This window comes from Cibotium barometz, chromosome 10 (genome assembly GCF_041138505.1).
Source record: "Cibotium barometz isolate CiBa-2024 chromosome 10, ASM4113850v1, whole genome shotgun sequence".
In the NCBI taxonomy this organism is placed as follows: Eukaryota; Viridiplantae; Streptophyta; class Polypodiopsida; order Cyatheales; family Cibotiaceae; genus Cibotium; species Cibotium barometz.
Genome location: NC_141055.1, coordinates 27545886 through 27617974, shown reverse-complemented (window position 1 = coordinate 27617974; position 72089 = coordinate 27545886). Strand labels below are relative to the sequence as shown.

The window sequence follows — 72089 nt, the reverse complement described above, 5'->3', positions numbered from 1 at the left end:
CTTCCACAAGCCCACAAACCCCAATTTCAAGTTGGGTGGGTGTGAGGGTGAGATCAAGGATGTTTTTAAGACCTAGAAAGGAAAACCCTTCTCCTTGGAGTTGCAGGGAAAGGAGGTGAAATTCTTTGCCCATCTCAAGGAGAATGAATTTGGAGTGTCGATCACGGTGAAGAGTTCTTGATGATAGCTATGGGCATTCCTAGACCCCATCTTTTAATTTTAATTTTAAAGAAAAGGTGGTGGTGGCTAGCACTCTCCCCTCCTCGTCATTTCCTTCCTTGAAGACTGCGCAGACTGGTGTCTTTTCTTGCCCTCCCCACCAGCCAGCCACGTCCGCACGCAAATCTTCCACTGGCCAGCCTTAGCACCCTAGACCCTCCTCGCACGTCAGCGTCGACCACCATCTCTCCTTCCTCCAACAACCCCCCTCTCTCTCTCTCTCTCTCTCTCTCCCTTCTATCAACCCCTCGCAGCAGCAGTAGTCTCTCACTCCCTCTCCCACTTATGCTCCCCCCCTCCCCTCACGCGCTCTCCCTATGCATGGTGCACAGCCACCAGACCAACGGTGGGCCCCCCACGATTGTTGCCGATGCCAACACGTGCGGGGCGCAGCTAGACCAATGGATCTACATGCACAAACATGTGCACTATCAGGAGGCAGTTGTTGTGGTTCACATCTTCGATGGCTTTTTTTTGGATTGAAATAAGATGGCCTTTTTTTGGATTGAAATAAGGTTGACAAAAGTGCTACTCCCCTTGCAAAGATATCATTTCACAAGTGACAGAGGTGAGGCCATTTCTGGAGAGACCCATGCCAAAGTCAGTAAAGGAACCCTGGGCTGCAGACCCCTTGGGTATTCTATTGTCTTCTATGGTGCCAAGTCATGGGGAAGAGAGCTCTTCGATTATAGTAGTGATAGCATGTAGGCAAGAGACCAAGCATGGAGACGAGAGGTGGAAGATGCTGCTGAAGGGGATGAAGGAGAGAAACGTTGGATGTATTGGTACCTTCTTAGGCCATTGGAGATGTGATCTTTAATGGGGCATGATGGGGCAGACATGGTATGAATGATAAAAGCAATTGTGAAAATAAGGCCAGAGTGGGTATAAATGAGGCACCTTGAATACTTGACTACGATCAAACTCAAAGAGAAAATGATCGTAACCATCCTCCGAGACTATAAGTTTTGGTGAATTTACTCCTCGTCATGTAAGTGCCTAACCCTAAATAGTAAAATTGCAAATGTGGTTGAATAGATTGTCTGATGCATCTAGTCATATATTAGAGTGGTAGATGTAGAATTTATTATGTATCTAATTTTTGGTTGTATGGATTGCTACGAATGACAATGGAAATAAAAGACAGCAATGAGTATGGAGATTTGTTTTTAAATTGTTTTTCTTTATTAAACAAGAGACATGCTCTCTTGGGGTAACCATTCCGATGTAATCTGTTTAGTGATTGGTCTCGAGCAACTGGGTGCTCCCCACCCAAGGCAACCGACTTTAGAAATATTTGGAATAGAGGTCGGGGCAACCGCCTTCATTGGGTGACCCACCATGGGGCGGGGCGAAGGTTCTTTCTAGTCTAGTTACAAGCCTGAGCTGGAAAGGTCTTCCATAGCAAGAAGAGGGTGAAGGGTACACTTTTCATTCTACTATGCAAGTGATTTTTCACCACGATGGTTGTAAGCTCTAGATTGTATTATGACTTGGTAACTCTGGAGGGGTAGCTGTCCTTTTTAGATACCAGCTCCGACAGATTCTCAGTATCGTTCGGAAGGATGAGGATGCACAGTATCTTTGGGTGCAGCTACAACTTAGTAGTGACAGAGTCATCCACATTGTTGTGTGTTATTTCACACCACGCCACCCCCCTTATGCCGCACAGCATGGCTAGTCACCATACTTACCATTATATGGAGATATCATGGAGTTCTCAACAACTGGGGGAAGTCCTCTTGCTCGGGGATTTCAACACCAGGACAGGAAGTCAGCAAGTCCCACTACTCGATCTAGACAACCCTATCAGACTACACGAGCTGGACATGATTGACATAGGGCTGCAACGATCATCGTAGGACCGTGAGGAGGTCACAGTGTATGGGAGATATTTCTTAGAGCTGGGAGTTGCACATGGGATGTCCCTATGGCCCTCCTCTGACACCCTCACCTCCTTCCCTCACTCAGGAGAGGTACTAGCACTGTGGACTACGTTATGGGATCTCCAGCTTTGGCACACTTTCTCCTCGAATTCTCCATCCCGCCACCCCCTTTTGAAGCTGACCATGCCTACCTCTCTTTTACTCTTACCTGCACACCATACGTCCCTCTATTAAAATGCAAGCAAAGTGATGAGCTATGGTGGATCAAATGCAAGAATCAACATCATTAGATGATGATGATTAATATAAGATTAGTGAGCAATTAACTGATAAGTTAATGTAAGCATGGATACTCAAAAACCAGCAATTTCTTATTAGGCCAATGCCTCAATTTATACAAGTTTGTCCATGATCTGCTCACTGATTTGTTCCTTGATTTGTACCACCTCCCCTACATCTGGGGAGACACCTCATCCTTGATTCACTCCACCTCTTTTGCTTGATTCTCTCACATTCACAAATTCTCTTTTACAGCCTCTTGCTAAGGGCTTGTTCCCGCACACATCCTATTCACTTGTATATTTCAACACAAACTTCATGGAGACTCCTAAGGAAGTGGAGTCAGATCATCTTTTTATGAGAGAGAAAGAGAGAGAAACCCCACAACCCAATGTAACCTGCCCCAACAGAGTAAAACCACCTTCGAGCCACCGATGATGTAGGCCATGTGGTAGATGTATGTGTGAGCACTTTAGTCAAGGTCACGGGCACTTATAGTAGCCTTGGACACATAGAGAGAGAGTATAGAGAGAGAGTGTCAAGGACTATGAGTTAGAGACTTGAGGCACCGGTCGTGGGCTACCAAGTAAAAGGGAAACTTGGTATAGGGTCCAGGTGTGCTAGGATTATTCACTTGAGGGGAGGTATTGAAATATACAAGCGAATGGGTGTGTGTGGGAACAAGCCCAAGAGGCTGTAAAAGAGAGTCTATAAATGAGTGAATAGCAGTGAAAAGATGAGAGGTATATACTGGGAGAGAATAAAGGGTAGCATGAGGAGATTTAGGTGTGGAGATATTCTGAGAGAGGTGGAGAGAATCAAGCAAAAGAGGTGGAGTGAATCAAGGAGAAATCAGTGGGATTAGATGCTTGGATGTAAACTCTATAAGTTGAGTGGATGCTTGGATGTAAACTCTATAAATTGAGTGGATGCTTGGATGCTTGGAGAAATCAGTGGGATTGGATGCTTGGATGTAAACTCTATAAATTGAGGCATTGCCTAATGAGAATTTGCTAGTTTTTGATTATCCATGCCTACATTAAGCTATCAATTAATTGCTCACTAATCATGTCTTAATTATTGTCTAGTCTCTTTGTTAATAATGTTGATTCTAGCATTTGATCCACCATAGCTCATCATATTGCTGCAAATTTAACAGTTTGCCAATGTCGTTCCTTCTTCACTGGGTTTGCTGTAGCAGTCTCTCGCTATGTGTCCTGGCTTCCCACAGTTGTGGCAAGTGAAGGTCTTTCCTCCTCACCTGTCGTCCTCGTCCTCGTGAGAATCCTCCTCGGGTGAAGAATGCTTTTTCCTCTCCAGTTGTTGGGTCCACCCCTTTCTTCTCTTTGACCTTGGTCTCTTGCTCTAGTAGAGCTCCTTCTATCTCATGCAGCTTCAATTCAGGTACATTCTTTAAGGTTGCCACAATGTGTTCATATTCTCCTTTGTCCACACTCTTCAGAAGCACTGCTAGTGCCTCATCATCCTCTACCTTCTTACCAATTGCTGCCAGTTGTTGTGCTTAATGCTTTTGTATTTGTTCAAGTGTGTGATTAAAGGTTCACTTTCCTTCATATAAAGTTTGTAGAATTGCATTAGCAGATTTATCTTTGAATTTTTTGCTTGAGTGCCAAATAATTTATTGAGTTCATCCCATGCCTCATTGGTGAATGATTTCATCATTTAAACTAAGTGCAATGAGTCCTAATGCTTACTCATTCCTGCTCTTCCACTCATTCTCCCCAATCACCTCTGGGCATTCATCTCTTCCCTCAACTAGCCCCCATAGATTTTTCCTCATGAGCAAATACATGGTCTTTATTTGCCATATATGAAATTGCTTTCCTTTAAATTTAGCTATTTCTTGTGCCATGCTCATGATGATGTGAAGGGGGTATTACCTCTTTATCCAATTCAAGATTCAAGGGTAGTATCTACCCTTTTGCAACTCAAATCTGGTATTAAAATCACAAAAGATTTCCAGCACCATTGGGGTGAAACACGGCTGCCCTTTATCACCCACTCTTTTCAGCCTCTACACACTGATGAGATCTTCAGCTTCATTGATGGATTGGTGCCACACTGGCAGGCATATTGATCCCCATACTACTTTATGCAGATGACATCATCCTCCTCTCAGACTTAGCCGAAGTACTTCAGAGACAATTGGATGCCTTACATGACTTTTGCACTCAACGGGACCTCTCTGTTAACCTTGGTAAAACTAAGGTAATGGTCTTCAGGTTTCTTTGATCTCGGCACACCCAGATATGGGGGTTCCCTTCCTAGAGTCCTTGTGTTTCTAGCAATCTTGTCAGGATCTAACGAATCGTTGAATTCTGAGGTGGTACTATGGGTATTGGGGCCATTGCTTATATCTTTTTGGCTTCCAGGATTGTGGTGAGGTTTCTGGGACCCAAACAGATGGGCTCCATTTGTAGAAGCCTTGGGCTTCTACAAAGTAGCAGCTTGACAAGGATCCCCAACGAGGCTCACGATTTGGGTAGAACTATATTATATGGGGATCCCGCTTAGTAGATCTCTACTCATGATTGGGATTTTTACCAAATGATCGCTAGTAGCAGGTCCTTGCATGGGCGTTGTACTTTCCATGGCTAGCCATGGTATGAGTCTTGTGTTTTCAAGGACTAGTTACCTTAATGTGATGGGTTTCCCAATCATGAACCAATTATTTGTCTCTCATGTAAGGCCTTTCGAGGATCATGATGTACAAACCTCTTCTTTGAAAATCCATGAATGTGTGGAAGCTTGGCGCGAGGTCTTAATCTTCACATCATGAAGAACACCCAAAGTCTTAACTATGTTCCTGTCTGCAAGCTCGACTATGAGGCTTGTGCCTAGGAGTGGTGGGCTTCCCTAGGCCTCCCAATGATCCTTGGTGACTATGCTAACACCAGCACCACCATCCAACATTACGAAGACTATTGTTCCTTTATAAACGATAGGTAACACATCATTCATTTCATTACTTTCAAAGTTGTGCCCCATATTGTTCATGGGCACATTTGGATATCCTTTTGTCTTGGGTATGGAAGGAGAGTGCTCACTTTGGCATGGCTCATCCTCCTCCTCTCAGATTTCAGTTCACATATGTGGGCTCTTAAATTCCCATTCAGGTTCATTCTCCTCCTCTTCAGGTTTTGGTTCAGCTCTGTGGACTCTTAAATTCCCATTTATCCAGTCCGATAAGTCTCTTCAAAGTTAAGAATTTCCTTGTAAAAGAGAACTTATCGGGACTCGGACTTCTTAGGATAAGAAGGCTGTGAGACCTACTATGTCCCTCGTACATTGTACATGTAAAGACGCATGTGCATGGGGCCCATGTGACTGTATGTATACAAATGCGAGTGTGAAAGCAAGGTATGCAAGCGACTGCATGGGGTGTCAAACAACAAAATGGGTAGGTGCACATGTGGGTGTATACAAAGGTGGAAGTGTGCACGTGAGAGTGAATGTGTGCAAAAGTGTGCAAAAGTGTGCATGCATGTACGAATGAGTGAAGGTGTGCACGGGAGGTGTGTAAGAGTATGTGCATGCACGTGAATGTGCATAAGGTGAAGTGCATGCACAAATGTATAAGAGTGAGTGCATGTGCCCGTGATTAGGTGCACAGTTGGATGTGTGTAAATAAGTGTGCATGCACGGTGCAAATAGGGGGTGCATGTGCATGGGTGAGTGTGGTTGTGTAAGAGTGCAAATGCAAACTTGGAGCATTGCATGCACGAGTGCACATGTGGTGTATGTGTGGATGCAAATGGGTGTGCGATGTGCAAGTGGGAGTGAACATTTGCGGGTGAAAATGTGGGAACACATAGGGATGCAGATGTGTGTGTGTGTGTGTGTGCATGCGGGTGAATGTGAAAGTAGATACACACGTGATGTGTTGGCATAGGGATGTTGGTGCCTACACATACGGATATAAATGTGGGTGCATATATGTAGGTGAAAGTGTGTGAATGTAATGCTATATGCACATGCATGGGTGAAAACGGAATATATGGAAGAGTGGGAGCACAAACGTGCAAATAAGTGTGCATGAGGTGCAAATGTGCATGCAATTAGTAAAATTTACATGTGTGGTGCAAATGTGTGTGTTTTAGTTATTTTTTGAGGACGATTCTAGATAAGTTTTTGGGTTTTTTGTGTTTTTTATCATTCCTAGGTGTGAAGGTCGTGATTATACACTTGAGATTGGGGGGGGAGGGATACATATACACATGGGCTAGGGTTCGGGCTTACTGTGCATGTGCTCAGCCCGACGAGGGTGGAGAATTGTTTATCCATCCACAAGAAAGCTTTTCCTGGCACACTTGATTGAGCTTTGTCTTGCTAGTTAGCCTATGAGTTGTTGTTACGACATGGTGCACATAAGTGTTGGGTGATATTTTTGAGCCTTGGGGTTGCTCGGTGGTGCCACATAAGTATGTGCACGGTTATTTTTGGTGTTACCACATGGTGCACATAAGTGTTGGGTCTTGGTGATCTTTTGAGCCCTGGGGTTGCTCGGTGTTATAGCATGGTGCACATAAGTGTTGGGTCATGGTGATCTTTTTGAGTCCTGGGGTTGGTGGTGCCACATAACCATGCACATAAGTATGTGCATGGTTCTCTTTGGGGTTTGGCACCAAAGGCCACTCTTCATGGATGGGAATAAAGACACGTAGGGCCACTACACATGGGTAAGGTGCCTCTTGTTGCTCAATGTCCATTGGCTCTTCTAACTTTTATAAAGATGATGTTTGTGCATGAGGTGAAGTGGAAGCCATTGCTCCCCATTCCTACTTAAGCTTTGGAAATGGTGACAAAGGCATGGCTTTGGGTCTCCATACCCACTTGGATTTGACAGTTGAGGGTGTGTATTTACAGGGGTCCGAGGCATGGGTTTCTTTGATCTCGGCACCCAGATATGGGGGTTCTGTACCTAGAATCCTTGTGTTTCTAGCAATTTTCATGGCATCCAAAGAAGCATTGATTCTGAGGTGGTATTGGGTATTGGGGTCATTGCTTGGATCTTTTTGGCATCTAAAATTGTGCAAACAGTGAGGCTTTTGGGACCAAAACAGATGGGTCCCTTTGTAGAAGCCTTGGGCTGCTTCTAACAGCTTGACAGGGATCAGGGCTTGGGATTTGGGTAGAATTATATTTCATGGGTTATCACTTAGCAAATCTTTCAGTTATGCTTTTTACCAAATGGTGGTGGTTGATTGTGCCAGGTCCTTGCATGGGCATCGTACTTTCCATGGATGAATCTCTCATGTTTTTTTAGGTCTATTTTTAAGGACTACTTACCCTTGCATATATAAATGTAATTGGTTTCTCAATCATGAAACCAGCCTTTTTTGAGAACCATGGTGTACAACCCTCCTCTATGAAAATCCAACACCATGAATGTGTGGTGGAAGCTTGGCCTGAAGGTTTTAAGCTTCACATCCTAAAGAACAGCTAAAGATGTAGTTGTGTTCCCATCGACAGGCTTTACCATAAGGCTTATGCCTATGAGTGGTGGGCTTCACCAAAGCCTCTTAACAATCCTGTTGACATCAACACCACCATCCAAGACTATAGAGATTGTCATTCCTTTATGAATGATAGGTAACACAGTGTTCATTTCATTGCTTTTAAAGTAGTGCCCCATCTTGTTCATGGGCACATTGGGCTGTCCTTTTATTTTGGGTATGGAAGGAGAACACTCATTGTGGCTCTTAATTTCCCATTCATCTAGTCGGACAAGTCTCTCTAAAGTTAAGAATTTCCTTGTAAAAGAGAATGTGTTAGGACTTGGACTTTTGAGGATTAGAAGGCTGTGAGACCTACTATGTCCCTCATGTGATGTGCACGTAAGGACGTGTGTGCACCGAGCACATGTGACATTGTGCATGTGTGAATGTGAGTGTGAGCAGGGTATATACATGCACATGGTAAATAGGGGGTGCACGAGCATGCAAATGCATGTGTGTGTGTGTGTGTGTGTGCACATACAGGGGGACTACACATGCAAACCTGCATGCGCATGCACAAGCATTAATCCCCATTTACATTATCACTCGTATCCAATTGATGCAAATAGGTGTGTCGAGGGGGAGTGTTGCGATATCAAGCTCATCTAGTGAGGCGGTGGACACTGATGACCCGCCTGGGGGATAGGCCCCACACTACTGGCATGGTTGGTGAGATCATGGGTGATATGCGGCCAGTGGGATGACAGGCTGTGTGACAGCCATTCTAGAGACTGGCATATTTATAGCGCCAGCTCATTTAGTTGGGTTCACATTATAGAGAACCCTAGTATGTATTTGGTTGAGTACCTTTTCATATTGTGTATACTCTTATCTTTGTATATGGTGTGTTGAGTGTTGTGTGAAGAAGGAGAAGATTTTCAGCCTCTCACCTTGTGTGTTCTCTTTTAGGGTTTTGTGAGTGTGTGTCTGTTTGCAAGAGCTCAAGCTCTCTTCTCCCCTGCATCTTTTCAAAAATGTGGGTGACATGAGGATCAAGTGAGTGTGTGTATGGGTGAATGTGCGTGTATATGCATGCATAGGGTGTTAGTGCATGCACAAATGTAAATGTGGGTGCACGTAAAAGTGTGTGAATGAAATGGTGTGTGCACGTGCATGGGTGAAAACATGATGTATGTAAGAGTGGGTGCACGCATGTGTAAATGTGTGTGCACAAGGTGCAAGTAGTGCAAATGTATATGCATGTGCATGTTTTAGTTGTTTATTTATAATTCTAGATAAGTTTTGGATTTTTTGTGTTTTTTTCATTCTCAAGTGTGAAGGTCGTGACTATGTTCTTGATCGGGGGAGTTACATTTCATATTTACACATGAGCTAGGGTTTAAGCTTGCCATGCACCTGCTCATGGGAGAGGGTGGAGAATTCTTTATCCATTCCCAAGATGAAAGCTTGCACACCACCGCCGTCAGATTTGCTGGCACACTTGATTGAGCTTTCTCTTGCCAGTTTCAATTTGTGAGCTAGCATTGCGGCATGGTGCACACAGGTGTTGTGGGGTCGTGGTGATCCTTTTGAGCCTGGGGTTGCTTGGTGTTGCCACACATAAGTGTGTGCACGGTTCTCTTTGGGGTTTGGCACCAAAGGAAACTCTTCTTCGATATAGGAACAAAGACGGGGAGGGCCGTTGCACATGGGGAAGGTCCCTCTTGCTACTCGATGTCCATGGGCTCTTTCAACTTTTAAGAAGGTGTTGTCAGTGCATGAGGTGAAGTGGAAGTCACTAGTCCCTATTCCTACTTAAGCTTTGGAGTTTCGATGGAGGCATGGATTTGGGTCTCCATACCTATTGGATTCGACAATCTAAGGTGCCGAGGCATGAGTTTCTTTGATCTTAACACCCAGATATGGGGGGTCCCTTCCTAGAATCCTCCTTATGCAATTTTGACGAAATCTAATGAAGCATTAAATTTTGAGATAGTAGTGGGTATTGGGTCCATCACTTGGATATTTTTTACTTTTGGGATTCCGCATGTGGCAAGTTTTTTGGGGACCCATATAGATGGATTCCCTTTTTGTAAAAGCCTTGTGCTTCTAGCACCTTGACTAGGATCCAACAGGGCTCAGGGTTTGGGTAGAACTATATTGCATGAGACTCCCACTTACTGGTCACGGTTGGTCTTTTTCCCTAATGTGGCTCTACCATGTCTTTTCATGGTCTTTGCATGGGCATCGTACTTTTTGTGGCTAGCCATGGGATGAGTCTCTTGTATTTTCAAGGACTAGTTACCCTTGCGTATATAAATGTGATTGGTTTCCTAATCGTGAACTAGCCTTGCGTCTCTCATGTAAGGCCTTCCAAGGATCATGGAGTACGACCCTCTTCTCTAGCTCGCCCCCTCGAAGGTCTTAACCTTCACATCCTGAAGAACATCCAATGGTTTAATTGTGTTCCCATCGGCAAGCTTGACCACATAAGGCTTATGCCTATGATTGGTGGGCTTCCAAGGCCTCCCAAACGATCCTTGGTGATTGCTGACACCAGTACCACCATCCAAGATTATGGGAGACTATCGTTCCTTGGTGATTATGCTGACACCAGTACCACCATCCAAGATTACGGGAGATTGTCGTTCCTTTTTAAAATCATAGGTACCATGGTATTCATTTCATTACTTTTAAAATATTGCCCCAGCTTGTTCATGGGCACATTATTTGGTTGTACTTTTGTCTTGGGTATGGAAGGAGAGTGCTCATTGTAGCACAATTCATTCTTCTCCTCTTCAACAGTTTAGTTGTGTGGACTCTTAAGTTCCCATTCATCAAGTCGGATAAGTCTCTCCAAAGTTAACAATTTCATTGTAAAAGAGAACTTATCGCGAGACTCAAACTTTTGAGGACAAGAAGATTGTGAGACCTACTATGTCCCTCATGCGTTGTGTGCACATAAGGACACATGCACGGGGTGCGTGTGACTGTGCGCTTGTGTGAATGCGGCTACAAGAAGGGTATGCGGCGGGCAACTACATGGGGTATCAAGTTGGCACACACGTGAGTGCAACCAAGGTATGCTTATGTACACAGATGTGAATGTGCACGGGGTGCAGTGCATACACGAATGTATAAGAGTGAGTGCACGTACATGTAGTTATTTGGGTGTGCACGTACATGTGGTTATTTGGGTGTGCACGTGCATGAAGGTGTGCACGTGCATGTGGTTATTTGGGTGTGCACGTGCATGAAGGTGTGCATGAAGGTGTGCACGTGCACGTGCATGAAGGTGTGCATGCATATGCATAGGAAAGCGGTGCGAGAAAGGGCATGAAAGTACACGCGCGCATGGGTGGATATGTGTAAACAAATGTGTGCGCACAATGTAAAAAAGGGTGTGCACATGCATGCAAATGGGTGTGTGTGTGTGTGTGCATGTGCAGGGTGAGTGTAGTTGTGTGCAAGTGTAAATGCAAATGGGGAGCGGTGCACATGCATATGTATGCACATGTGCATGTGTGGTGTACTTGTGGATGTAAATGGGTGTGAGATGTACAAGGGGGAGTGCGCACATGTGAGTGAAAATGTGGGCGCACATGGAGATATAAGTACACAAGTGAATGTGCAATTGAATATACCCACACAAGGTGTTGGCGCATGCACGTGCAAATGTAAACATGGGTGTACTTATGCAAGAAAAAGTGTGTGAATGTAATGGTGTATGCACATGCACATGTCAAAATGTTTACGTGAAAGCGTGTGAATGTAATGGTGTGTGCACGTGCACATGTCAAAATGTTTACGTGAAAGCGTGTGAATGTAATGGTGTGTGCACGTGCAGGCAAAAGTGTGTGAATGTATGTGTGTATATGAGGTGGAAATGTGTATGGAAGTGCTGCAAATGTACGTGCAAGCGAGAGTGTGTGAATGTGTGTGTGTATGGAAGTGCTGCAAATGTACGTGCAAGCGAGAGTGTGTGAATGTATGTGTGTATATGAGATGGAAATGTGTATCAAAGTACTGCAAATGTACGTGCAAGCGAGAGTGTGTGAATGTATGTGTGTATATGAGATGGAAATGTGTATCAAAGTACTGCAAATGTACGTGCATGTGGCACAAATGTGGGGGAGGGGGCTACTTACATATATACATATAGGCTAGGGTTTGCGCTTACCATACGCGTGCTATAAGCGGGTGAGGGTGAAGAATCATTTACCCATCCACGACAAAAGCTTCTACGCCACCACTGTTTGCTTTACTGGCTCCCTTGATTGAGCTTTGTCTTGCCTGTTCTAGCTTGCGAGTTGGTGTTGCAGTGTGGCACACACACGTGTTGTGGGGTCATGGTGGTCTTTTTGAGCCATGGGGTTGGTCGGTTAGTGCCACATAAGGATTTGTACGGTTTTCTTCGGGGTTTGGCACCAAAGGCAACTCTTCTTTGAATCAACTTACATAGAGCTTGTAAGCTCTCCTTTGTCTTGAGGGATTGAGGGTTCTACTCTTGTTTGAAGCAAGAGTGCGCATAAATTGATTGATGAGTGATAGATCATCCATATGAAGCACATGAACAAAAATGGATAATTTCACTCTAATTCAACCTAATAGAGTTTAGTGCTCATGTTTTGAGAGAGGATTCCACTCCTAATTGCAAATGCTAACCTAATCCTTGGATTAAACCAATGAAATCTAAGCATCTTGGGCTCCAATTTCATGTAAATCACCAAAAAACTAGGGCTTTACCCTACCAATAGTTGAAATAGAATATCTTGATGCAAAATAAACTTCAAATCAAAATCAAACATAATAAACAAACACATCTAATGTTCCAAATTGTATGTTTTAGAGTGTGGCCTCCTAAGCAACATCGAAAAATATTAGGCGATCCCAATAGCTTGGAATGGACGGAAAAACAAAGCTAAGCCCTGAGCTAGTCGTCGCTGGCAGTGGTACCAAATATGTTCAAGTCAAGAGCTTACCTTAGCCTTGTTGAGGCATGTGTTGTTGGGTTTTGCCTTGGAGATGCCAAATGTAACTTCCCATTATGGATGCACTAGCGTCGCATCCTCATTCCATTATCACACTGAAATGCTCCTTGCTACTAAAAGGAGCATTCGAGTGTGGGGTTTTGCCTTGGAGATGCCAAATGTAACTTCCCATTATGGATGCACTAGCGTCGCATCCTCATTCCATTATCACACTAAAATGCTCCTTGCTACGAAAAGGAGCATTCGAGTGTGGGGTTTTGCCTTGGAGATGCCAAATGTAACTTCCCATTATGGATGCACTAGCGTCGCATCCTCACTCCATTATCACACTAAAAGGGTGAAAGGAAAGCTCTCAATGCCTAGATAGAGGCAAGAAGAGATGGTCATTCGCAATGGTTCTCTCTCACAAAAGGCGAACATGCAAGCAAGCACAAAGAGGAAAAAAGAGGAGCTCACAAGAAAACTATTGCAAGAGAATGATTATGTATTGATTATTGTCAAAAATGACTTATATACAAGTGACTAGTTTTCACACTAAGTGGACTAAACTTAAAAATAGTTTGGTCTCTATTACTAAGCTTAGGTCCATAGACTTTTCCTATTTAACATTAAGCACATTGTAGTGTTGCTCTATATGTTCGAGCATTGCCTTATAAAAGATGGTAGTTCCAACGGGCAAAACTATGATAACAACAGAGTGGTTCACAATATAGTCCATTTTTTCCCCACACAACACACATACACAAAAGAAGCGTTCAAAGCCCCTCAGACAAAAAAAAAACAAAAAAAAACTTTTCACTCATTGCATAATGTTTTAAAAAAATCATGCTATTCTTAATTAATAAGGCAAAAGCTTAATATTTTTGTTTATGAGTTTTCATGAGGCTATGGACATGACAATCTATTTGAGACGAGGTTAACAATAAATCTTACAATATGTGATTTAAGACCAATTATTAATGGTATGCTTTGGTCTCAATCGACAAAATAATCACAAAAAGTAAGTAACGTTGACTATTATATATGTAATGAGTACTTGAGTTATGATATTTTGAACATGGGAGTAGAAATAAACTCTTTACATTTATTTATTGCTTGTAAATTATATTTTAAAAAAAGTGTGCAAATTGGTTTTTGTTGAAGGAAGTTGAGGTACGAAAAATAGCATTAATTCGGATTAGGGATAAGTTACCTCGATGGAATTGCTTGGCATTGTTTATAATAACAATTTGCACATATTTGCCCTCAGCAATTTCATCGTCTCATCCTTTAAATTTTTTTTATAAATATAATGTGCCAATACGCTTTTCATCAATATATGTAGCCAAATAAATAATGTGCCAATACGCTTTTCATCAATATATGTAGCCAAATAAATAAAATTATTAAGTGCTCCAACAGCCTTTACTGAAACATTTAAAAAAAAAAGTACACAAGTTTATAAATAATTCAGTGTGGCATGTGTCTACAATGAGGAAAAACACAAGCAATCAAGAACAAATGAAAACACAAACAATCAAACACATGCATTTACTTGCTAAAGTGCATGCATAATGTCAACGGGCGCTACCCGAAGTGGTCTAGCCTAGACCATTCTACCCTACCCAAACGAATGGACCCGGGTTCAAACCCTGACATCGAAGTGGTCTAGCCTAGACCATTCTACCCTACCCAAACGAATGGACCCGGGTTCAAACCCTGACATCCGTGGGGTGTGTGAGTGGTGCAATGCTTGCATTGCATCCCTTGAAAGGGGCTTCAAGAAAAAAAATTTGCATGCATAATAAGTTATCAATGGTGTGCATGGCATCCTGCTCAAGCTTGTTCATCTCAATTCTACTCTTTGCTTGATCAATCAAGCCTTTAAGATTATCAGCCTAAAAGCTTATAATCATTTCCATCCATGGGAATGCAATCAAAAGAAATGGTTCCAATCTAGTTTGCACTAAATTCTGTCTGTTAGGGAGAAGAGAAAGGCGTATGATTGATTGCCTTGGAAGCAGAGGCTTCATGTGTATCTTAGTTCTCCTCTTAAGTTACGTCTTTTGTCAAGTTACTTCCTTCAGTTATGTCTTGAAGGCTGTTTACTGATCTGTGTGGCAGGTTGTAGCTCGAAAATTGGGCAGTCAGTGTCATTCATGAGGACAGGGTAGATCCCCATAAAATCTCAGAATTCTAGCAAGAAAAACAGTCAAAAGTTTGCGCACTCAAGTGAAACTTCAGGTGGTTGCCTGATATGTAAAAACCCTCATCTCTTTGCATGTCTTCCAAGGACAAGTTGATACTGTGCAGGTGAACCCTTTCATTTTCTCTACTTAATCTACTCTATGCTTCTGCAATACATGCCTTCCAAAGCATAGTGGCACTTGCAAGGTTGGTTACACTTTCAGCTACTCGTAAGCATATATGCCCTTACAAGAGTAGCTAATGTGGAATTCCTAGATTGTTCTCCTCCTCCTCACCCATGCCACTAGTATCTCCTATCAATCATTGAAACTCAAGATGTTCATCCTTAGGGTTACAAAGTTTCACCACTTCTTAGCAAAAAGACCACTTGGCTCCCATCCTGCACTAGGGTTAAACAGAGCAACCTTGGCCTATATAAAGCTTGAGAATAGTGGGGGCTATTGCCTGAGTGGTTACCTCACTTGAATTCTCTACCAACAAGTCGTGATGAGCTAAAAAAATGTACCGTTCACAAGGTCCATCCTTTGCCGAGTGTATGCTCGTTGGAGTTCTCTTAAAATTCTCAAATTAGAACCAATCATCAAATTTTGCATGTGCCTAGACTGTATGGGAGGTGTAGAGCGGATGGATGAGTAGCATCACCCATTGACAATGTGTATATAATGTTGGCAAAACAACAAAAACAAAAGCCACTATTTTCCTAGTCTGTATAGGGAGTACGTGCCATTTTGTTACTGTTACCATGCCTTTGTCATTGACACCATTGTTCCACATGCCTTGACCTTTTTGTAGGTTGCATATCCAACATAAAAATGTCCCATTGGCAGAACACCCCTTCTTGTACTTTAATCACCATTAAAGTGCTTCAGCTCTCACCCATGTAACACAAGGAAGATCTCATCAACAAAAGAACTGCTACCATGATCTACATGGGTGGATGCTAACGCTTAACATACGTGTTCATGACAATGGAAAGCTAACTTTTTGGACCATCTAGTTCACCAGGATGAAGTTTCTCACAAATAGAGCGTTAGCTTCTTTTAACTACTCAGCTATTCTCCAACAAGAACTAGCACAAAATCCTTTCTCTAGGGGCTTCCACACACTTGAATTGGATGCAATGGGCTGAGAAAGCTTGATGGTTCAAAATGTCCAACATTTATTATGTTTTGTGATATCCCATGGTGTCCACATATCTGACGTTACCCTTGCATCTCAGCAGACCTTGTGAAAAGGGAGCTACTGCACTATTGGTAGAAGCCAATTATTATATTGGTGTTTGTGAATCCCCCAAAAACAAATCCTTGGAAGCTGATCTAGACAATTTGCTGACAGGCAAGACCGCTGGAAGAGTGAAGAACTCGCCTGCAACCAATCATCAGAGCAAACAGTCCCCGCGTCCAGATGAAAAGCAAAAAGCTGGTGGTGAGCTGGCATGCCAGCTCATTGAAGCAATCACAAAAATACCTTCCTCTTCAGCCCGCAGATGTAAGACATGGGATTCAGCACACGGTTGTGGTGTGAACCTGCTAGCAGACCGAGATGCCCAATGTTTGCCCCCCAAGCAAAACTTCGAACTGGGAAATTTCCAGCATACTTATTTGACCCCGGCCTTATCCAAGGTCCAAGGGTGTAGGAACTACAAACCAGACAAGACTCATTGCAAAGCCAAGTTGGTGTCAGTAAGGTTGAGCAACTCATGCCCAAGAAGGATTTTGCAACAAGTGCGTACAGGAATTGGCATCCAGCCAGGAGGCGCATCAATCAGGATAGAAGTAGCTGGAAGCTGTATGTGACCTGGTGCTCCAACCCAGACGATGGTTCCAATGGCCTTTTTATTTGGAGGGAGACTTGGGGAAGCTGCAGCTACCACGCAAAGTTAGGGAGGCCTCACCTTAACATAGCTACATTTGATTGCATAACCCACCATGCATGTATTGACTTTGCTAGCTTCAATGCCAAAAAAAAAAGTCACAAATAAACAAGCCCATTTATTGGAAAATTTGTTGATTTCTAGGTGTGAATGTTGACCAAACCTAAGATTCTGCTCAAAAATTCCTTACTGCCACATATAGTCCTGCAACTTTGTGGGACCAATAATGAAATTTAAAAACTTACCATCATGCCACTTGAGGCTTATGCTTACATTTGGATTATAAGAGTCACATCTTTCAAAGGTAAGTGTGGGTAACCAGCCTCTACATGATCCCATCATGCTACCCAAGACTCAGATGTTTACACATTTGCGTTACAAATGTTAATTTTCAAATCAAAGGCTGTGGAGCAGTCTCTCCTTGCTATCACAGACGATACCTTGAAGAATTGATAGAAATTTTTGTGCACATTCTAAATCATCCAGCTTCATGGTTTTCCATTTGGAAGAAACACTCAGACCAGCAAGGAGATCACACATTCTCCATTTTGTGCCTATGAATTCCACCAATTCTTTCTCAATTTGGCACTCTTTCCATAATGAATTCGCAACATGGCTACTGCTGTTTTCAAGGCATCCCAAAGTGGTCAAGCATCTGTTGATTTCACAATCTGCAGGACATGCTATGTTTCCCTCAGAAGCACATGTAACAGGTCCTTCCAAGACCTGGCTCTCTTTACAATTGCCTTGGCATAGACTTGGTTGATTCACTGCTTGCAGCCTCTCAGGACTATGTAGATTTAAAGAGCCTCTTAGAAAAAACAAATCAGGATTGGTTCCAATGCCAGCACCTTCTATTTCATTTCCAAGGTGCAGGGCACCCAGTGATTGACTGAAACCTCCAAGTTCTTCACTGGAAGTGGCTATTGGGAATGTTCTGCTGAGAGCTGCTGCCTTGTTCGATTGTTTAATGGCAACTGAATCAGCTTTCCACAGTTCAACTCTGTTAGCCTTCAGCTTTTTACCAGATCTTAGTATCTTTGAAGGAGTGGCAGAAACGAAGCCTCTAATGTCAGGCTGAAAGTCGATTTGGTGTTCTGCCTCTTTCAACCTCTTCCCAAGCTTTACTTTACTTTGAAATTCTATTCCATACGATTCTTGAGGTTCCCCATCTTCCTGCTGCCCTCTCTCACTCAGAGGTACTCTTTTTGGAAAATTGTTCTTCCGATGATGTGGCCTTCTAGAAACAATGCCAGCAACATTGTTTGCATCAGACTGTTCCACGAGTGAACTGAAAATTTTGCCTAAAACACCACGATTGAGAGTTTGCACTCGAAAAGGAGACTCAGCTTTGACTTGCCTTCCAAGCTTTTCAGTCTTACTTGGACCCACACTGAAACCCTGGTCACAGGATGTTTGCATATGTTGGCTCATGTCTTGAGTGTCAGCTACAGCATACACCTCTTCTGCACAATCCCGAATAGCCTCTGCAGCACCTTTATCTTTGACCACCCCCAAGATTCGGGGTCTACCCCTCTTCCTAAACTTCTGAACAGCATGTACCTTTTCGTTTGTGCAGTCCCCATTAGCCTCTGCAGCGATTTTATTTTTTGCTAAACTTAAAGTTGAGGGCCTGCCCCGGGGTCTACCCCTCTTTCTAAAATTCTGTACAGCATGTGCCTTTTCGTCTGTGCAGTCCCCGTTAGCCTCTGCAGCACTTTTATCTTTGGCTAACCTCAAAGTTGGGGGTCTACCCCGCTTCCTGAACTTCTGCACAGCATATGTATCCTCTTCTACAGAGTCCCTGGTAGCCTCAGAAACACCTTTATCTAATTCTGACCCTAAACTTAGGGGTCTGACCTGCTTGCTGATCTTTTGCAAGGCTTTGACTGTACCTGACATATCCCTCCAGAATTTCCCTCCTCTCAAGCGCCCTGAGCTTCTCAAAAATCGTTGATGTAAAATGCCAAGTTTTTTTACCTCACCTTTTTGGTGTGCTCTGGATCTCTTTCGTATCCTTGACTCTCTCACCGGAGTACTCATGACTTGCAGGGTCCTCATGATTTGCATCCTTTTCTCAACCGGGCAGCTCAACGCATCCAGAGACCTCATGGTCTGAGTAGCTTTTACATCCAAAGGATGGCTACTAAATTTGAGAGCAACAGGATTGTCTCTTGCTGACCTTCCAGAAGCTCCTTGTTGTGCCATCCTAACCTCTTTCTGGAGTTCTGTCAAAAGGCCAGCTCCTTTTTTAATGACAGGAGTAGAAGCATGATCAAATGTTTCATCTAAGAACCTGAGTTTTTTCCTCCAGGCAGAAGCTCCTGAATCTGATTCAGAGCCAATGGCCTTATTAGTGGCACCTTGCATATACAAGGTCACTTCACTGCAACTGATTGGCAGCTTGATACCAGAGCATATAGGAGCAGTCATAGTCTCTTTTGTAAAAGGTGCTGCTGCTTCTTTGTCTGTCCCCTGCATGATACCCCCATTCTCATCTCCACAACAATGCTCGCGACCCTGTTCAGGCCGTGCTCTTATATTTTTAACTGTCTCAGTTACACCAGCACTTTGTCCTGAGCTGCCGGCAGGATCAGAAACAGATTGGCAGTGTAATAATGCATCTGCACTGAGAGGGACAGCAGCTTGAGAAGAATCAAACCCTGTTTGCAGGGCTCCCATGCTTGTGGAGGCGGCTTGCGCAAAGCCACTTGACCCTCCACTTCTTTCTATCAGCACATTTATTGGTACATTAGTGAGTTTTGATTCCAAACTTGCATTACTTACAGGCAAGGATGACGAGCCAACTTTAGAAGGTATGTCCACATCGTTGTGTTTAGATTTGGGCCCAGCAGACACAGTCTTGCAATGTGAAGCTTTTTTGGTATCCACCAAGTGTTCTTGAAACAATTGAAGCCACCTCCTTCCCCTATATGTGGGAGAAACAAGTCCACATGATCTTCCCCTTGAAACTTTAACAGAACCCTTATTCCAACCTGGCAAAGAAACCTTCGCTTTGTTTTTCAGCTGGCCAAGTACAGGAACCAAGCAGGGTGGATAGTTCAAGAAGGGTGCTTTATTTCCATAAGTTGCCTCCCAAAATGAAAGAGTGCAGTTAGATATAGAAGTCTGGGAATGTTGGAATGCTGGTAGTAAGGCAGGGGCTTGAAGAGAAAGGAGATTAGAGTCGAAGGTCAGAGGAGGATGACACTTCTGTAAGCACTCGAGATGACTCTCCCACGCTTTCTGTAGAGCCTGCAAAAGTACGTTTGAAGAGCAGTTTGTATCCTGTTTGCAGGAAATGCCCTCAGAAGACTTCAGCCACTTCGCAAAAGGCCTGGAAAAGTCCTGGACATCACCAAGCAAGACTTCTGTCAGACTTAATGCTTACCTTAACTCTATTATTTTAAGGCTAAAAAGTTACAAATAACAAATTCTCATCAAGTCACCTGCAAGAACATGAGCAGATCATGCTGTGAGTGAAGGCGTGTGACAAACCTTGCTAATTCTTGTAGCACTCTGTTTAAAACCATCAAAAACAATTCAATCAAGTAAATAAATGTGAAAAAATATGGATGAAGTGCTGAAGCATAGATAACAAACAAACAACACCACCACCATGAAGAAACCTTGCCATGCAGTGCAGATGGAAGTCCAGAACTCTTAGCAAGACCAATCATCCCTAGCTGTGGACCATCATATAGATGGAATAATTGTGCAGCATTACACAAAGGCTCTTGATGGTGATTAACAAAAAAACATCTACATAATCTCGGCTGCAGCATTACACAAAGGCTCTTGATGGTGATTAACAAAAAAACATCTACATAATCTCGGCTACAAGAGAACTATGAGGAGGGGCATTAGAAACCCATGCGGCATGCCCCAGCCCCAGCCCCAGCCCATGTTTCAGCTCTCTATAATTAAAAGCCTTACAAGAACTATAAGAAAGACAATCATCTTTGGAAGGTCAGTCATGTGGCTGGGTTTGCCAAACGTCCATGGAGATGCATGAAACAGGAAAGTTGGACAGTCGAACCACAAGTGGCACCAGGCAGCTCTACAGCAAGTGAGAGGAAGCTGTCAGCAAAAGGCTATTCACACGTGCACCCAGATTAACACGGATGCTCTTCAGCTGATTTAGAGCAGCTGCTTCTTGATTCTCATCTGTTGAGCTCTGCTACGCTAAAACAATGGATGTCTGGGCACTTTGTGAGATGGCTGCCCCACTCTGCCTCTAGTTCCTGCTCCTTTGCCTGATGTATGCTCGTATATTCCACCCAAAGTCACAATCAATCACTTTTATGGCCTGTTTACTAGCCCTAGCCCGAAAAGTTGAATCACCCCTTCTCCCCCCCCCCCAAACAAAAAAAACCCTGGACTTTGAAGTTACACTTGTAGATGGGATGGGGGTTTAACAGAACAAACAAAAGAAACAATGCATCCAAAATGCATTCATCATGCATAGTGGTTGTAACAAGACGAAAAAGACAACTACATAATATAGATAGGAAAAACTATCTGAATCTAGAGTGTCAAGGATAACTTGGGCATGCTCCTCCTCTATGAAACCACCTCTTTTCACTTAAATATTAAGACATAAATCAATGGAAAGTTCAGGTTATTTCCCAAACTTAACAAAAAACCAAGTCCAGAAGTGAAGGGCAGACTCGACCATGATGAAGGCTAGCACTAGAGAGAAGTTAGAACACACACATGATAGCTGGTCTGGAAAATGAAACGCTTAAGTTTGAGTTTTATCAGAGGATCTGGAGCTAAATATGACTAGCCAACCATGCACTTCAAGCCTTCCTCAATGAAGAATTCGGCCTCATCTTTTGTATTTGCTAACAAGCAAGCTACAATTCTCAGCTCATTAACTCCTCTCATAGCATGACAGAAAGTGAATCTTCTAGTGTAATACATTTGACAGGCCAGTTCACTTCTCATTCTCTCACCAAAGCAAGGACACTTCAGCACCTTGTACTCACCAAACTTGGACACAAGATAATGCCCATTGCCAACACACAAAAAAGAGCATACCTGGACATAGGATCCTGCCAATACGTCTTCCCAGCTAAAAACCTGTCACATGATAGATCTAGCACCCTGGCAAAATAAACATGGAACATAGTCATTGCACTAGTCACTCAAAAACTGCAAACATACACCTTATAGATATGAAAAGACCAGAATTTTTCACGAAAATTCTAAGAGAGAATGGACTAGCATGCTACAATTGTATCATCCTCTAAAATTAACTATTGAGACACAAATGCAGGCTCTCTAGATGACAACACCAGAAAGGTGGGAAACAAGCCAGAACTAAGATCACATTACTGCCTTATTATGAGGGTTTGCACACCCATAACTTGGACTGGATAAGGTCTAGCAAAAAACCTGGAAGCAAGAGAAACGATGTCCCGAACATTACTTATATCATCTGCTTCCCCCACTGCTGCACCATGAGTAAGGCTAGGTACACCCATGAAGTTTCCTAATCTCTTCTTTCTGTTTATAGCCAGCATTGCAAGGCTTGATATCTCTGTCTGCTTCAACACATTTGTAACGATGACTCCAAGCATCTCAGCTATAAGAAAGCTTTCATTCACAGCACCTTTCTCCTTGTTACCCTCTTGTTGCCATTGTTTTTCAAGCAACTTCAAGATTCTTTGACATAGCCCACTAGCAAAAAAGTTTGGCTGCGAAGAGATCAGAGATGGAATACGCAAGGCACAGTCAAAGAGCTTGACCCATGTAGCAGCTACCAACTGTGAACCACTACCATCCAGAGGAGTTGTGGCATTTGCAGAAGCTTTGCAACTTTTATAACCTTCTGCTACATCATTATAGCCAGGACATGAGGAAGAGACTTCCAGGTAAAGTTGCAGAGGAAAGAGCAAGAAGCTATGGACAACTTGATAGCCTGAATCACCAATACCACCCTCAACAGCCGGTACATTATTTACACTTCCTAGATAACTTGTTGTATGTTCAGCAAAAACCTTCCACATATGAAGTAAGTGAGTATGATTCTGCAAACCAATATCTGCAAGCCTTGCCCGTCTATTTACACTGCCCATTACAAATGTTTCATCAGCTTTTCTTATTGTATCCTGCTTACAAAATACAGCAGAGAGGAGCCAGTCTAACACATGTACAATCCCAAGCAGGTTACCCATAATACCCAGGCCTGCAATTGCGGATACAGCCAGTTTGTCTACTCCCTCCATGAATTTCTCCTTCTCTGCCCCTTCAAAAACTACAGTACAACCAAGTCGAAGCCATGTTGCTAGTACATACACAATAGGTGTAACATCACAAACTCTGGGCTCAGTAACTTCTTGTTTTTCTTTTGCACTCTCAAATCCGCCCAAGGAGCTGCAGGACTGTTCATATTTTTCTTGATTGTCTAGATGTGCAAGAGATAACTTGTAGAAAGATGATGACAGTACAAGAGACCGAAGCTCCATCAGAACTTCAACCGCAGACCACACCACAGAGATTTTCTCTTTGGAGCCTGGTATCAACTCAACCTCACAAGAAAGACCACTCACAAACCTCAGCAATAGATGTACAGACTCAACATGTTGCTTTAAAGGTTTAACGGCACCCTTTCCATCACATTCTACTGCTTTCACCACTAACAGCAACATTCTTAGGGCTCCATTCAAGCTGAGGTCACTCGTACAAGAGTTTTTAAGACCCTTGACACCAAAATTCCAGAGAACCTTCACCAACCTTAGTATAAAATCAAGCCAATCAAGAGACAATGGAGCCCATTCGATAGTTAAACTTCTCTCAACCCCATTTTCAGTGGCTTGACATGTGGGAGTCTTTGGGGATGGAGCCCTACCCTCTATGCCAATAGAAAGAGCTCGAGAGACACAAGAATAGAGCTTACTTTGGACGTTACAAGAAATTAAGTCTTCTAGTGCATTGAGGCAGAGATCCCAAACTGATGGATTACCCTTATCAGGACCAGACTTAAAGATTGCTTCAAATATTGGAGCAACTACAACGGAGGCTATTGATAATTGGTTAATCGCAACTCCAATCTTGTGTGCAAGATAACTCCACGTGCGCCAGCAAGCAAGCCGAACAGATTGATCTCTTTCACCACTCATGAAAGTTATCAAAGGCATCATAAGGAGCTTCAGGCGTTTTAGAGAAGGAGCCGCAAGTGGCTTCTGATATTCAGCAAATGAAGGAGACGGAGTGTCTACCCCTGGTTTAGTACCATTTTCCTGCAGTCCTGATATGACCGGTAACTGCAGTAAGGCATCAATCAAGGCTTCCCAAGCGACCTGCAGCACAAATAGTTCACCTCAATGAGACCTAGTGAGCTGATAGTAGATTCACATATCAGAAGTATTCAAGCACTAAAAAGAGAGAAAGGTAGATCTATGCACATAAAGGTTGAGAATACAAACCAATGAAGCCTTTCGAACTAGAGTGTCATGGCTGGTAAAAGTAATCTCAACTATCTTCAGTAGCTGATTCACCAGCACTCTATTTTCTCCAGCTAGACCTCCAAGAAGCTTGACAAACCACCCCCAAGCACAAACAGAGGGCAGTACTAAGGCCCTTGACCTTACCATCTTTTCCATCTTTGGCAGAAGTGTATCATTTATGTCTACAGCTACAACCTGTGGAGCACCAAAGAAGCAATTGATTGTCAGTCTGAACTATTGTATCACATAAATTTTGCATCTTTTTTTACATATTACTGAGCACACTTGAAAGAGCTGCTTGCCCAGTCGCAGCTGCACAATACAGTCTACATGATTTCTTTTTTTTTCTTCAGAAAAGTGAATTCTTTCTAGTCATACAAAGGGAGATCTCAAGCCAAAAGGCAGGAAGAGCTCAACCAATCGAGGGTATTATGCTGCCATAAAAGCTCCATAGGAGTGGAGGAGAAGAAAATGCCATGGTTCCATTCTCTCATAAATCTGTTGTGTTTTGTTTGTGCAGCTCTAGAAGATCCCTGTAGACAGGCCCAGGTGGCCAAAAGAGTATCAAAGATCTCTCTCCATATATTGCAAATACAATGGGTGTCATAAAACATCTGGTCTTCAAAATATGACACAATGTGATACTAGCCATAATCTCCCAGGTGGTGTCAATTAGTATGTATTGTAACCGGGGCGCGGGGAGGGGGGGGGTATCCTAAAGCAAGCATCTCTGAGCTATGCCCCTATGGACAAGTATAACAAGATCTCCACCTGTTGGTGGGCAACCCACCATGTAGAAACAACCGAAAGAAGTAGGATATCTGGCTCCTCCTGTACGAGTGCCAAAATCTCCTCTGAATGGGCGGTGTAATGTCATACGCCTTCCAATGAGGCCTAAGAGTGGGAACTCTCTGGGTCTACCCAAGCATGAGCAACTTGGCGTTACGCAATGTAGCTGAAAAAAGGTATGTTCCTCATGGATTTAGTCACATCAGTCCATTCCCACTCACCAAGGTCCCAATGTAAATATCTGATAGGGCATCCACCATACAACCATAGGCACCGCAAAGCATGAGTAACCATCATTGGGGAAGGGTCAGTACACCAACGCTTCCCAGAGCGACCCACTACTCACCAAATGAGCCAAGTGTGATCACTACATCACATCTCTCCATCTGCTATTCAAAGTGAATGGAATAGAAAGCAACAGCCTCTTCCTCCTCTAGCTTCAGGAATCCCGAGACTTGAAGGGGCACGCATGTCCTAGAAAAAACCCCAAACCACAAGTGATGATACTCATCCAAAAATGTACCAGTTATCCAATGGTTAGATACAGCTACATCAATTTAAGCACTGTACAACATTTCTCCAAAGGATTAATATAAGCAAATACTCCTACTTGCAAGGGGGGCCTTCAATGGGTAATTGGAACCCAATGGTGTCTCGTCTACTTCTCTTCTATTCTCTTTTCTCTCTGAACTCAATGAATTGGATGCTAAAGATCTCACCACATAAAGGTATAAAGAAGGCCCGGTTATACATTACCACGATAAACCTCAGTGCATGTAACATTGGTACCAGTGTCCGAATCGTGGTCATCCTCGCTGTCGGTGCAAAGGTATCCTCATAGTCAATGCCAAGCCGCTGAGTATAACCCTTAGCCACAAGTCTGGCTTTGTGTTTGTCCACCGACCCATCTGACGTATACTTGGTCTTAAAGACCCACTTGACACCAATGACAGATCGTTTCGATGGCCTCGGTACCAACTCCCAAGTGTTATTCTTCTCAATAGCCATCCAGTTCCACCCACATGGCTTTCCTCAAAGTATCCTGTGCAAGGGCTTCCTTGACGGAAGTGGGGTCTTTGTCCCGCATGATACGAGACATCAAAGCATAGTTTACCTGTAAAAGCTCTGTTGAATGGCTTTTATCACGAACTTTGCGATCTTCGAGGTCCGTCCTCTGTGGTCCATTCCGAGGGAAGCTCCGTGACACCTGACTCCCAAAGGGTGTCCACCAACCACTTGGGTACTTGAACAGAACGCGAAGCCTCTTGCTATTGCGGGGGCTCATCTCTAGCAACGAGCTCAACCTCCTCAACTAACTGAGGCTGTCCAACTGGCACAATAGACTGGGAATCATCATCAGAATCTTCTGGGTCTCCAAGAAGTGGCAGCTCATCCACAATGGAAACCGGAACATGCTCATCAAAGACCACATCCCTGCTGACAACAACCTCGTTCCTCTCTAGATCATACAACCTGTATCCCTTGGAAAGAGAGTTATAACCCACAAAGACAAGCTTTTGAAACTTTGAGTCGAGCTTCATACAAAGATGGCCGAGCCATCATTACGGAGAGGAGGCCCACTTGACGGTGTGCGGCCTATGAGACCTTGCGATTCACGGTGTGGAATTGCAACGGAGCCCTTAGAACAGATGCATGATACTTTGAGGATACTTTCAAACACAATAATATTGCTATGTATACGAAGACCATCAGTGCACAAACAAGAGGCTTCCTGACATGCGGGGTTATAGATGGGAATCCCTCAACCACACAGTGGGAGGTACCAGAGGATCTGGAGGAGTGGCAATACATTTTAGGGAGGAGCTTCGTGACAAAATGCATGTGGTGCATAGAGATGCAGATGCGAGGTACATGTGGGTCCGAATATGCAGAGGGGGGCTCCGCGAGCTATATGTGGCGGTATGCTACTTTCCCCCAGCCCACTCCAAGTTTGCACCATCAAGAGAGTCGCCCTACACACCACTATATGATGATATCATGAGGTTTGCCAACATGGGAGACATATTACTATTGGGAGACTTTAGGAAACTGGACCTTTTATTGGCATTTATATATTTTTTCTCCTTTTATGGGTCGTGGGCTGCTGTCGTCCACTTCATCATGCAGTCGGCCAGCTTCTAGCCTCCCTCATCACACTTATATTATCCAATCCCTGCACACTATCACCCATCTGCTGGCTATTGCCATTGTAAAAGCATCTTGCTATTAAACAAATTGATCTTGTGAACAATTGCACTCTCTCTCTTTCTTTGTCTATGCTTCCTTCCGCCCGTAGATACTCCAACATGCTTTCAGAAGACTAGATCCCGGCTGCCCTCATCTGCGTTTTGATCCCCTCCTCTCTATAATCCCTAGCACCACATGAGAGCTGTCCCAACACAATCAATGGATTCCTCGTTATTCCTCTTCATTACACTTTAAAGAGCTACGTCCCCTTGCTCAAGCAAAGCCACTCGCAACAAGACCAGGGATGGTAGGAATCTTATCAATGGCATCAACTCAAACATTCCCCGAGAGTGACAGATCCCTATAGATTTGCCTCTGCCCCCTATTTGGGTGGCGATCTTCTCCCAACACAGCATCCCATTGGCAGCATCAAAGAGAGTAACCTTACTCTTTCTTTTGTGATCAGCAGCCATGGTTGTCAGCAACATACAAGGGCCCTTTATGAGAAGGATTTGACGCACCCCAAACGAAGGGTGTGGATAGTAAGCTTTCACGACCACAAATGCTCTCCAAGTCACAGACGACCCCATCTCCCCCACCCCCCACTTCTTCTTCTCCTACTTTGGGAAGGAGCACTTTTCGGCCAAGGACATTCACACCCTTCCTTTGACTGGTTGCCCACATCAGTCTTACGATGGCCACCTAGCTCACAATCACCCTTTGCCTACCTCCTGCAGCCAGGTGGCACCCCCAGGAGACCCAACGACATTACCTTGCCTAAAGACACAACAGGTGTGGCAGATCTTGCACTTGTTCAATAGCAGACCCAGAAACCTTATGAGTTGTCACTTGGGTGACTGGATCTAACACTCCTCTATGAGGACAGCGACAAACCAGCGAACATCACGCACCTCAGCTCACTCACCTTCGGATCACCCCTATCACCGTCACCACAGCCCCAGTGGCACTTAGTACACCCCAGAACCAACATTCCAATGCAGGGAGCTCATCGGTAGCATGGCAACCTTGCACATCTGGCGGGCACAATGCAGTGTGGCCATCAAGGCACAGTCAATACGCCAGCAAAGCCCATCCGCTATTACACTGACCTAGTTCACACCCTCTGAGGGCGATCGGAGAGCCTGGTAGGTGATTCATGGAGCATGCAGCAGCGCCAACCTTCTAATAATACCCTTTTAATCTCAGCATGACCAATCCTTGCCAACCTTGCTATAAACATCTTACAAAAGCTAGCACATGAGTATAATGTTTTTTCTACAATCACTAAACCAGCTTGTACAAAATTGAGAAAATCGTGATAATTTGGTTTCACACCTTTGAAAGAGCGAGCTGTGGTGGCAGCAAAGTTGATTCCAAATCTTTCAAACTCTGTTCTGCCATGTCTCGGTCCTTTCTGTCAGCAGAGAGTAACCTTCTATACACAGCAGGTGCCCAGAGTGATGATGTTTTCCTGAAATCTGGAACTTTTTGTGCCACTTTTACTAAAGCCTGATGCACAAAAGCAAAATCTTAAATTTTAACTCTTCCATTTATCCCACAAGCAACATTTAGTGACATTTGTAATGATAGAAGTCATTGCCTGTAGAGCATCATATGTTACAGCCTTTGAACTCATGGGGTTGTCAATTGCATGCACTAAAGCTTGCGATATTAACTCCATGTGGGTTTCAACTGATTGTGGCCGAAGTTCCTGAATCCCCAAACACCAAACAGCCAGGCTACAAAGCGCCTAAAGACAAAATCAAAAGAAAATCTGAGAATATATCTATAAAACCTTGGAGCAAGAACACAACGCAGACAAATGCACATTTGCATACTTTCTTGTCCGTTGAAGTGATAAGTTGGCAAAGAGAGCGCAAAATTGCTGAAGCACTTTCATCTAAAGAAAAGACCAATCAGAATACAGAATGTAAGGCCAAGAAATTAAATAAACTGGATCCCTCACAATACACTCACGAATCAAGCTAGTGAGAAATAAGTCAATATGAATGCTAAAGGTAAAGCTGTTCACCAGAAATTCCGGCTACAATCTTCTCATGGTGCACAACATAGCCAAGGGATCTCAAGGCCAAAGAAGCACTGCATAAAATCATACAATCACTTCAAAAATCTTCAACATGTAAAAAAACACCGATAAACAAGACGCACGAAAAAATCCACATGCTGGCACTGTGGGTACAGCAGCATCGCCAGCACTGTGGGGCCTGGGCACAAGAGCAACATCATTTCTCCACTATGGTGATTGGTCCAAACTGTAAACTTCTGCTCTTTTTTATCTTATACAAAAAGAGCAAACTGATGCGATCACCACTGCTGCCCGCAGTGCCAATAAGCTAAAGTGAATGGTGTTCGAGTAATAACTTAGAAAGCAAGAATGCAAGTGTTCACTTTTCAAGCAAGGAACATAGAGTTAAAATATGTACACCTCACGAAGCCCAACAGTCTATCTGCAGAATTAACCCTAGCAAATTTGCTGGGTTTTTCCTTCAGTTAGCAAAAGATATGTACATCAAGCTAAAGTCCAAACAAAGACCTTCACCAGACAGCACACTGTAATGAAGCACAAATACACAAATGGAAGGGCAGGAGAGAAAAAGGAAGGGGGGGAGGGGAGTTTATCTCTGTGGCTAGCCACCGCAAAGGGAGACTACATCAGAAGGATGATGAGATAGGCAATACCGGCAGCTGATAATACCCCAAAAAAAAAACGTCTCAACCTCTTATCACAAAGCAATCTAGTGTCAAAGTCCTAAAGGATGCTCCAGAGTTGTTCCAGCTTCTGAAGAGACCAGAAATGATGAAGACTCTCCCTCACAAAGCATTGGAAGTGCTGAAGTCTCCCTAATTCAACTTGTTAAGATTCATACGGATGACAACCCGGCTGATCTGTTGACAAAGAGTTTGCCTCCAGAGCGGTTTGCTCATTGCAGACACTTGATGGGCATTGGATGAGGCCAGTTTCAGCCTTGATATGGCCTTGTATATTATTATGTACATGTTGATTTTTTCTTTTCCTTCATTTAAGGACACTTTGCCTTTAAGTGGGAGGTTGTTGGGGTAAAGGCATTATGCCCACCCTTATAATGTGTACAAGTCCATAAGTTATAGTACATAGTACACTTAGTACTTCTAATATACTAAGTGCACTATGTGTACTAGTGCAATATACATGTGTGATAGGGGAGTCACACACTCAATGCTTGAGTTGACTTATCCCCACATATGTCTCTCTCTCTCTCCTTCTTCTCTCTGTGTATGTCTCCCACATGAATAACCCTAATTAACTCTCCCATTCAAAAACAACATTGGTAAGCAATTCAAGATGGCCATATTAGTTATATATGACATATCAGTTTAAGCTTGTAACTATTTCTTTTTTTTTCCCCCAAAGAATAGATCCTTCCATTTGTTACCAAAACGCAACCGAAACGGCTAAGTGTATGACCCAGTCTGAAACATTGGAGACAAGAAAAAAAAGATGGGTACAAAGAGGCTCTTTCTTGCTGGCTGGTCACTCTCGAAGGAAGGCTATCTCATACAATTGGGGGGGGCGGAGGGGTACAGCCAAACAGGTGGCTTGTAACGTCAAGTCACCTCCCTGTCTCACGCTGACGAAAGGACCACTACTCCAGATCCGCAGAAAAGCCTTTTGGCATTTCTGCATACGCTTGGAGCCTCCTTACAGCTTCTCCCACTGGCCACGGAGGGTGTGAATGATGTCCGTCCAAATGCTATGGATGGACTCCATTGGTAGTGTGGTAGTGCCCTCTATGGCCTTGCTGCAACGAGCACACCAAATGTGCCATGCTGCAATGCTACTAGCATGTGGCCATTGGAAAGGGTAATCAACAAGGGCAAACCAGAGGCTGACGGGGTCTCTCCTCATCCAAGACTTGTTGGAACTCACACTCACACATAGTAGGGTTTCCTACAGATTAGGGTTAGCTACAAAAATAAGCAGCTCACACAAAAAGAGAGAGAGGAAGAGAGAGCAAGACCCAAAGTGTGGTAATCACTAATGCAAGTCAACACTTGCATGTGAGTCACATCCATATAATATAGAAGTACAAAAGTTACATGGATAGATTGTCCTTTCACACTTGATATCCAAGGGGGAAAACCACATGGGAAAAAAGCGCCCTTGGTTAAGCCTTGTTCACACGTAGCACTACTATAAGTGAGCATATGCCTACAAATCCCCCCTATAGTGAAAGTGTGAACTTGTACAAGGTAGCAAATTACTCTCTGTATGAGAGTAAGCCCAAAGCTTTGCGGAACCTTCAAGCTTTCACCCAAGATGTGTTATGTTGAAACAAGAGCCTTGGCTCCCCTTTTTATACAAGTTTAGGAGAAACCCTTAGAGAAAAAAAACTAATACAAGAGCTTTTGATTTTATTAAACTCTTCTTCGAATAGCTTTTCCCTCTCTCTTCTTTTTTTTTATAAAAAAAATACATGGCGATTTGTGTTTGATTCCACGCTATTTCTCTCTCTTCACGATTTGCAAACCGATGCTTTTGCTTTTTGGGGATTCGCCAATTCGCCGTTTTGTACTGCAATCGGCCGCCTTTGCTATATCAGCCACTTCACGTGCGCCTGCTTGCCATCAAGCTTCGCCTACAATCCAAGTCGCCTCTCCCACGTCAGCCATGCATGCTGCGCTCGCTACAATCAAGTGCCACGTGGCAACACCACATCACCTAGACGACTGCTGCAGGGTTTCTTACCCAACTGCCCCCAAAAGAAAAGGAGTTCTTAGCTACTATACCTGCAACACAATAAGAGAGAGATACCCAAAACACATACATATAGATGTACAAACATATGACGATGCATACACATGTACATACAAATGGGCATGTAATAACATGTACTCACACACACTAAACATGTATTTGTATTCTCACCCGTGTAAAACATGATTACAATGCTTATGATAGAGGTAAAATACTCAGTCCTGTAACACGTATGATCTACACATAATACAGTGCGGCCATTAGAAGCATAAACCAAGTGCTGAAATACATCTTTGCATGAAGTGATATGGCTCGAAGCACCACTATCAAAATACCATGATACATCCTGTCTATCAGATGCAATGTAAGACATATCATTGTCTGAAGCACTTGGTGTGTCACTAGTGCATGTGACCAAAAAAGTGTACTCTTCTTGAATTACATTAGCCGATTGCTCTACTTTGTCATCAGAAGAGTCTGCTATTGCATTGCTTGCATCTTTCTTTTTCTCTTTTGCAATCCGCTTTCTACATTCATTGATGTAGTGGCCAGGCTTATGGCAATAGTGACATTTGTCCTTCTTTTTAGGCTTGTTTGCATCCCCTTTGCCAGACATTTCACCACCAAAAGAGGACTCTCCATGACTAGCCTTACTAGATTGGTGTCCCCCATGCTTAAAGCTCTTTGCTTTACCCTTATCCTTGGCTGTAAATGCCTTGTCTCCCAACCTCTCTATGAGAGGAGGTGTTGATCCCGTCACTTTTTGAGCCATGTAGACAAAATACACTTGCAAGCAAACAAAGCACCAATGTGCACTACCAAGCAACCAAATGTCCTATGCAAATTTTTACCTACATCTTGCGACAAGTATAAACCTGTACCAAATTATCCAAATACACTTAATGTGTATACATATGTGATAAATCGCTGCTGTAATCTCCTCTTACATGCTCCAAACTGAAAAGCCCCAATTTTTATGCATTGCAATTGCTTCAATGTGGCGGGCCGAAGGGTGGCCAGGTACAAAAGGAGGTGCAAGGGGGCGAAAGTCGACTCGTTGGAAAGAGGTGTAAGAGACGGCCTGTGCTGAAACATGGCAAGGTCGGATGACAGATGGCAACGAGGGTGACCAACAATCGGGTCAAAGCCGACGTCAACGAGCCACAAACCAAGACCAACGGACGACAAGTAGCTGTCAAAACACGAAAGATCGTCTACACGACGGACGACGAGGAGCTATCGAAACAAGAGACCCCACAAATTGGCGATTTATGTCGGATGCCACATAAATAGGTGTGGCAGAGCTCTGCCCGCCTGTGCTTGCTATAGAAAGAGGTCCAACTGCAAGCTGGGTGGTGGTGGTGCGCTAAACAATAGCACCACCCAAAACGGAGGACACAAGACTGTTGGGTGGCAGAGCAAGAACAACCGTTGGATGAAACTAACTGGCACTGTCGAACAAGAATTGTTGAGCGCCAAAATTGTGTGGACAAAGGCTACCAAACAACGACAGAAGTCCAGTGGCGTGCAAGAGCAAGAAAGCTCTGATACCAAATGTTGAAACTCACACACGGATTACGGCTAGCTCCAAAAACAAGAAGCTCACACAAAAAGAGATGAGGGAGAGAGAGCAAGACCCAAAGTGTGTGGTGATCACTAATGCAAGTCGACACTTACATGTGAGTCACATCCATATAATATAGAAGTACAAAAGCTATATGGATAGAGTGTCTTTCACACTTAATATCCAAGGGAAAAAACCACATGGAAAAAAAGTGCCCTTGGTTAAGCCATGTTCACACGTAGCACTACTATAAGTGAGCATATGCCGACAAGACTGGGAAAGACTTGTTACATGCACGCAAGCTTTGTGTCTTGTTTCAACCCTAAGCACCTTTCATAGAAACATCTTGATGTAAAAATGCAAAGAAGAGATGGAGAGAAGAGAGAGATGGCTGTGTATTTCAATATATTCATATGTGTAAAAAAGATTACAACATCTTGGCCTTTGGCCTTCCCAAAACACCTAATCCTAGACTTGCCCCATGTGAGGAGTCAGATGACGACCTAAAGGCTGAATGTGCCTTTATCATATATGCTCTAATTCTGCCCTTGAACTAGCCGACTGGCTGTCGGCCAATTCACACATGCTACCGATGCCCTCTGTGGACTACAATCCACCTAGCCGACAAACATCCTATCCCAAGAGGTTTCTTCTGATCCAATTTGAGGCTATTTAAAGCCCTAAATCTACTATTTAATCTGCTACCTTTCAAAGATTAGCCTTGGGTTAGGCATGTCCATGTGCATGCACATGACATCCCCACTTGCTAAACTTGATGACAAGATTCCAACCTTGACCTTGGACAATTTTGTCATCATCCTCTATCTCCACATATGGTCTCTCATACTTGTCATCCTGTCCTTCCTGGCAACCTTTTCACTAAAAACCTGCCATTCCTTGATTTCACTCCAAAGTCTAGTGTAGATCTATGCATTTGTTCCACTGGTCCCCTAGCCTTTCATGCCTTGTCCCTTAACACTATCTTTGGTCTTCTTTTCTTGAGTATTAAGTCTACCATCCTCACTCCACCCCTTGGATGATCATCATCCCTTGGAGCCGTTTTCTTGAAAGCCTTTCTCGATATGCCCCATGTGGCATCCGATTCACAGGGTTGCCATTCCCCTTGGGTCTTGTGGAACACCACCAACCAACCTCCTAGGACTATGAACTTCTTCCATGTCTTGTGCTACTCTTGGGACTATGCACCTTCAATGCTTTAGCCTTGCTGAGCCTAATACTCCAATGTTACATGCACGAAAGCTTTGTCTTCTTTCAACTCTAAGCACCTTTCATAGGAACATCTTGATGCAGAAATGCAAAGAAGAGATGGAGAGGAGAGAGAGATGGCTATGTATTTCAATATATTCATACATGTGTAAAACAAGTTACAACATCTTGGCCTTTGGCCTTCCCAAAACACCTAATCCTAGACTTGCCCCATCTGAGGGGTCACATACTCACATGACGACCTAAAGGCTGGATGCCCCTTTATATAGGCCCTAATTTTCCCCATGAACCAGCTGATTGGCTATCGGCTAATTCAAGAAAACCAAAAAATCATATATACTCTTGATGCCATCTGTGGACTATTGCCCACTTGGCCGACAAACATCCTATCCCAAATGGTTTCTTCTGGACCAATATGAGGCTATTTAAAGCCCTAAATCTATTGTTTAATCTCTTGCCTTTCAGAGATTAGCCTTGGGTTAGGCATGTCCATGTGCATGCACATGACAAAACTGGTGAAGATCAAAACGAACGTGATTCCAAGCACAAAAAAGACTGGCCACAAAGCGGTCCTTGAAGGTTGGACTCAAGCCACGGATCATGGAGCATCAGCAAGAGCTAAAGTATGAGTGGAGAAACAAGCCATGAGAAAGTCTTTCCAAGGCACACAACCTAGGAGGCCTCTGATGCATAGTTGCCAGGCGTTTCAGAAACGGCAGGTATGAAACGGGTTTCATACGTTTTGAAACGTTTCATAAAAGGTAAGAAACGGGTTAAAAAAGGTTTCATACAAAACAGAAAAAACATGTATATTTTTTACTTGAAATATACAAAAGAAAAAATTGTTGACATAACTTATAAGAGACCACATTGAATTCATTTCAATAAAAACAAAATACATGTAAGATATGATGATATCACAAATCACGTGGGTGATCACTGATGACTAAACAAAAATCAAAAGCATCACCACGTGGGTGATGATTCATGACTCAAAATCCAAGATCAAAATAAATAACATGTCCAAAGTTCAAACTAAATAACATGTCCAAATAAAATGATACTGGCAACTGCTAGCTACTATCTGCATCCTCATGCTCATCCTCATCTGCATCTTCTACCTCTGCAGCCTCACTCTCAAGGTCACTGCCAGTAGCCGAGTCCTCAAAGGCCTCATCCTCTAGAGGTGCAGGTGCACCACTAGTACTAGCCTCTCGAGAAGATCGTGTAGTGCGAGCCGGAGCCATGATCTCCTCATAGAGCATAGAATAGATGTCTCTCTCCTCCTGAGGAATGTCGGGAATCTCCTTGCACTTCATGATATCAATCTTATCTGGATTCACTTGGCGAGGCTCAATGGGATGACCCTTTTGTTCTAGCAATCGAAGATTGCAATGACAAAAGACAAGCCTCTCCAATTGTGCTGAGGAGAGTCTATTTCTCTTTTTCGTGTGAAAAAGAGCCCATGTACTCTAGTTTCTCTCACAAGGCCCTGAACTGCAATCCTGGGAGAGAACTCTCAGTGCAATCCGTCTTTACATTGTACAAAAAAGAATGTTAAGTTAGAGTCAAAAAGAGAGTAGCATTTGAATGTAGATTTTGAAAGAGTAGGACTCACGAGACAAAGATACAAGATTCAAGAATCAAGAAACCTTACCAAGTTGGGTATCCCAATACCGTATTTCTCCCACCAAGACACTGGCTCGAACTGTGTCTCCCTGAGCAATGCAATAGCTCGCCCAAACATATGGCTACCGTTGCGGTAAATGAGAAGCTCATCCTCGAGCTTTCTCATCAGCTGTATATCACCTCCCACTCCCACCAACTTGGTAATGTACTCGATCCATCCTGACTCTAGCTCCTCATTGAGGTATTGCTCCTCATTCCTCCAAAGGGGATGCAAAATGTGAGCAACAACATGGATTGGCCTATGAAACCAATTCCAACGCCGATTCCAGATCTCCTTAATATCTTGAACTCTACATGTAACATGTGACATACATAAGAGATCAAGATTTATAAAATAACTCAAAGACTAAAGTTAAAGCCCAAGGGTGAGCACCTGTCATGCGACAAGGTAGTGAAATCATTGAGAGCTTCACCAATTCTGTCCATGAACTCATAAAGCAGCCCAATGGTACTTCCCTCCATGTCTGTGAGCCGAAGGACACTATACATGGGCTGAAGTGCCTTCACAAGTCCCTCTGCATCCTGCCACCAAGTATCTCTCATGACCATACGAGAGAATGCTATAGACTTGGGCTCATCCTTGTCCTCCCATGCTGTCCATTCACGACACACAACAGTGCGTAATAAGCCATGTCGCACTCTCACTAGTCTCTCCACCACAATAAACATATATGCAAACCAAGTTTTGGAGGGCTTTAGAAGCTCAAGATCACTATTGGCCTTGTACATGCTCAAAACCTTTGGCCTCTTTGTGACAAAGTTCACCATGGTAGATGCAGCTGAAAATACATGGCTCACCCAATCAAGCTTTCCCACATCCTCAATCATCAAGTCAAGGCTGTGTGCTGCACAAGGTGTCCACACAATCTTGGGGAACTCCTCCTCTAACATCCTGCCCATGGATACACAATTGGACCCATTGTCCGTGATCACCTGCACAATGTTATCAAGCCCAATTTCATTGATTGCCTGGCGCATGTGGGACATAATGAACTCCCCTGTAACCACTATCCCTGGCACCGATGCATCTATGGCACGAATGAACATTGTGCCTTTGCAGGAGGACACAAGAATGTTGTACACATTTCTCTTCCGCGCATCTGTCCATCCATCACAAAGCAAAGTACAACCATACTTTGCCCAAGTGGCCTTGAGAGGCTCCATCTCCATCTCCACAGTCAATTGCTCCTTGCGAAGCTCAGTAGTGCGCAATGTCTCGTAGGAGGGGCCATCCCACTCACACCCAATGCGGGAGATAGCTCTCATTGCCTTCTTCCATCGAGGAGTCCTGACAATGTGGAAGGATAAACCACATTGAATAAACAACTTCATCAACTCCCTCATTGCCTCTTTCATGGCAGCCTTTTGCATCCCTGCCTGTACATGTCCTTTCTTGAACACTGGAAGACTAGTTCTTTTGGCTCGAGGTGCCGAGCTAGAACCACCTGCAACACCACCTGCAACCTCACCACCACTGGTATCTTCCTCTCTGATACTGCGAGTCCTCTTGGAGACACTTTGACGTGCTTCAGGCTCTCCCAGATTGGGGATATCCTCAAGGGGGATACCTTGGCCTTCCAAGCCTTGAGGCTATCATAGATTTCTTGTGGCACATGCTTACATGGCCCAATGCCGAAACCCTTTGTTTGTGAGAAATGTGCCTTCAACCTGGTGACACTGCCATGGTGCTTATCAGCACAAAAGTTGCATTTCCACTTTTCGGAGCCTGAGCCACCATATCTAGACTCGAAGGTGACATTGTTCCAAAGAGAATCACCTGTTCGAGGCATCCTACAAGACGAGGATAAATGCAGATTGTTGGCCCTGCAAGTGCGACGGAAGAGAAAAAAGTGTGCTGTTTTGTGAGTTGTGCAGAGAAAACCAACTTAAAGCAAAACATGACATTACCCCTTTGGAAGACCTCCACAAGGCCCAAGGACACCAAGGAGCAGGGGGTCCACTCAAGCGATGGAAGGAATCGAAGGATGGCACACAAATCGGCGAACTCACATGCGGCGGCCACTGGGAAACGTGATAAACTGCGCCGTACGAACCCACGAAAGAAAACGTTTTTTAAGGTTTTTAAAAACTGCATGATGTATGAAACGCGTTGATGGCACGGAAGCGGTAAAGCTGTTTACGCCCTTATAGGGTGCCACACTTCCACACACGCATAAAAAACACACCAGAACACCAGACCAAAAAAGCATGAATAGGACTTATATTTCAGATCTGGCTGTCACAACTTGTACCCAAACAAACAAAGAACAAAAAAGAACTCTCTGGCATCACCAAACACCAGCCACAGCTAATCAAGAGAATTTACAACTCTGGCCTGAGTCTCCAGGAGATAGAAATCCACAAAAACCCACACACCCTCTCTCTCTGGCTCTCTGTACTGATCCACTGCCAGGCAATCCAAACCCGCTTCTTCTTGCAGTTTATCTGCTGTGCTTCCGGCCCCACCAGCCACCCTTTATATCACCAGCCTTTATCTTGCATCCAGCTGTCCTGCAACTTCTTTAAAGAAGCCCTTTTTTTGAGGTGGCCTCACACCTTTGTCCTTATTACTGACACCTGCATGTATATCCGATAGCTTTTTTCCCTCTCTGTACGACGGGCCCTCCTTGCTATCAGCTTCAGCTTCTCTAGCTAGTCCACAGCAGCTCTGTACTAACCACTTCCACACATGTCCCCTCTATTGTCACCTAGCCAAATGGCCCGCATACCCAAGACCAAGGCGGTTTCCTTAAATTTGTCGCCAGCTCTGCCTGCACTCAAAGACTCCCAGCTCTAATAGCGGACCACCAACTCTTGTGCTACCAGCCGCCCTTGCTTCTCTGCTCTACTCTCTTCTTCGCTTGCTTCCCAGGCGGCTCCCCTGCCCAGTCGTTAATCACCAACAAGCAAAATCTCCAAGTCTGCCCAACCCAAAGGCGACTCCTTCCTTTTGTTGCTACCAGCCACTGCCAGTCTCCAGTTCACCAAAGCGGCTTCTTTCAAGGCTACTGCCCTCTATCGCTACTAGCCTCCAGCCAGCCCCTCGCCAGGCAACTCCTCTGGCGGACCCTTAACTCTGTCCTGTGGTACGCCAAAGAGCTCACACAGAGTTCCCTTCTTCACCAAAGCCTATCTATTGCAGCACCAGAGCCACCTTCGCACAAGGCGGCTGCTCTCTCAGTCGGCTCTCCCACTATCGGGGAGCCTCTGTTGCGCCTCCTCAGTCGTCAACCAGCCCACTCTAACAAGTTCTTCTCTCCTCGGTGCCCATGGCGATTTCCAGCAGAATCACCCACGAACACTTCTTGGCCCATGCTTCTCTCCAGCGCCTGTGTGGCTGCACAAAATCACACGGGGCTCTCTCGAACAAGACCGCCTCTCCCCCTCTGTATTCGACGCGCCTCCCAGAATTACCAGCCCGACAGTCTCTCTCCAAGCCGTCACCTTCACGTGTTTGCCAGCTTCCAGAAGATGTGTTGGCAACCATTCAAGGCTCCACGCAGCTGGCCACGTTTATCCTCATTTTGTTTTATTTATTTTGAAGAAAATTTTATTTCTTCTCTAAGGCCTAAGTGATGGCCAACTACTGATAGTATCTCCAGAGGAATACCAAATCTGCAGCATATATGTTCATATACAAAATCAGCCACCTCTTTACTATCCACTCTCTTCACTGCCTTTACTTCTGCCCATTTTGATAGGTAATCCACCGCAGTAAGCACATAACACTTTCCTCTGGCTGTCCTGGGAAATGGTCCAACTGCATCCACTCCCCATCTTTCAAAAATGTCATATACCAGCATAATATTTCTCGGCTCCATTTTTAAGATCCTCTTCCCCATTCTCTGGCACTCATGGCAAGATTTACACCAGTGCTGAATATCCTTCTGGATGGAAGGCCATACATAACCCTCCAGTAATATCTTCTACAGGGTGATCTTGAATGCATAATGACCCCCACATGCTCCCTCATGATTTGAAGATAGAATATAATAAATCTCTTCTCTCCAGGGAATTCTCCTTAATACCTGATCAGCTCCCTGCATGTATAATTCATCCCCAATCATAACATAATGCTTACTTTTTCTGATAAAATGATACTTTTGGCCTTTTTTGAGCTCCTCATGCAAGCGACCTGAGAGTAAGTAATCCACCACTCTGGACAAGTATTCCCTCCCTCTGTATAATGGCTCTTCGATTTTTGCAATTACTGGATCCTGATTAATTGCCTCCTGAGCCAACTCATGTGCCATATGATTTTCCTCCCGCCGCACATGTTGAATACTCCATGCTGTAAATTGATATAGCAGCCTTCTAACATCAGCCAGACATTCTTTTAATCTCGGATTCTTTGCTCGCCAGCTACCCAAGACCTGCTTTACTACTAATAGAGAATCTCCCTTTATGATTAGCTTTTGAATTTTCTGCTTTAAAGCAACCTGCAACCCTTGAAACAATGCTATGTACTCAACCTCATTGTTACTTTCAGCTTCTAGAAGTATCCCATCCTTTAGAATCAGCACACCTTCTGAATCCTGGATTATATATCCCCCGGTGGCCTGATGTATACTCCTCTTATATGAACCGTCAAAGAATAAAACATGAGCTCCAAGAATGATAATTTGTTCCTCTTTTTCTATCCTGGAATCCACTTCCTTCACCAGTATCGGGCCATCCTTGTATGTTAGAAGATCTGCCAGAGTTGCCTTGCAAGTATCTTCAATCAAAAATGAGAAATCATACTCTTGAAGCTCCACTAACCATCACATCATACCTTTTGAGAGTGAAGTACCATTCACCAGCTGAGGGAGTAGAGTATAGTTTGTCAGCACCACAAATGGTCTAATCAAGAGATATGACCTGAATTTCCTGCAAGCATACACCAGACTTGACAAAACCAATTCAGCCTCAGTATATTTCCTCTCTGCTTCTATCTTCACTCTACTTGTATAATATACAAGCTTCATATATCTGGATTCATCTCCTCTCTGCATTAAGATTGCTCCAACTACATCCGGACCAAAAGATGGATTCACATAAAAGACCTGAGAGAAATCCGGAGCTTTTACACTGGAAATACCTCCCAATACCTCCTTTACTTTCTCAAACACTTCCTCGCATTCTTCATTCCACTGCAATGGTTCCTTCTTCATAGCCTGCTGAAGAGGATAAAGCAGTTGAGACATTAAAGGAACAAATCTTGCCATATATTTTACCTTCTGGACAAAAGTCTGCACAGCTGCCTAGATGTTGATGGTGCAGATAATAAGACGAGCTTTTATCTTCTCTGGATCAGGTTCAATTCCATTCTGAGATATCATATGCCCCAACAGCTTCACCTTTGAATGTCCTAAATGACACTTCTTTGGATTCAGTTGTCCACTTGCATCATCCATTTTAGAAAATACTTGTTCCAATTTATTACCATGCTCCTTTTGAGAACTATATACACATATATCATCCAAAAAAGCTCTCACAAAATGATCTGTAAGAGGTGCAAGTACTCTATCAGTGTTTCTTTGATACCACGAGGGTGCATTTTTCAAACCAAATGGTACTACTCGGTAACAGAAGCAACCCCACGGTGTAATGATAGTGGTCTTAGCTTGGTCTTCTTCAGCAATTGAGATCTGAAAATACTCGGAAAAGCCATCGCATACACTATACCTCTCATATCCAGCTACCCTGTCCAAAATATCATCAATGAACAGCAGAGGATAGTGATTGCTTTTTGTTGCAACATTCAGAGGTTTGTAATCAATACAAACTCTCCACCCACCTGTATGCTTTGGAGTGAAGACCACTAGATTTGCCCAATCTGAGTGATCTACTGGATAAATTAACCCTGCTTTTAACAACTTATTCAGCTCCTCTCTTAATTCAAGCAATAGCTCTCTATTTATCCTCAATTTTTGAAACACTGGCCTCACACCCTCTTTCAATACTATAGGCATTGGTTCACATTTGAATCCTCGGATCTCTTCATATAAAGTAATAAACAAATGAGGGAATTTATGTATTACCTTCATATACTCTTCTTTCTCCACTGGCTGCAATTTAGGATTCAGCATGCCCTGTAACAGCTTCTCTTTCTCTGCACTGGGTGATGTAGGCTGCACTGGGTGATGTAGGCTGCATCAGACTGTCCATATCTTCAAGTCTGCTCTCTTCTTCCTTCTTTATCTCCTCTTCAGCTTGCATCACATGCTCATTTTCTTCCTTCATTATAAATGATACCTGGCTCTCATCATCAGAAGTAGAACTCTCTTCTTCAGTTTCACTATCTGTATACTCATCAACACTTGTTTCTTCAGGCTCACTCTTCATTTCCCGCTTACTACTCATATTGAACTTTCTGGCTCTTCCTCTCCTATTATGTATTGTTATAGTTCCCCTTTTCCAATTTTGGATGGCACCCACCTGTCGGAGCCAAGGTCTGCCCAAAATCAATGGATAAGCTCCCAAACCAGCCGGCATAATATGGCAATTTATGTTGCAAACCACACCAAAAGCAATCACTGGCACTTCTGTACATATATCCAGACACTTCACTTTTGCATGATTTGCCAGACGGAGTCTAAAATCTGAACCAGCATTCAGCTTCAACCCCAATCTCTCCATACAAGATTGAGTCATCACACTGATTTGTGCACCGCCATCAACATATGCTTCTCCAACACTCACACTTCCACACCAGGAAGGTCTTCCACAGACATCAGCTCCATTTCACCTTGTGTGGGCTCCTCCTCATTTACTTTCCTCGGATTTGCCAACTTCTTCCACTCTCTCTTAAGCTTCGGACACAATCCAAGCAATTGGGCAAATGTTATATTGGCTACCCTTCCCTTTAAATCTCCCATCAATGTATACTCCTCCTGACCTTGACCAATATGCAAATCTGAAGTTTTATAATGTCTTCTTGGCTTCCTCTTCTTCTTCTCTGGTTGAGGGCTTATATCAAATTGAACATGCTTACCTTTTTAGAACATGGTTCACGTTTTGCCATTGTACTCCTCGTCCTCTTTGCCACAGGCATAATCTCTGGAATGGTCTCCACTCCTATCAAGCTGAGAGCCGGTCCCTTTCCTTTATCCTCCCATTTGACTCCACTGGTAGAGGGTTGATTTGGATCTTTTACTTCAACACTATGATCCCCCGATCTATCATTAGTCCTCTGCATCACAGGATATATTCCACCACCTGCTCTGGGCAGTTTGTCACATTGAGGGCTGATATGTCCCCGCTCCCCACAGTTCCAGCATTGGACATTACTCAAGTAGTAGCCTCGTCCTCTCCCTGTTCCTCCCATGTTCCCTTCACCTGTTGACATATTGTCCCTTCTATTATTTGGTGCACCTCGGCTTCTTCCCTTTCCACCTGCTTCCATCCAATTCAAACTTAGAGACTTCATGAGCTCCACTGCATCATGTATGTCCCTCTTCAAAGTGTCCTCCTGTTCTAGAACAACAGCAGCTTCCCTTTCAGGATGTATACTCTCAATCTCTGGCATCTTCACAAACTTCTTCAGCTCTTCCTATATTCCCATCTGCCTCAGACGCTTCACCTTCCACTCCTTCTCACGAGCTACTCTGACAGCCTCCTCAAAGCTATCCAGGTTCTTCAGCTCCACCTTCAGACGGAGGGTTGGCTCCAGACCAGCCACAAACCGGTCTCTCTTTATCATCTGCGGGAGTACTTCAAGAATCAAAGCCTCACACCATAGACTCCACAGTCTACCAAACTCTATCAGATACTGATCCACATCCTGACCTTCTTTCTGCTGAATGTTACACAACTCCTTCCACACTTCATTCGGACTCCTCACACGGGCAAACTGTGCCAGAAATGCAGCTCTGACTACACGATACTCAAGATCCTGTTGATGAATGTTCCTGTGTGTAGTCACAAACATCTGTAGCCATGTTTTTTCATCACCCTGCAAGCAATAAGCCAAAATCTGAAAAAGGATCTCCGAGGTTGCCCTGTCTTTCATTAAAGCTGTAAACTCCATCTTCTCCAAAAACCTGGTTGCATTCTCCTGTGGCAATCCCCAATACTCTGGAAAATCTTGAGCCATCTTTTCAAATCTTGCTTCACACAGCCCCTATCTCTTTCACAAACCAGAGGAAATCTGCTCCTCTGTGGAGGCACCAAAAAGTGATGGCACGGAAGCGGTAAAGCTGTTTACGCCCTTATAGGGTGCCACACTTCCACACACGCATAAAAAACACACCAGAACACCAGACCAAAAAAGCATGAATAGGACTTATATTTCAGATCTGGCTGTCACAACTTGTATCCAAACAAACAAAGAACAAAAAAGAACTCTCTGGCATCACCAAACACCAGCCCCACAGCTAATCAAGAGAATTTACAACTCTGGCCTGAGTCTCCAGGAGATAGAAAACCACAAAAAACCACACACACCCTCTCTCTCTGGCTCTCTGTACTGATCCACTGACAGGCAGTCCAAACCCGCTTCTTCTTGCAGTTTATCTGCTGTGCTTCCGGCCCCACCAGCCACCCTTTATATCACCAACCTTTATCTTGCATCCAACTGTCCTGCAACTTCTTTAAAGAAGCCTCTCCCTTTTTCTGAGGTGGCCTCGCACCTTTGTCCTTATTACTGACACCTGCATGTATACCGATAGCTTTTTTCCCTCTCTGTACGACGGGCCCTCCTTGCTATCAGCTTCAGCTTCTCTGGCTAGTCCACAACAGCTCTGTACTAACCACTTCCACGCATGTCCCCTCTATTGTCACCTAGCCAAATGGCCCGCATACCCAAGACCAAGGCGGTTTCCTTAAATTTGTCGCCAACTCTGCTTGCACTCAAAGACTCCCAGCTCTAATAGCGGACCACCAACTCTTGTGCTACCAGCCGCCCTTGCTTCTCTGCTCTACTCTCTCCTTCGCTTGCTTCCCAGGCAACTCCCCTGCCCAATCGTTAGTCACCAACAAGCAAAATCTCCAAGTCTGCCCAACCCAAAGGCGACTCCTTCCTTTTGTTACTACCAGCCACCCCACTGCCAATCTCCACTTCACCAAAGCGGCTTCTTTCAAGGCTACTGCCCTCTATCGCTACTAGCCTCCAGCCAGCCCCTCGCCAGGCAACTCCTCTGGCGGACCCTTAACTCTGTCCTGTGGCTACGCCAAAGAGCTCACACAGAGTCCCCTTCTTCACCAAAGCCTGTCTACTGCAGCACCGGAGCCACCTTCGCACAAGGCGACTGCTCTCTCAGTCGGCTCTCCCACTGTCGAGGAGTCTCTATTGCGCCTCCTCAGTCGTCAACCAACCCACTCTAACAGGTTCTTCTCTCCTCGGTGTCCATGGCGGTTTCCAGCAGAATCACCCACGAACACTTCTTGGCCCATGCTTCTCTCCAGCGCCTGTTGGCTGCAGCTGGCCACACAAAATCACACGAGGCTCTCGAACGAGACCGCCTCTCCTCCTCTGTATTCGACGCGCCTCCCAGAATTACCAGCCCGGCAGTCTCTCTCCAAGCCGTCACCTTCACGTGTTTGCCAGCTTCCAGAAGATGCGTTGGCAGCCATTCAAGGCTCCACGCAGCTGGCCACGTTTATCCTCATTTTGTTTTATTTATTTTGAAGAAAATTTTATTTCTTCTCTAAGGCCTAAGTGATGGCCACATAATCCTTTCACACCCACCAATTTAAAGGCAACAAAGGCCCCTTCACCTATTAATTGCCCTTCCTTCCATACACACTTCAATGCAGCTTCGAGTGCCCGTTCATTTCTTTGATGCGCCCACAATCAAAGCCATCAAGCAGCTGATATCATCCTCAGTGGACTCTCACCGGACAGGCCTGTACATGCTCACATCAATACATTTACTCTGTACACCTGACAATGCTCTCAAAAGCAAAACTTCACACACGCCATGTACATGTATGTACACATTTCAACTCCTATTTTTGTCCACACAGCGTTTCATACTGTACGAAACGTTTCGAAACGTTTCGTATGTTTTGAAACTTAATGAAACGCGTTTCTATGCAACACTGCTCTGATGATCAGCTTACACAGAAGGGCTCTGCTCTACATAGAAGGATCAATAATGCCCAAGCCACCTTTGAGGCAAGGCTAAATGATGACTCTCCAAGCCACCTTGGCCCATGTTGGCCTACCATTGTTGCCTGTCCAAAGGAAGTGCAGATCAACCGTTGAACCTCTCCAAATATACGCCTGAGAAAAGGCCCAACAAGAGGTGATGTACCACATGGCAACCAAGACCTAGTTCGCTACCACTACTCTGCCGGCAAGAGAGAACCTAGTCGTGCTCCAATATAGAAGCTTCTTCCGAATTCTCAAGTGGGGGCAAGTTGTTGCTCTAAGGTGATGTCAATCCCAACCTGACAACCAAGATAACGCATTGGGGTACCCCTCGAAATCCACAAGGACTCAACTAGGCGGCTCCAAGCAAGAGTAGGGGATGAGCTACCCCAAAATCCACACGACTTACACCAATTGATCTATGCATCAAAGACCCGACAAAAGATCTCGATTGCGTCTGCAAACCTCCGAAGTGGTTCTCAACCTCTCAAGAGAGGTAGGCAGCTATGTCATCTACAAACTCAAAATCAAGTAGCTCCTCTTGAGACTTGATAAGTAACTTGAGGCCTTGTAGTTTGGTCTCTTGGGAGGCTAAAAAATTGCTTATTGCCTCTGCCACAAAAAGGAAGAGGAAGGGCACAAGGAGGCATCCCAAGCACACTAAACAAGAAAGTCGAGTGCCTGAGTATTGAGTGGAGGCACCTCGGATCCAAGTGGCAAGGAATCTTGCACAATCCCCTAGAGAAAGCCCCAATCCACCCTATCATAGGCTTTCTCAAAATCTAACAAAATGATGGCCAAGTCCTACTATCGAAGACGAGCAATGGTGGCAAACGCCTCCCAAAAAGTAAAGATGTTATCCAAGATGCTCCTATCTTGAATGATAGCCAATCTACGTGCCATGGATCAAATTTGGGAGGTGGGGCTGCAAGTCAATGGCTAATGGTTTTGGGCCTTGGCAAGGATTTTGTAAGAGGGTGATAGGTCTCCACTAGCTGAATGAAGCCGATCTACATGCCATGGATCAAATTTGGGAGGTGGGACTACAAGTTGATGGCTGATGGTTTTGGTGAGGATTTTGTAGGCTGTGCCCCAAGAGGGTGATAGGTCTCCATTGGCGATGGTTGATGGTTTTGGTGAGGATTTTGTAGAATAAGTCCAAGAGAGTGATAGGTCTCCACTTGCAAATATCCAACCTATCACCTCCCTGCTTGGGGATCAAGTGAATCAAACCCTCCACTAGTCTCTTGAGCAAAGATCCAAAGCTCATAATCTCATTGAAGGCCGCACGAAAGCCACCCTCCATGAGCTCCTAGTGATGACGAAACAAGGGGACTGAAAGCCCATCCTCACTTGGACACTTTTCCCTAGGGTGTGCCTACAAAGCCTTTGCAATCTCCTCAAAAGAGGAGGGCATCAACAAGAAACTCTAGAGAGCCAAAGAAACCACCTCACACGTGTGTTGCCAAACCCTCTCACGCATCCTATACCTACAAGGAGTGCAGCTTTGTAATGAGGAGGAAACTAAAGAATGTTGTGGCTATGGCTCGAACATGGGGTGGTTCCAAAACAATGGTGCCACTTGATTCTCTAAGACTCAAAGGCCATCCCTCTTGTGGTGATGGCCATGTTTGCTCGAAGAAGTCCAAAGTTCCAATGTCTCCTACCTAAGTCCAAAAAGATGCTCCGGCATGGAATCTGTACTCCACTCTCCTCTCCTCTATGGAGGAGATCTTAGTGCAGGTTGTGGACATTTGCACCTCAATCCACAAACTATCTAGGGTGCACTCTTGCAAGCTGGAGAGAGGCAAGGCTCAAGGAGACTCCTCTCCTACTCTCTCAACCAAGGTGGTACCAAACGTTATGTACTGTACGGATCCGTATGTACTGTACGTTATTTGGTACGGAAAAAAAATTTTAAGGTATGTAAAAATACGTACCATTGGTAAAAATACATAAAATCTTAGAAATTTCAGCCACCTACATAAAATTTCAGTCCATGTCCACGTTGACATATGAAACTTTCGAAATAGAGACACAACAAGGTCACAAACCTACTAATTCAAAAGTGAGAAATTAGAATCACAAGTCGTCAATCATACTTAATAAGTTAATCATACTTAATACTTATTACTTAAGACAAGTCACATTGTCACAAGTGAGTCGTCCACAGATGGTGGGCTAAGGCTCTGAGAGAGAGAGAGAGAGAGAGAGAGAGAGTTATGTTGCTGCCTAGGGGGCCTGAGCAAGGGTGGGTAAGTTATATTGCCAGCCGTACTGGGCGCCAGTGGCGAACAGAGAGGGCGGCTACGCACAAAGGCACAAAGCGAACAAGGGCGGTGAGGGCAGAGGCGAACTAAGGCGACGGTCAACAAGGGGCAGCCCAAGGAGAAGGCGGCCGGCGACAGTACCGAAGAGAGAGAGTGCGATTGTAGAGGAGAGAGAGCATGGCGGCTGGCCCTTACCGAAAGGTTGAGGTCGTACGGCCTCCAGAGTCCAAACGCAAGACGCAGGCACGCCGCGCGCACAGAAAAAAAAACCTACGAATCGATCCGTGCGTACAGATCCCCGTGCGGTACGAATTGGATCCGTACGTACATTTTGATCCTACCTTGCTCTCAACTCTGCTAACCTGGTCTAGATTGCCTCTTTGAGGATGATGCTGATCTCATTGATCCTAATATCCAAAGTCGCAACTGTTGTGTCTTCATGGAAGACCAAACTCCCCCATAACTCTTCAATCCTCCTACAGATCTTCCGGTCGTATATCAAGCTCTCGAATGTGCGGAGGCTTTGTTGACAATCTTGACACCATAGGTCCTCTAAAGAGGATGACAAGCAAATGGTCAAAAAATGATGTGCCAACCAAAATACCAACCAGGCCGCACCGTCCACAAGCCCCCTCATCAACATAGGAGCCGTCTATCCAAGAGGTCGGGGCCTATGCTTTTCTTGTCGAATCTAGAGTCTCATACTCCCCTAGCTACACCCAAACTCCAAAAGATGCCAAGGGCCTTGCCCCTTGATGGTGAAGATAAGCTCCTCCCAAGCCACCAACTCAACTCCAAAGATGATATCCTATCTACTTCAAAGTCTGTCCTCTGTGGTCTCTTGCATATTGAAGTCTCCCTCGATCCTCCATACACTAGAAATCTACCCAAGGAAACCCTGCATAATCATGCTCCACGATCTACTCGACCTACCAAGGAGTTAGGGGCATAAATGTTGAGGAGGCTCACCTGGTCCTCCCCAAGTTTGATATATGGTGCCTAAATCCACCACCGTTGAAAGAAGCTACTTGCTTTGGCAAAGATACATCCACCGCCTTGGATCCAAGATGGACCAAAGGCTAGTGAACAAAGGTGTGACTCTTGCCTTGCAAAATCTAAATGAAGAGGATCACCTCCGAGCTTGAGCTCACAAGCTCACCATCTTGGTTGTCGTGGCTTGATCCGTCGAGCTCCATTAGGGCCAAGGGCCAAAAATAAGAAAACAATGTCCGTGAGGCACAAGTCTCCCAAGTGGTGAGAGAGCTCTATCACCTATCCATGAATAGTGGAGGAGATAGTCTCCAGACTCCGCTCGCACTCTACTACGACAATCAATGGAAACAAGAAGATCACTGCCCCACTCTCTAGAGTGGCCAATCTGGATCGATCAAAAATGAGACCTAGAGAGGTGCCAAAGTCTCAACAAAAGCGATGGCATCCACTGGAAGACGTATGAGGTCCACTGGCTGTCCCATGGCTCACGCCGGGGCCCCCGGGGCGGGGGGGGGGGGGGGGAAGAGTGGGGGGGTGCAAGGGGGCGCCCAAGAGACACCGGGGGGAGGGCTCTCTCCTTGGAAGCAATGACATTCTGCTATTTTCAAAACATTATGCAGGCTGCCATTTTCATTACGTTGGGGCATTTGACAACTATGCATCGAACGCTCATCATCAATCAACATTCCCAAAAGTTTCATCTCCACACAGAGAAAATATTGACAAGTGAGTGGTCGATACGGCAACTGCAAAAGCAACAACCAACCATCCATACTCTATTCTAAAGAAGTAAGAGACCCTTCACAAGGAATTTTCTCCAATCACCCCTAAAAGGAAGACCAACCTAGAACGCATGTTTCCTCCTTTTTACTACTACCTTGGCAAGGGAATCGCTCCTTTACTACTACCCTGGGACGCTGGTGCTGTGGTCAACATCAACAAACTTTGCAACCAGTAAACAGGCTGCCAAAATTCAGCTGGTAATTCTTGGGTAGACAGTAACCCATGACCTGTGTTATTACAGAAAGCTACAACCAGGGCAGATGGCCCTATAAACAGGCCCCACCTCTTCTCCCCACTTCACATCCAGCACCAAGCAATAACCACATCACAAGGGCACCTAGCTACTAACACAAATCAGCTCAAGTAACAGCTAGGAGCCTACTCGGTTGTTGCTGTCCAGCCTTCCGTTAGTCTTCTGGGTCTCCATTGCTCAGCAAGCAGGTAAGCAGCCCCACGTCCTGTTAAGCCCAAAATTCAGCCCACACTCCATTCAGCAAGGAAGGCAATCTACACATCATGAGTCGAAGTCCACATTTTGGACACATCAAGTTCTATGTATTGTAGTCGTTGCACCGAAAGGCAAGGGTTCTTGGTGGGTTAATGGGACTCTTGGGACCCCGTACTGTATCAGAGCATTCTCTCTCCTATCCTTCTGTTCAGATTGAATCAGAGGAACAGGGACATACTGGAAGACTTTGCTGTGTGCCTAATCACTCAAGCTCCAGCTGTGAATGTAACATTAGCTCTGACTGCCATTGATTAGGGCATATAGACCTGCCATAGCAAGCAAACAGGCTGGACAGCAGCTATTGAAGCCCAATAAAGGCACCAAAGTTCCAGTAGCATGCAGTCAATCACAGGTCGACCAATAGCACAGGACCCAGCCCTACAAATAGTTTGAAAGACACTAGCCCCCTCTACCCTCATGAATTGGCAAACACTTGCAGCAGTGGAGCAGCAGGAGAATGAACTTCTTGTTAGAAGTCATCTCCTGTCTTAATCAGACACCAGGGCCTCTGTTGTGGGTGTGCCTGCCCTATATAGGTGTTTTATCATTTTTCCTCACTCCCCGTATTTTTTCCCCATTTTTCCTTGGTGTGGGTGGATGCCACATGCTGGCAGGAGCCTCTGATGCTGGCCGACTGCACTCATGTGTTCCTAAAGACTGGCCGACTTGATCAGAGGAGGTCGTGGTGTTTTTCTGCTAGCCGACTGGCTTTGCCCAGTCGTGGAGGGCTGGTGGCACTTCAAGCGCTGGCCGACTGCATCCATGGGGCCATATAAATAGGCCCCACGATCCCCACTTTGTATTAATTCAGTTTTTCTCGAGATCTTGTGTATAGAGAAGAGTTTACACGCCTATCTCTCTGTCTTTCTTGTGCTGTCTATTTTCTGCACTCTACTTGCTCTTGTGGTCTCAAGTTTGGTTATCATTTCCACTACGTATTTTGACATGGTATCAGAGCCCTAGGCTCTTGATAGATCTTGGGAGTTTTTTGAGCAAGAGGGGGATAGTTAAGTTGGTGGATTGTTTTGGACTGTTCGGGAAGAGAAGTTGCAAGAGGAAGGCAGGCTAAGGTACTGGACAGCCACTTGCAGGTTTAGAGTTTTTTTTCCCACCCACCCACCCTTTTTCAGTTACATCCCCGCGATGGCAAATTTGTTAGAGATGGCTGAGAAGCACGTGAAGATCCCAACTCTCCCCACGTTCCCAGTGGACCGTCAATTGGACGGGAACAATTACGACATCTGGAAGGTTATGATGGAGTCTATGCTAGAGTCATATGACCTTGCTGATTTCATCGTCATCGGGGTACCACCGCCAGAAGCAAAGGAAGGGGAGTTACCGTCGATCCGAAAGGACCGGAAGGCTCAGACACAGATGTGGGATCATGTCAACGCCAGTGTCCGTTCGTTTATCTTTCTCAACTGCACACCACGGGTAATCAATCATGTAAAGCATATGACGCTGGCCAGAGGTATATGGCAACATTTGGCCTCTCTTTACAACAGGGTATCGCCCATGAAGAGGATTTCCTTGGAAGTACAGATGCGGGTTATGAGCCCTGCAAAGTCGTTGACGATGCGAGAGCATATTGACAAGTTGCAGGCTCTTCAACAAGAAGTTCTTCAGGTTGGGAAGGAGATATTATCAGAGGACATGGCCATAACGTTGTTGCCGCACTTGCCCTCTCAGTACTCAACATTCTACTCGTCTTTGATTACCAATGGAGCAAGCTCAACACCATCACGTGGGAGGAGCTTGTGCCCATGGTCTTGGACCAAGAGGAACGATCCACGAACCCTCCTCGGGGTGGAGGTTCGGAGGCTTTAACTAGCCAACAATCGAAAGGCCGTAACACGGGCAAAGGAAAGGCTTCCTTGGAGAAGTCTTCTGAGAAGAAGTCCGATGTTGACCACGAGAAACTAAAGGCAAAGAGGACTTGTAATGATTGTGACGAGAAAGGCCACTATTGGAGATAGTGTCCCAAGCGAAAGACCAAGAAGGATGAAGATTCCTCAACAGCAATCATGAAAACTCCGGCTTTTGTGCACCTAGAGGTGATGGACACCGATGTTTTATTTTCTTCAAGCAAGGAGGAGATTGGAGGAGTCTCTGCAAAAACGGATACTCGGGAGTGGATTCTAGACAGTGGTGCTTCCAGACACATGACTCCTTCCCGTTCAAATTTACAGGATCTTTGCAAGTATTCTGGTCACATTCTTACAGGAGATACATCCACTATCCCAATTCACAATGAGGGCAGATTAGAGATAGTTCCCGATGGCAGAGGGGAAAAGCATTCCTCCCAAGTGTTGTATGTTCTGTCACTTGGTTTTCATCTGTTGTCAGTGCATCAGGTTTGCAAGACTGGCATACGGGTGGAGTTTGATGAGCATTTTGTTGCTCTCTGGGACAAAGCAACAGGCCAAGTGGTTTGAAAAGGCGGAGTGGAGAATGGAGTTTACAAGCTTTCAACACTCTCTCTCCCAGGTCCTCAAGTTTGTGATGAGTGGCAGTCTCGTAAAGGCCACTTAAGTATGGATACGCTACGAGTGCAGGCTTTCCGAGACCAGATGGTGGATCACTTGCCAGTAGATGGCAACAATTGGCAAGAACTCTCCAATATTGATGCTGGTAGTTCTTGTATTCGTCAGTCAGAGAAAACTGAAGAGGTAACTTATGCTCTGATGTCTTGTAGTATTCGGGACAAAGAACCTCCTGTAGATGAGGATGTTCTTTCCACAAGAACCTTTCGAAAAGCCAAGCAAGTGGCAGTTGATTACTTGCAAAAGGAGATGCATACTCCAAGCTTTGTGGTTCCGGATTCAAAGGGGATGGTTGATAGGTTTCAGAGAGCCTTGCGTGGTCTTCAACAGGTTTCCAAGACTAGGCTTTGCACCGTACCAGGTGTTGATCCTTGTGAGCAATGTGATGCCTCTTTGACTCAGAAGCAAAATGGTTCATTGATCTGGTTAATGGACTTTAGATTGGACGTGAGCTTCCTGATAAGGCTGTTGAACTCATGGTTACAAATGACTCTTTGGGAGATAGGATTGCGTTTCCTGTGGTTTATGTGGCATGCGAAGGATCATGGACTCTTGTACACAGGAAGGGGATTGATTGACGAAGTCCGACTCCACGATTGGAGTGACTCAAATTGGGGAGGAGATCCAGATATGAGGAGATCTACTTGGCTCAGGAGCAATTTCTTGGAGCAGTAAGAGACAGCCAACTATTGCCCTATCTTCGACAAAGGCAGAGTACCGGGCTGCTTGTGGTGCTGCTTGCGAGGTTGTGTGGTTACAAAGGCTGCTAGGCGAGATTGGGTTTCCACAAAACGAGCCCACGGTCATCCAATGCGATAACCAGAGTTGTATAGCTATTGCTCGGAACCCGGTCTTCCATGCCCGGACCAAGTACATAGAGATACAATATCACTTTGTACGTGAGAAGATCTTGGCTGGTGACATCTCGCTACTTTATTGTTCAATGGAGGACATTGCGACGGACCTCTTCACGAAGTCTCTACCTCAGGCTACCCTCAAGCAGCACTCCAGCTCCCTTGGGTTGATTTCCCTTGGAGCTCAGAGGGGGTGTTAGAAGTCATCTCCTGTTTAATCAGACACCAAGGCCTCTGTTGTGGGTGTGCCCGCCCTATATAGGTGTTTTATCATTTTTCCTCACTCCCCGTATTTTTTCCCCATTTTTCCTTGGTGTGGGTGGATGCCACATGCTGGCAAGAGCCTCTGATGATGGCCGACTGCACTCATGTGTTCCTAAAGACTGGCCGACTTGATCAGAGGAGGTCGTGGTGTTTTTCTGCTGGCCGACTGGCTTTGCCCAATCGTGGAGGGCTGGTGGCACTTCAAGCGCTGGCCGACTGCATCCATGGGGCCATATAAATAGGCCCCATGATCCCCACTTTGTACTAATTCAATTTTTCTCGGGATCTTGTGTATAGAGAAGAGTTTACACGCCTATCTCTCTGTCTTTCTTGTGCTGTCTATTTTCTGCACTCTACTTGCTCTTGTAGTCTCAAGTTTGGTTATCATTTCCGCTGTGTATTTTGACACTTCTCCCACCTCCTATAGGCTGCCCTTCCTTGTGCTGCAGACTGTAATTTGTGTGCTAATGGCAGAAAAATGAGTTGCAACTAAATGCAGAAAGGCATGGTTTCCACGCACACTTTGGTTGCATCTGCACAGTCCAAACACAACCAATGCTCTCAACACACAACTAGCCCTCCATTTCCATGTCAGAATGCCAGTTTCTCAAAAACCTACAATATTGGTTGCATCTGCACAGTCCAAACACAACCAATGCTCTCAACACACAACCAGCCCTCCATTTCCATGTCAGAATGCCAGTTTCTCAAAAACCTACAATATTGGTTGGCAGCTCAACTGAAGCCCCAACCCATAAGTCGAGCTCGCAGCACCAATTTCAAAAAGTAACCATTTGGCTTCAATAAATACAGCCCGCTGAACATCATGATGTTCTTGTCCATCTCGTTCCATTAACTTTTCTATTAAAACAGCATTTGCAAATATTTAAGTCTCTATAGGCATGGGAATTGAGAAGGGGCAGCCAGCTCTTTTGGAGGAACCACAGCAGCAACCTGGCTCGCAACTAGTTGCCCCTTCCAGCCAGGTTGCCCACGTGGAAACCAGCCCAAACCCAAAGTTGGAGACCCCGAAAGAGCTGCAAAGGAAGTCCTGAACTGGGGTGGACTGGCAGGCATGTAAAGCAGTCACCTGCCTGGACATCAGTGGCACCAGATCAGCTGGCTGTAAGTACTCCAAACCAAATTTATTTTGCAGATATGCCCTAGATAGGAAAAGTAAGTACCCTTTTACTACTTGTGTCCACACTTTTCCATACACCACATGAAGGTTCAGGTAGTTTCCTGCATTTAAGGACAAAAAATGCAATCTAAGCTTCATGAAAGCCCTCCAACTCCATCATGCATTGTATAAAACATGCTATGACATCTCTACTCATGTGATGAGCACCCCTTTTCATGAGATGCACCAGCCATTGCACGCTAAATTTTATCAGATATGAAACTCTGGTATTCAAATCTTCATACATAACCCGCCGTGGATTTCAACCGATTCTCCAAACATGAACCGTAACCCAGCAACAATGAAGGGCTTATTCGAGACACAAAGTTCAAACTAATTGCTCAGTTAGAATGCTATAGACTCTTCACGGCATAGATATCTTTGGCATTCTATGCATGCTCAATTATGTCATGACCTGATACACTCTCTAATTTACACTGACATGGCAGAAAAAGCAAATGTCCTTTAGGGTTTCCTGCAAATCTCCCAAAAGCCCACGATGCTTACATCTATTCTCATTGCCTATACGCCTGCACCTTAATGCCTGCTCTGCTCGTCATCTTATTGCCTGCGATGTGTCTCCATCCCTAAACTTGGTTCTCCAGTACAACCACAACAAGCTTGGCTCTTGCTGTCACTTCGTTCTTCACGTTGGCACACCCATGAAGCTTAAACTGTCATGTTGCTACTGAGAGACTGAGGGGGAAAGAAACTAGATGTGGCTGTCAGCATGGAGTACAAGCTACGAGCAACTAATAACTTGATCGTTCTGGTGGAGTCCAGGACAACAATTTAGCAGGCTAGGGTTCAGGATTGTCAGATTTACTGTGTTTTGAAAGAGGCCACTCACATTTCCTGGTCCTTGGAGGCGATGTCGGAGATGATGGGCTGCAGGAGTGTCGAAGCGTCGTTGTCGTGGTTTTCTTGTGCGCGGCGACGGAGGAGGGAAGGGTGCAGCTCCGTCTGGCTTCCGTCGGAAGGCGGCATCAAGCACGGCAGCCTCTCTCTTTGCTTGCCCATCGCTTGCAGTTCTTGGAAGGGGCAAGAGGGGGGCAGAAGTGGGCAGCTCACAGGAATGCCATGGGCGAGATCTGGATTTCAGAAAACAGTACGAGAAGGTTCAAGGAGAGGTGAGAAAATGGCGCCAAGCCGAATAATAATATTACACCACACTGAATTTCCACACTATTAAATTTTGTCGTCCTTTCTCCTTTCAAACATAAAAAGATTGGCGGGCAATTTGAAGTGCCCACCATGGGCCATCATGTGTTGTCATCCATCGTGTGTATCATATGTCATACGGATAAAAGCATGGCTTAACATCTCTCTATCATTGTCTCTCACTCTGCCTCTCACACACTCTCTCCCCCTCTCTCTCTCTCTCTCTCTCCCCCCCCTCTCTTTCACTCTCTCCCTCTCTCTCTCTCTCCCCCCCCCTTCGCTCTCGCTCTCTCTGTCTCTCTCACTTTGTCTCCCACTCTCTCTCTCTCTATTCCCTCTCTCTTTCACTCTCTATCTCTATTCCCTCTCCCTCTCTCTCTCTCTCTCTCTCTCTCTCTCTCTCTCTATTCCCTCTCTCTTTCACTCTCTATCTCTATTCCCTCTCTCCCACTCTCTCTCTCTCTCTCTCTCTCTCTCTCTCTCTCTCTCTCTCTTTCACTCTATGTCTCCCACTCTTTCTTTCACTGTCTCTCTATCTCCACACCATTACTCTATTCTCTATCTCATCTTATTTACTCTCCATTTTACCCTACCAATCACTCACTCACTCTCCATCTTCTTTTGTTTTCCCTTTTTACACTTATCTCAAGCTCTCACTCACTTGCTTACACTCTTTCTCTCACTCTATCTTCTTATTTATATTGTCTATTTCTACGTACAAAAACCACAAGGAAATGGACCTGGTAGATAATCAAGGCTCGTTGACCACAACCAGTCCTAGAGTTAAGGACATGAGCATGGATGAGTTAGCAGAGAATCTGCTAAACCGTTTAGGCCCAGCAGTGGTGGCAGGGACAGTTCCAAGGGCAACCTTAAGGTTAACCCCCATCCAGCACCCGAAGTAAGAGACCCACACCTATTTCCACAAATAGATATGGTTTGGTGTGCAGTCTGTCATTAAAATCATACAAGTACAGAGTGTCCAATGTTAAGGCCTAGATAGCGACAATTGTTTACTCATTACTAGTGATACCATGACACAACTCACTATTGGTACCAAGGACTCTAGCATCATGACAGATGCTCTGAGAATGCCAAGGTAACCATTGGCCTTACCATCCCCCCATGCTAAGACAACCATTGGCCAGCTTTAGTTGATTACATTACGAGAGAGAGAGAGAGAGAGAGAGAGAGCATGTGTGTGTGTGTGTGTGTGTGTGTGTGTGTGTGTGTGTGTGTGTGTGTGTGTGTGTTTTCTCAAAAAAAAAGTCTTCTTTCTCAAACACACAAAAAATTTATCTTCTTTATCACACACACACACACATGCTCTTTCTCAAACACACACACACACACGCATGCTCTCTCTCTCTCTCTCTCTCTCTCTCTCAAGAACATTACAAAATACTAAGGCATGATGTAGGAGAATTGAAAACCCAAAAAAATGTAGAAGACAATTAAAAGTATGCACTACAATTATGAGTTGTGGTTTAACCCCACTGATTATTAAATGGCATCACAATTTACCTTCCATTGATTTTATTACACTAGTAAGCTTGGAGGAGCTCCTTCTCGTTGACATTGATGTACCCATACGTACACCATATTCCTATGGCATTCCTAATCTTGAGAGAGAGATTTGTTCAAAGGGAGAGAGAGAGAGAGAGAGAGAGACATGTTGTATGTTTACTAGTGAGGGACACGGGATTGAGACCATTTATAAGAGGAAGCCCCATGCATGCATGCTAAAAATAGGTCACTCTTTTTAGCATGAATGCATGCTAAAATGAGGCTGAAATTAGGCATATATTTTTAGCATGCATGCTAAAAACATATACCTAATTTTAGCATGCATACATATGCCTCAATAGAGAGAGCAAGGGGCATAATTGACTTTTATGTGACATATAGTCAACTGCTACAAGACTCATATGCTAAGATACCTATGACAAGATCACTTAATTAAAATCATGGAAATGTACAATGCTCGTTGAAATACACTTGATTTGAAAGTAGAATCCCATTTCAAAAATTTGATACAACCACGAAAATGTGCTTGACTAATTGTACTAGATTCCATGAATAGTGTTTATGTGTGCTGTCAACAAGGAAACAGGGATTGTTCTCCTTGTGCCAAACATCCTAATAAGGTTCTCCTTTTTAAGAGATGATTGATGCATAAACATATTATGGTTTGCGTCTAAACCAAAAACGCGGAGAAACAAAAAGTGAAAGTGCTTGCAAGCAACGTAAGGCTTTCCCTCCCCACACTGATCTTATCTGAAAATCTAGACATGTGTATGCAAGGTTCTTTGTAAGTGTGATCTAGTACTTTTTTACCATTGATCTTATTTGAAAATCTAGACATGTGTATGCAGGGTTCTTTGCAAGTGTAATTTGGTACTTTTCACCACGTACTGTTGATTCTATCATCTCTAGTGGAAATACCTCATGTTCACTTACCTTAACGACATCATGTTCACAAATAGGAGCATTTAAAGTAAGCGACATATCTATATGCTTCGCTACCATCTCTGAAATCCATGATCTATATCTTGACGACCTTTGGCCTGCTACATTTGGACCACAAAACCTACAACCTTCAGCACTCTAATTTCATCATCTGGTAAGGATTATTCCTCTCTGAATATGCCATATGGTAGGAGATTGTGTTGTTGCATTGCAAATAAAGTTACAAATAGCCCAAGTGTGGTCAACACTATCATTACAAAACCACATGAATTGATGATGATGACCTACAGACCATTCCCTTGTATCATATAATGAAGGATTTGGAACACCACGTGTGCTGAGTTTAGGATGGCCTTTGTTGGACTGTCCACCCATCCATCCTTGATATACAACTTTGCTATTCAAAGAAGTACGATAAATAGTCCACATGGAATCATGAATGTCACTCTCAATCACCCCTTCACATTCCACTTCTGCTATTGTATCACCTTGGCAAGTTGTTGGTGGAGAAGGAAATGGAGGTGGAAAGTTTAATCTTCTTCTGCCTCTCTTTCGTAGCACATTCTCTGTGACATACTCTAGTCGATGTTATGAATTTCCATCTTCCACATTTATGACTAATGGCTTATGTTTATGCATTTTTATGATATTGTCACCAAAAAAAGGTACTTGTACATGCACAGGCGTTCCTCTCAATGCTTCAGCAACTATTATGCTAGCTGAAATGGGGCTAGGAGTCTTAGAGGAATTGTCCCTCTTAATCAACTTTGCCATGTTTAGACCAGCACCACAGCCCTTTCCTTCATTGAAAGCATGTTTCTTGGCATTTTATAACACTGCATTGCGGAGATTGCGGAGATCAGGCATAGTTGCATCATATAGACTAATGGTATGCTAACCAACCAAATTAAATTAAAAAGAAGTAAGTGTTTACTTCTTTTTGTTTAAATTAAAAAAGAAGTAAATACTTACTCCAACCAAATGCTTATGCCACTGGGGATATCTCACAAATCACCAACTAAGCCAGCAATCCATTGGTGGAATATTTCCATCTGCCACCTTGCCATTTATCCATCATGATCGAATATATCTATATTGAGAAACTGCATCATCCTTGGTCAATGCACAATGCCACATTTGACAAAGATGTTTATGTTTATCTTATAAATTGTTAACCATATATTGCATAGTGTGTGAATATGTAAACTTTGTTCCCAGTGGAACAAACAAGACCGTTCTCTCCCTTACATAGATTGTTCTTTCCCTTCCATAATGTTATGAGGACTATCATTATACATTATGTGCTAGCCTCATCTCTCATGAATCCAAAAAAATATGGTCTTTCTCCACCTTTATGCACCACCACATCATTAAGCATTTTCGAGAATAACACTAAAGCAGCATCTATGTCCTCCTCCTCCATCTCACATGATGCAATGGTCATGAGCTCTTGCAGAATACACAATATATATGAAATATCATCAAGAGCAAGTACTATAATATATTAAATTAGTAATGGAGTATGTTTTACCTTGGATCATACACGTGCTGCCATAGTGGTCTATCCTTGCACATGACATACATGATCAAAGCACACCCAAGTCCTTTTTAGATCTCCACCACTACAATGATTCATTCTTTTCACCAAGTCTACACTTGAACAGGACCCATTGTGGACATCTTAAAAACATCACCTTCTAACTTAACTAGAAACCAACTACCAGGAAAGAACTCATGCACATGACCTCTTCAATTCTAGTATACTTGACTCTACACCCTGAACTCTGCCCCCACTCTCGGAAGCTTGTACCAATCTCTCAAATCTATAAAACATTGAACATGATGAGTGAGAAAACATCACAACTATATATAAAACCTTATGGTATCGAAAAAACCTATGGCATTGGATGAGTGGCTACATTTTTGTTATAAGAGCTCAGCCAACTCTTGAAAGCTTATACTTCTTCCAGACATGACATATTGTCTTAACACAACATCAACAACTAGTTGTTTTGTTATGTTAAGTTGTATCTTACGAGGGCTACTTGAAGTCACCTCAAACACTGCCTCTTGAACAAGCTGCTTTATTCTTTGCAATGCACTATGAGAAGAGCCCCTTTGCATTTCATGCATATGTATCCCTTGATGTATCATAAGCCTACTCATATTTATGTCATCATGCCTGCAATAGTATACCATGGCATCATAATTCACCTTCAATATAGGCTGACTCTTGCAATAGAAGCACGCCAAGGATCCATGTCCAATTGTTGACAATCCAAGCTGAGGTACTTTTTGTGTAAGTTTACCTATAATAAATTAACAATTTAACGAATAACATTAAAAAGGGTCAAATAAGTACATACCATTTCATTGTGGGCAAAATGAAATACATGTCCACGATGTGATGTTAGGCTTCCCATCCGTGGTTGTACTACTGTATAAGGCATTATAACATTATAAAACTCCTCCACATTGATGTTTCCTTACCATCTCAAAAATTTCACATGAATGTTCATTGGTTTAATCCAATAGTGTCCATCATAAGCATGCTCCATTCCAACCATTGGAGACTTGGAAGGATTAACATTGCATGGCAGTTTAATGTCCATCATAAGCATGTTCCATTCCAACCATCGGAGAATTGGAAGGATTAACATTGCATGGCAGTTTAATGGCAATTCAAAAGCCACATTACCATTGTATACATCTGGAATCTCTTCGACCTCGTCAATGCTCCTACATTCTGAGAGAATTTTGCATAGAAGACCGTCGTGGGACTCAAAGACAAAAGATATGCCACTATACTTTTTTGGCTTTTACTTAGGTGATAATTTTGAAAACTTGGATGGGTCTCATCTATAGTTAGATTAATGATTTGTTGTTTTGGGGTTTTTGGAGTATTACATGCATATGATTGAGAGTGTTACACGACGAGATATTCCAAAGACACTTCCTTATCTAATATAAAGCATGGTTCTTTATTATATGATCTGGCAGAGATAATTGGGATAAGGTTATTAACCTCATTACAAAGATTGTTTCACTACATATACCTTCATATCCGTACCCCATTGTGTGTATTGATCATTGAAAAAGTCGAAAGATTTGGTAATAAAAAATTGACCCTTCACTTTTTTTATAAATGGTTCTACCTCCAATCCACCAACAAAATTTTGAAAAGATACATAAGCCATATCTCTAATCAACAAATATGAATAGGAAGAAAGAGTGCTATTAAAGATCGAGGAGAAAAAGGTTTGGTAATAAAAAATTGACCCTTCACTTTTTTTTTATAAATGGTTCTACCTCCAATCCACCAACAAAATTTTGAAAAGATACATAAGCCATATCTCTAATCAACAAATATGAATAGGAAGAAAGAGTATTATTAAAGATCGAGGAGAAGATCGAGCACAATAAAAAGATAAACACTTATGATGTAAAAACAAGATCAAACAAATCATAAGAAGTAAATAATTATAAAAATAAACGTATACAAAATTTTATTTTAAAAAACTAAATCTATCCAAATAATCATTACAAGATATTTAAAAAGTTATTGATATATAAATATTTTTTCATGAAAAAGAAATAAAATAATCTCTAAATTTAATGAAATTAATGACACAGTAACTATATAAAAAAAAGATATTAAATATTAATAATTATTTTAAATAAATTTATAACATTAATAAAAATCAAAACACTAATAATTACTTAGGGTGACTAGTCACGAGACGGTCACCCTTACTAAGAGCGACCACTTGCCCTTAGTAAAGGTGACGATCACCCTTAAAAAGGGCGACAAGACCAGTTGCCCTTTCAAGAGTGATCGTTTCCCTTACTAAGGGTGGCCGACTGTTCGCCCTTTCTAAGTTTACTTAAGGACGACTATCGCTCTTACTAAGAGTAACGATTGGTCACCCTTTTTTTTCTCTCATACGGCATCTTTTCATATCAAAAGAGGGACATGGGTCTTTCTTGCGTCTCATAATATGAAAGTAGTTGTTGGCACCATTTTGTATGTGAATTCCAATATTGATATCGTGCATGGAGTTCCATTATCTTTGGGATATGTTGGAGTTTTAATCAAAGATGTCAAAGTAGGAGAAATGTCTCTTCCGCTTCCTCTCAAAGATGATGATATCTCACTATTAAATCAACTTAAAGGAGACATAATTTTATGGCCCTCAAGAGATTTTGTAAATTTTTTTATATGTGTTTATTTTCATGTTAAATACATTTGATCCTTTCAGGAAACACAAAAAAATAAATCTCCAAAGTGTAGACAACAAATAAAGTCCATGGCTATGAGACAAGCAAGCGAAGAAGTTACAAACACCAAGAAGAGGAGGAAATCGATGTAAGAGGAAGATGACGATTGGGTACCTTCTCAAAAACTCCAAAACAAACATCCACATCTTCAAAAAAAAGGATTCTCTTTGAAATCTAAAAAGGGTGGATAAGGTGTGCCTAACTTATAATTTTTTTATCTTAGGTTGAATGAAGCAGTCTATGTTTCATTGTCCCTCATGGATAAGGTGTGCCTCATTAGGGTGCTTGGATTGGTAAACAAATAATTATGAATCATACAAGAGTGATGAATAAGGCATGGATGGAGAAGCATGTTACAAAGCCCCCAAAGAAGGGCCGCCATCTTGGTTCAATTATGAATAAGGATGGATGGAGAAGCATGTTACAAAGCCCCCAAAGAAGGGCCACCATCTTGGTTCAATTATGAAATTTTTGAGCTATCCCAGATGGTATTCTAGGTACATTCTCTATATCACTTGGTAGTGGAATTAAAAAATGTAACATTTGAATTATAAGGATAGTATCTCTATATTCTCATACTAATGAAGTAACTTGTGAAATATAGGATGAGTATCTGAGAGATTGGAGTTTGAAGATAAATGGAGAAGTCTTTTTTATAAAGATGAGCGAAAGTGGAGGCATGCTACTAGACAGTTAGTCATGGTTTATAAACCCTAAGCAGCAAGGAGATGATTTTTTTTCAGCAAGAAAATCTATGTCCTTCCCTTTTATTCATTTAGGTAGGCAACAATGTAATGTTTCAGAGTGTTGCTGTTTGATTGATGTTATGTGCTGCTGCAATTAACTAGTGTAAGTAAATTGGGATGAGAGACCACATTGTTTGATAGAGGAAAGGTTATACAACCTGGCATCCAACACAATGCCAAATGACCAAAAGCTATGATTTTGGATGTCTTGATTGATGTTGATTCCTAGAGGCTTAAGGACTTACAAATCCCAAAGAGTAAGTAATTATAGTTTTTTCCATTTTCTTCATGTATACAAAGCACCTTATTTTGTAATAAGAACACTTTCAATGGCAATGTAGCATGTAGGTCGATTCATAGATTGGCTAAGACAAGAAGTAATATGGCACAAGATTGGAGAACAAGGTGTGGCAGTCCTTACAAAAATTACAGATAAGTACGAAATACATTTTCCATATACTTTTAAGGAAGAAATCTTTGAGCTTAAGAGATTATTTTTTTAGAAGTTATTTGAGGAAATGGTGGGGTCCCTAAAAAAACAAGGCATGGTATCTTCACACCCTACTGTCATTAAAGCTACTAAGCATGCTATATTCAAGTACGTAACAATCTAGAAAGACCACTCACTATTTTTGTATGTTATTGTATTCTTTACTTGAACGGAAACAAGGCATGGTATCTTCACACCATATTGTCATCAAAGCTACTAAGCATGTTGTATTCAGGTGTGTAACAATCTAGAAAGACCACTCACTGCTTTTTTATGTTGTTGTACTCTTAACTTGAACAGAAACAATCATATGTAGATGGATTCGTAAGTGCCATGTTGAGAATTACATTGCAATTGTGTTAGCCATTGTAAATGAGTGGTGGGATCCTGGACATGAGAACACGATCTACACATAGTAACAAGTTCGAGAACTTTGGGATGTAGGGGTATACAAGAGATGTTTGCTCTTCCTTGACTTTCCAAATGGAAATATCCTTGGAGCGAGAAGGAGATGGCCTTGTAAATCCAAACAATCCAAGACAATATGTACTATGTATCTACTCATGCTTGAAATTAGATTTTTGGAAAATAATCTAATATTATGTCCTATTGATTTGTGATTTTATATTGTGAAGACTCAAATTCTACGTGACCAATCAGATCTTAAAGGAAAAGGCAAAGAGGTTATGGAAGACCTAGGGGATGATGAATATGAAGAGGATGAAGGGGATGATGATGTGCAAGAGGGGAAGAAGATGACAAGGATGCTAATATTGCATTAGAGTATAACAATAGTGATTCCAAGGATGACAATCGACCCATAGAGTTAATACAAATAAATGAAAAAGTGGATCATGCTGCAACATAGGCAAGCCACTCTTCTAATTGTTAATTGATTACTTTCATTATAGTTGGACTATTAACTTATATGACTTGGTTATGGTGGGTACATATAAGCTTGGCTAGAGGTAAAGCACCAAATGTACCAATACAACACAATAATCCACCTGCCCACGATGTTTTGACACTAATCTGAATGAAATTTCCATGTATAATTTTAATAAATAGTAACGACAATGTAATATATATCTGAAATGGATGTACTTATACTTTATGATATGCGCATGGGTACTGTGTGGACCACCACATTTATGGTGGGACATATACACTCAATCCATGGATATTTTGAGGATCTAGAAACTTCTATAGATTTAAAGCTATAAATTTGGATGGGTCTTGGCTCTTGAATCAATGAGCTAACTATGGGTGTTTGCCTTGAACAACAAAACTTGCCTTTTCAAGCTCTAGATATCCTAATGTTATAATTATTAATTTTATCATTTGTTTAATTCCAACTTAGATTACCTAAAGCTTAAGTTGGTATCAAAGCTCTAGGAATAAGAGTATGACTTACTATAGAGATTATGATTTCATTAGCATTATGCTTCAAAAAAATTTATCCCCTCCCTTTTGCCATGCAAGTGTTTCTATGATAGGATGTAAATAACTTCTTTTGGGTTTCTAGAGAGCATTTTGTTTTAGCTACAAGAAAATATGAACTTTAGAGAGAGAGAGAGAGAGAGAGAGAGAGAGAGAGAGAGAGAGAGAGAGAGAGAGAGAGAGAGAGAGAGAGAGAGAGAGAGAGAGAGAGAGAGAGAGATGGCTCAATTGGGACTAGTGAGAATTATGGATGCTTTGTTGCCACGTAGAGGCCGCTTATTGTCTTTTCAGAAAATCCGTCAATATTTTCGGGTTCCATGTGGATATGTACAGTTATGAGAGAAGGTGAGGGCAGGACTTAACACTGTTTGGTGATATTCCTCAGTTGGAGGATTAGAAACCTTGGTGATATTCCTCAGTTGGAGGATTAGAAACCTTGGTTAGATTGGGCATTTTGAAAGCCTTAAGACATTGTCCAGTGTACAACAAATCAAGTGTACCATATGATGGTGGTGGAAAATAAGCGCTGGATCATTGAGAAGCCTAATAGGGTATGGAACATTAGGAAAAGTAGGGCCTGGTGGAAGGAAGGAAACTTACAGGGTTGGTGGTCTAAGATTCCATATCAAGGGAAGGTGTTCCTATGGTGCATGCTAGTTGGAGGCCTACCATCGGGGGACTAGTTGTGAAAGTGGCAGATTGCTTTTGGTAATTGTGTGTTTTGTACTACATGCTTAGAAACATGCTCACATCTTTTCATTCCATGCTCTTCAGTTTTCTTTCGTTTTTTCAAGTGGGCAGGTTTGTGGCATATCTGGTTAACTAGGAATGCCTTCGTATTTGATGCAAAAGTTGGTATTACAGCTCACATAGGTCGTATAAAAGGGCTACTATTGTAGTAAGTCTCTTCCTTACGGTCAACTCATTTGGTGGACAATGACACGGCTATATACTGGATGAGGGTACTCCGAGCTACACCTATGGTTCATAGTAATTAGTGAGGGAAGCCAGTACATCACCATGTGGCCATTTGTAAAGTAATTTTTGGTAATATATCTTCTATTACGAGAGAGAGAGAGAGAGAGAGAGAGAGAGAGAGAGAGAGAGAGAGAGAGAGAGAGAGAGAGAGAGAGAGAGAGAGAGAGAGAGAGAGAGAGAGAGAGAGAGAGAGGTTTGACTGGACCTAAGAGCGAAGATGTTATGTCCCATGTCTAGACATAACAAGGCTAGCATAGAGGTTGTCCAAATAGTTCATTAAAGTGTGATTAGTGTGAGCTATATTCAGTGCGAGGTATATTACGAGCTATATAGTTGAGTGTGTGGCTCATTTGTGAAGAGAAAGTTTCTTGTGGCAAGACGCTGACTTGGGAGAAGTTTCTTGTGGCAAGACGCTGACTTGGGAGAAGTTTCTTGTGGCAAGACACTGACTTGGGAGGGGGGCCTCTCAAGACCTGAGTCCACTCTCTATAGCCACACAAGTGATAGTTATCAAGCCTAGGGTTGCATAGTATGGGACATGTATATAAATTATAATAATAATTCATGTTTCAGGTTAATCACTAAAGGAAAACATAAATCAAGGTACATCAATTTATAGCTCATAAAAGAACATCTAAATCCACATTTTCTTTGTTGATAAACTATAATTGCTCAATCACCTAAATTTCCTTAACAATGAATCTAGAATCTAGCCCACATGCCTCATGAAATCACCTTGCTTTCAAGATACATCAATTTACAAATAAAAAAAGAACATCTAAATCCACATTTTCTTCCTTGATTCACTCTTGATTTTCTCCATCAATTCCTAGAATTGCTCGATCACCTAAATTTTCTCAATGAGTCTAGAATCTAGCTCACATGCCTCATAAAATCACCTTGCTTACATTATTAAAATTTTACCTATTACATTTATCTTTAACCTTTATCAAATTAGCATTGCTATTTAAGCTCTTTTTCAATACTCTCCCTTACCGATAAATCAAGGGGATTTATTAAAATAAAAGTTAATTTGCTATAGGTATCTCAAATGCCTTTCACCCAAGACCTCAAGCAACAAGGGGCCCATAATCTCCCCCTTAATGCTTCCAAGTTTGGTTTTTATACACCCTAACAGTGAGTATGGGTGTATATACCCATACTGAGGCGATGCGCTATTAATTTATTAATGCTGACTCAAAGTCGGCATTAATAAATTAACACCTTAGCATACACTAAGGTGCCACCTACTCCTTAGCAACCAAGGAGCTCATTCACGAGACAGCTCGCTCGCACAACATCAAGCGGCCATTCGAGACAACAAACGAAGCGTAGTTCGAGACAGACAGAGAGAGCAAACATAGTTCGAGACCTACGACGTTCTCCCTCATCAGCACAGCAGCAGTAGACTCGAAGAGAGGGAGGGAGGAAACTACAAGCCCATAATCTACACACAACAGAGAGAGGGAGTCTAAGAGAAAGAAAAAGAGAAGGCTATCTTCGTGCTCTCTCCCTCTCATGCCCTCTCTTGAAGATATTTTGGACCCTCCGTCCCCCCCCAAAAAAAAAAACAAGCCACCGATACTAAGGTTCCAAAAAATTCTATTATATTCTCTCTCTCGCCAAACTAATTAATGCAAAAAAAAACATTTGGGACCCATATTAGCCCCGACGAAGAATTACATTCATTTTGAATTTCAGATGCGGAAGCGTGCACACATAAAAATTATCTCTTCCCATCAACTCAAATATTGATTTAGCCATTACCTTTAGATTTTTGATTAAGACAATGCGACTTCTCATTAATTGAGTATGTTGGCGGGACCTTTAAGCCCAAATCTCGGATTAGGTACAAAGACATTGAAAAATATAATCAATGAATAAATCTTTGGTGAAGAAATTATTTGATGATGAACTCAAGGTCGATGAAGATCCTTAGAAGTTCTAAGAGTCAACGAAACCCATGGCTTATATAAAGACGATAAGACATTTGCAATCGAGTCACTTGTTTTGGAAAAGATGGGGCCATGTAAACTGCCCTTTTATCTTCTCAACCTAGGGTTTTGTTTATATAAGAACCCTTATAATTTTAATTCTTAAATTTTTATAGCTTGGGGAAGGACCACGAACCTTAGAAAATGAAGCTGGACTTCTACGTACTAAGTACTTATTAGTACTAACCTTTTGAGTTTTGAAAATGAAGCTCAGCCATGCGGACTACTTAGTACTAACCTTTTGAGTTTAGTACTAACCTTTGGAGCTTTGAAAATGAAGCTCACTACGCGCACGCTGAATTATTATATGTGTCGTCTGCTGTAGCTTGGAAAAGACGACATGAAGGTGCCGCGTGATGTAGCTCATGAATGAGGGTGGGCCTTTTGCGCAGCACTGGAGAGCCCAAGCGGTTACAAGCTAGTCGACTACAGCAGCCATGGACAGGGGAGAAGCTGGGAATCTGTTGCTTGGCTCGAAAATTCACACTTGTTAACATGGAATGCTGAGGAGCAGTACTGCAGCGCCGCCTGCACCATTTGTACAGTACTACTGTGCAGGACGCTTCAGGAATTGCAAATTGCCATTGATGTGCGTCTGCTGCTTGTGAATCGTGCTTGAGGAGACAGCTACAGCTCCTGCGACTCTGTGTGTGTGTGTGTGTGTGTGTGTGAGAGAGAGAGAGAGAGAGAGAGAGAGAGAGAGAGGGTGTCTGCTGCTATGGGAGCTTGTGAATCGTGCTTGAGGGGACAGCTACAGGAGTCGCAGGAGCTGTAAGAGACTCTCTCAGAGCGAGTCGCAGGAGCTGCTGTAGCTGTCCCCTCAACACTTCGTTGAGTGTGCCGCTCTGGTTTGCGTGCTATTATCGCATCTCTCAAGACATCACCGGGCTTACATCATTGAGATCTCTCACCCCTTGAGTCTTTACCCATTTACATTCATTAAAATCTCTCACCCTTTTTACCCATTTAACCTTTGACCACAATAAAAATGCTGGTTTGCTATTAATTAATTAGTTACAAAGGACGAAAGTGATGGGACCTTAGGCAAAAAAAACCTTACATAAACGATTTTTTTAAAAATGTGGAGATGGCACGTGCGGCTAATGAATGAGGGTTTTGGAGTCTTCTCTTTTCTTCTTTTCTCTGTATTCAATTGGGTCTCATTTCTATTCTCTCTCTCGCGCGGCATGTTTACCTCTTTGCCAACGCCTCTCTCTCTTGCACACGACGCTACTGCTATTCTCTTTTCTATTTTCTCCTCGCGTTTGCTAGCGTCTATCTCTCTCTTCTTTTCTTTACCATCTTGCTGCATGGCTTCTCTATCGTGTGGCTTCTCTCTCTTTTGTCTCTCGCCCAGCTTCGTACAATTTAGCATTGCTACTTAAGCTAAGTTTTATAGCTCAGCCAGTAGCCCTGCACACGTACAAAATGCCAGTTCTTGAAGCCATCAAACTCTAGGAACAGCTTAGATAACTTTTTGAACAAGGGTTTGTAAGACCCAGTGTTTCACCTTGGGGTGCACCAGTTCTCTTTCAGAAAAAGAAAGATGGAACGCTAAGACTTTGTATGGACTACATAGGTCTCAATCAGCTGACAGTTAAGAATAAGTATCCTATCCCCAGAATTGATGAGCTTCTGGACAGGCTAAGTGGAGCCCAGATCTTCACAAAGATAGATCTCAAATCAGGGTATTATCAAATCAGGACTAATGAGCAAGATATCCGGAATACACCCATCAATACTCGGTATGGGCATTATGAATTAACTGTCATGCCGTTTGGATTGACGAATACCCCAGCTACATTCAATTGCTTAATGCAGGACATTCTCAGAGAATACTTGGATGATTTTGTTCTTGTTTTCTTTGATGATATTCTGATTTACTCAAAGAATGCAGCTGACCATGAAGCTCATGTCAGAAAAGTTCTTGCGATTCTAAGGAAGTACCAACCTTTTTGGTATCCAAAGATAAAATTTCTCCAGATTCCACAAAAGTCCAAGCAGTCATAGATTGGCCTAAACCAAAAACAGTGAAAGAAAACAGAGGATTCTTGGGATTGACTGGCTGGTATAGAATTTTTATACCAAAGTATGCTCTCATAGCTTTCCCCTTAACTAATCTTCTCAAGAAGAATACCCCGTTTCAATGGTCTGTCAGGTGCCAGAGTGCTTTTGATAAGCTGAAGACCGCCTTGGTAACCAATCCCGTTCTGAAATTGCCAGATTTCTCTCTACCCTTTGTAGTAACTGATGCAAATGGTTTTGCCCTAGGAGGAGCACTCATGCAGGAAGGTCATGCAGTGGCCTATGAATCCCGAAAACTCAGAACGCATGAGAGAAATTATGATGTCCATTACCTGGAACTACTTTCAATAGTATATGCCCTGAAGTTGTGGAGACATTACCTACTTGGTCAAAGATTCACTCTGATGACAGATCATCAGAGCTTAAAGCGGATCTTCACTCAGAAGGATCTCAACATGCGCCAAAGAAGGTGGATGCA

General features: G+C 43.4%; 1 protein-coding gene across 1 annotated transcript; it reads right to left on the bottom strand.

Moving 5' to 3' along the window:
* Positions 1 to 17121: 17121 nt before the first annotated feature.
* On the bottom strand, positions 17122 to 57168 carry LOC147634735 (uncharacterized). The gene is made up of 10 exons (XM_086803905.1): positions 56881 to 57168; positions 29357 to 29424; positions 29163 to 29224; positions 28925 to 29074; positions 28660 to 28833; positions 24328 to 24543; positions 22295 to 24201; positions 21938 to 22003; positions 20344 to 20413; positions 17122 to 20242 (listed from the first exon to the last, which is right to left on the bottom strand). Exons 1-10 carry the CDS (start codon positions 57048 to 57050, stop codon positions 17291 to 17293), a joined length of 5835 nt encoding a protein of 1944 aa, XP_086660031.1. The 5' UTR covers positions 57051 to 57168; the 3' UTR covers positions 17122 to 17290.
* Positions 57169 to 72089: the final 14921 nt, after the last annotated feature.

Excerpts from the sequence above, each read along its gene's own strand:
- LOC147634735 (XM_086803905.1), bottom strand. The coding sequence starts at position 57,050 with ATGGGCAAGCAAAGAGAGAGGCTGCCGTGCTTGATGCCGCCTTCCGAC. Across the intron at positions 29,075-29,162 it reads TCACTTCAACGGACAAGAAA|GCGCTTTGTAGCCTGGCTGT; the intron begins GTATGCAAATGT and ends TTTTGTCTTTAG. Across the intron at positions 24,544-28,659 it reads CACAGCTCGCTCTTTCAAAG|GTTGTAGCTGTAGACATAAA; the intron begins GTGTGAAACCAA and ends GGTGCTCCACAG.